The 72,089-nt window shown below is 40.3% G+C and overlaps 4 protein-coding genes across 4 annotated transcripts; 2 read left to right on the top strand and 2 right to left on the bottom strand.

Moving 5' to 3' along the window:
• Nucleotides 1-2,988: 2,988 nt before the first annotated feature.
• sh3bgrl3 (SH3 domain binding glutamate-rich protein like 3) lies at nucleotides 2,989-9,023 on the bottom strand. The gene is made up of 3 exons (XM_079652706.1): nucleotides 8,869-9,023; nucleotides 6,536-6,703; nucleotides 2,989-5,146 (listed from the first exon to the last, which is right to left on the bottom strand). Exons 1-3 carry the CDS (start codon nucleotides 8,911-8,913, stop codon nucleotides 5,081-5,083), a joined length of 279 nt encoding a protein of 92 aa, XP_079508832.1. The 5' UTR covers nucleotides 8,914-9,023; the 3' UTR covers nucleotides 2,989-5,080.
• An 11,677-nt stretch (nucleotides 9,024-20,700) lies between these two features.
• paqr7a (progestin and adipoQ receptor family member VII, a) lies at nucleotides 20,701-30,800 on the bottom strand. Its single transcript, XM_079652705.1, has 2 exons — nucleotides 30,708-30,800; nucleotides 20,701-25,497 (listed from the first exon to the last, which is right to left on the bottom strand). The coding sequence occupies exon 2, from the start codon at nucleotides 25,461-25,463 to the stop codon at nucleotides 24,405-24,407; it is 1,059 nt and encodes a 352-aa protein (XP_079508831.1). The 5' UTR covers nucleotides 25,464-25,497; nucleotides 30,708-30,800; the 3' UTR covers nucleotides 20,701-24,404.
• A 9,939-nt stretch (nucleotides 30,801-40,739) lies between these two features.
• tmem222b (transmembrane protein 222b) lies at nucleotides 40,740-49,854 on the top strand. Its single transcript, XM_079654669.1, has 6 exons — nucleotides 40,740-40,897; nucleotides 42,018-42,102; nucleotides 44,098-44,129; nucleotides 44,258-44,354; nucleotides 44,799-44,929; nucleotides 49,210-49,854. The coding sequence occupies exons 1-6, from the start codon at nucleotides 40,779-40,781 to the stop codon at nucleotides 49,295-49,297; spliced, it is 552 nt and encodes a 183-aa protein (XP_079510795.1). The 5' UTR covers nucleotides 40,740-40,778; the 3' UTR covers nucleotides 49,298-49,854.
• Nucleotides 49,855-53,637: 3,783 nt separating this feature from the next.
• On the top strand, nucleotides 53,638-58,775 carry tpbg1b (trophoblast glycoprotein 1b). Its single transcript, XM_079654668.1, has 3 exons — nucleotides 53,638-53,731; nucleotides 54,514-55,203; nucleotides 56,019-58,775. The coding sequence occupies exons 2-3, from the start codon at nucleotides 54,950-54,952 to the stop codon at nucleotides 56,866-56,868; spliced, it is 1,104 nt and encodes a 367-aa protein (XP_079510794.1). The 5' UTR covers nucleotides 53,638-53,731; nucleotides 54,514-54,949; the 3' UTR covers nucleotides 56,869-58,775.
• Nucleotides 58,776-72,089: the final 13,314 nt, after the last annotated feature.

The raw sequence follows: 72,089 nt of genomic DNA on the forward strand, positions 1-72,089 counted from the left end.
TCTCTCCATTGACTTCAATACATACTTTTTCCGAAATAAGGTCCCCATGGAGGTCCCCCGGAAAGAGAGGGACTTTGCCACTCTATTGGTCATGTGCGCGTTCGTGTGTGTTGGAGGAGGGGCTCTGTGAGGAAGTCTGAAGGAAGGGGCAGATTTTTTTCGGCTGCGTACTTTCAAATTCTAGCGCACTCGAGCTGGTTTCTCCATTCTTACCTACCCTACCTTTAACTTTGAAAACAAGCAAGAACGAAAAATAAAAACAATTCTCTTCAACAGTTCAAGGTAACACGGGGGTAAGAAATTATTTATCTAGCCTTTAAAATGCTATGGCACTTTAGTAAAGTATAAGGCGTTGAAGCAAACATAACAACTCACCTGCTATCCGTGTCCAAACCCACAAAGTCCTTCTTCTCAAAGGGCACACAGAGCAGAGGGGTCTTGTCACCGGACTTATCTGTGGCCCGGTCGAGCCTCTTGGACTCCAACACAATAAAGATGGACTCCACAAAGTCATCCACCCTCTTCTCCACGTCAGGGCAGTCTTCAAAGCTGGGGTAGAAGGCCACGTCTGTCCTCTGCTGCTCTGCGATGTCTCCCTGCAGCCCGAACACCAGCAGCCGCGAGTCGTAGAGTGTGGAGCTATACACCTCCTTCTGCCCGTGGAAACGCTCCGCAGTTTGGGCCCATTCTTTGTTAGAACCGCAGGTGGTGATGGAGATGAGACCCACTACTTTACGATGCGTCTGGAAGTCCCCCCACTCGTTGTTTTCGGGCAGGTAGTGGTGGCGGTAGCGGATGTAGAGGAGCCGCTGAGAGTCCCTGATGTTCACCTGGCTCACGCTGGAGATGCGTTTGTAGATCTTGAAGAACTGGTCCTCGGGGACGATGCCCACCGGCTGGACGACTACTAGAACCGTCTGGTGGTCCTCGGCACACTGCATGTAGTCTGGGACGCTCATCTTTACATGTGGCTACAAGGGGGAGAAAAAGAAAAGCAATTGACATGTAATGTAAAAAGAAATGTAATGTTAATTAGCTAAACATTAGCTGTGTTTGTATCCAGTGTGACGTATACTTCAAATCATCCTCTCACGTTTGAATGAAAAGGTGCTTCTTGGAGTACCTGATGCACGAAATGAGAGGAAACTTGACCAAAGCAACTAAAAAATTGTCAAAAAAGTGAATCTGTTCAACTTAATGCAGCGTTTCCTTAGCCGAAAAGCCAAACAACACCTGCTGCTGCTACCTTTGCTAACATAAACACCAAACAAAGGCAGCTAAATATGACAGCTGACAACATTATTAAAGTGTTCAAATGGGACAAACAATATAAAATTAGCAAACCATGTCTTTTGCTTGTATTCCGTTAATGAATATCAAGAGAAAGGGCTTCAATTAAGCTTTAATATCGCTTCAAAACATTGTGTCAGATAGCTTAGCTTAGCTAGCTAACCTATGAATTAGCTGCTCATGATAGTCGCACAGTAACGACAATGACAGAAATAACAACGTACATTTTGCAAACACCAGCGTAGAGATTTTATCCTTTAATTGTAACACCAATGCCTCTCATATAAAACGTTAATGTACCTTACCTCAGCAGAACCTGTCAATTTTGTACAGCTTCCTTCTTTGGACAAATGTTTTTGCCCTTTTCAAAGCTCTTCAACAACGCAACATCCGGTAGAGAATTTCACAATAAAACAACCACGGCGAGGCTTATTCGGAGTTGTGAGTCTTTTTCTGTTTTTTCAACTTAGGATAAGTAAACAATTAATAGTTATATCTGATTCACAACTTTGTTCAAATAATACATATTTCCCAGTGACTTCTTCATCAACAGATTTTGGGGAAATAATTATATCCACAGCGTTTATTCTGATCTCGTTTGATAGGACCAACTGCTCATGTGGGCCTGGGCCTATAGGCTTTCCTTTGTCCATTACTATGTACCTGTTTGTTTAAGCGGAGTTATATTTGTGAATCATATTCTAAGCAAAAGGGAATAATATGCAGCTTTGTGTCTGATGTGCCATAATGTCTGTTTTTGTTTTGAAGTCGGATCCACATTTCCTGCTGAATCTCTTTAGCATGACTAATTTCTTCTTCTTCTTCTTCATCTGCAAAGGTAGAAGACTAATCCACCTATCTCCACCTAACGAACACATGAGGTACTGCATCTGAGCAAGAGCATAGGGTTTTTCATGTACTGTAAGGCCATTTGCTATGGTTTCCTAATTACTGATAATTGTTATGCGACTTTAATAAATGTATTACTTGACTTATCTCATATTACATAATCATTTTAGAGAAACATATGGAAACAAATATATCAAAAGGTGAAGAAAAACGTTTATAATAATAACAACTTAAAAAACAAGAAAACTCTTTTATTATCATTCAAACATTGTTAAATGTGTGCTTTCTTAATTGTTTTTTCATTGAGGAGACTCAAAATAATTCAACTTAAAATATGTTGTTCACAAACACAGCAAACTAGATCTGTATGTACTTAATGTCACACTTTATCACTATAGAGAACAGATTAATGATAATGTCTGTAGGCCTATAGTCATTATGTGGCTTACACCCAACATTGCTATGAATGTACGGACACTTCAGATTATGAAATATTTATAGGCACTATCGTAATATTCCACTACCTTGCAAATTAAAAATGACCCTCTGGTGAGTCAGCGAATGTCCCCGCACGATACTGTAAAATTCCCTATTAATGGGAACACTATGAATAGGTAATGACACGTTATAATTAAGTATCATTGGATCAGAGTTCCGAGATGCCAGAGCGGATTATGGCTTCAACTCTTCAGGTATAAATGGTAAATGGGATGTACTTTAATATACAGTGCTTCACCCATTCACACCTCATTCATGCAGAGCAGTGCTATTGCTCTAGGGAAGCTAACATTCATTCATACTCACACACACACAGGGCCATCGGGAGCAACTCAAATAAATCCAGACAGGTAGATTCAAGTCCTTTTTATTAATTTTTTCCACCCATAAATCACTTTCACAATCTTCTCGGAAGACAACAACATTTGTATTCCCGATTTTCTTTTGGCCAAGGGGAGTTGGTCCAAAAAGCAAAAAGCAGGAGCTCAGAGAGAGACACATGGAACGTCTTAAACATGATTCATAGTGAATAAGCATCAATAACAGGCAAACGTCCACAACCACCGACTTACAAAACAGTGCACAAACAGTGTGTGTGAAGGCCGTCGTTACAAGGGATCCCAAACTGTAGAAACACAATTCTGAAAGCATGTGACGCGGGGGTTGACAGATAAGAAGCGAAAGAGAGGGAAACCCATCTTGTTTTCAATTTTTGTAAAACACAAGCAACCCAAAACATGAAAAGTAACACATTACTGAGTGAATGCACAGAGCAAACACGAGAAGCCTTCATTTTTCCCATGTGGTAATTGTTCCCAAAAGTTAGTAAGACTTTATTTAAACACTTTGACCTGTATGTGTTCAGAGTGAGGCAGGTTTTGGTGCATAGTCACATTTCTGCATCTTCACGCCTCATCCAAACTGTAACGTAAAAATAAACACAGGAATGTAAAGCTACGTGTTTCAAAGCTTTCTTTTCAGTCAAAATCTTGTGGTTTTTCAGTCAGCGATACGGAGCCGGTAGCAAAGCTTCCATGTTACACAGATCATGGAAAAGAGGGAAATGCCAGGTAAGTGCTAATACTACAGAGGAAATCCACCTTCAAAGCGCATTACAGATATGTATTGGCACCAAATGTGAAATTATGACGCTTCCATCTGCCTTATTTAAACAAAGCAAGCTAAATACTGAAATGCTGTACCTAGGACCTTTTACTTAAAAATTACTAACGTTTTTAATAACTTTGGCCCATCGGTGTCAATTCTGATATGTCTAAAGAGTGTTTGGTTTCCAGATCTGATTTGAAAACCAAAAGGTGGGAAGTACAACTGTTATTATTTGGATTTTTCATATTTTATGTATAACCACTAGCAAGGTACTTATGTATTTGTTTTTTCAGCTGGATTATGTTAAAACCTTAGGTCCGATTTGATGAAAGTTGGTTATTTTGTATCCACGAAAACAGATTTGACTTTTTTAATCCAGCTATAATTTTTCCAGTTCAATTACGCTTCCTGTAAATCTGACTATATCACCTCAGGTGGAATACCTAATTTGTCTATGTAGTGCAATGTAAATACATACACAACTTGAAATCAGCTTTTTAAACTCCCACCATGTGTAAGTGTCACATGTTATTGTGTCTTTTTTTTCTAAACATTAAGGAAACATGCATCTGAATGTAACTTGTATCACAAATTAACAGGATACCATTAATGTGTGTGAGATAAGTGCTTGTTGGGAGTGTCATTAAACTTGTAATAAGTATTTTTAATATTTGTGTCCAACTGAAGCCAGACGCCCGCTACTGAACAGACGTGTTGTTATATATGACATAAGGTGAGCAACGGACCAGAATTACAAAAAGCTTCAGAGCCTAACGGGCCTTTTTTTAGCCGCTATCACCCTCATCATTACTCAGATTTGAGGACATCACGGTCCTTGCTACTTCTGTGTGTGTTTTTTGCAACCATGCGAAGTACAAATAGCGTACAGACATGGGAACGTGAAGGCTACGGAAAAAAGAAGACAAAGTAGTTAAGACTGAAAGTGAGTTTGTTCTGCGGAGGATTCAGGAAGATTCTGGGTTGAACGTTGTCATCCTGCGGATTACTCTAATCTCCAGCGATCGGCTGCGGCCGAGATTAGTCGCCTTAATTACCGCATGTTTACACACCCCATTGATTCGAACACTATAGTCTGTCAGACAGGGAAGATATCTGAAATAAATCACGAGAAAAGGAGCAGATTAAGACTGAGTCTAATGGTGCAGCACGGGGAATGTGTGTCTTCTGATTGGTTAGGATATTTGGCATTCTTCTTTATGGCATTGATAGTGAGAGGATACTGCCAGTGGTGCAGAGAGACAGAGAGAGAGAGAGAGACTGGATAAAGGGTGTTTGGGGAGAGGGGGTTAAGATGGAGAATGAAATGTCGCCTTCCTCACGCCATCTTCAGAAACTGGTCCATTGTATCGTCTTCCACCGCGTCCGAAAACATCTCATAGTCCTGTGGAGAGGAAGAGGCTCCGTCAGCAAACAAACCACAAAGCGTTGTTAAATGGATGTACATTTTCAAAAAGGGAAATCAACTCAGGAATCTGGGATTATTCCATGGGAATTAAACCTCTTATAAGGTCATTATTTTTAGGCTATTTTCATTAAACCTACAGATAATAGCCTAAAGCTAAGGGCATCATTTAACATTACTTGTTAACTTTTTTGCTAGTTTTAGCCCTTCTGCTAGTGATTCCAATCCAAACTAGATATCATAACTACACTAGGCAAAAATACAAATTGCTCTTTCTATTTCATATTATGAAGATTCTGCTGTGTTTTTAACAGATACTCAATCATGTGTCTCATTGGCTCATAATCAATGCAGCATTTTATAATGACGATGAACGAGTAACACGCACCTCTTTTTATTGAATTTGAGTCTTTTTTGCATATTTTTTCATAATAAAGTCAGAGTTTTGTGTGTCATGGGTACATTTGAGGATCCCCATGGGTAACAGCGGCCCAGTGTCTGTTCTACCATAAACATACTTTGCTTTTTCTATAACTTATTTGTTGTTAGTTATCATTTCAGCAAATTAGACTCCACAGCAACATTTTAAAGTATTTTATGACTACGCTGATGGAGTGTTTAAAGGTCCCCTATCATACTGTTTTTCATCAATATATTACAGGTCTCAGATATATACAGAGCCTGTCTCTGATTGGCTGAAACACCAAACAGATCATGGCAGCATTACCCATAATCCCCTCTGTTTCAGCCCTGTTTCCAAAGTGCTGATTCTCTGTCTGTTACTTTAGATAAAAATAAAGAGCCCCTCCCCACGCCCCTCTGAGAGAGATTTGGTTAAAAAGTACACAATGGTGCTCTAGGAGGAGATTCAGGTGATAAGGGGGGGGGGGGGGGGGGGGGGGTTACCTTGGTTGCTGATTGGCTAATGGTTACACAAGACAACACATCGTTATGACATCATAAAGTGGCCAAAATCTGATCAGCTCATTTTCAGACAGGTTTTTATAGAAATGGATCAAAAAGAGAGAGAATCTTTGTTCCTGAAACTTTCAGAATCTCTTTACACAGAGGGGACACATGTTGATGAAGAAGAGACATGAAGAAGAGGGGACACATGTTGATGTAGAAGAGACATGAAGAAGAGGGGACACATGTTGATGTAGAAGAGACATGAAGAAGAGGGGACACATGTTGATGTAGAAGAGACATGAAGAAGAGGGGACACATGTTGATGTAGAAGAGACATGGAGAAGAGGGGACACATGTTGATGTAGAAGAGACATGGAGAAGAGGGGACACATGTTGATGTAGAAGAGACATGACAAAGTGGATTTTGCACAACCAGGCAGGTGTGTGTGCCGTCCTCACCCCACAGTACTGGTCTTCGTTGAAGAGCTGGGGGGGGACGGCGGAGGGGTTTCCTGATTTGCTTCTCATCTCGTCGCGGAGCTCCCCCCCCACAGAGATGTCGATGAGCTCGTACAGAATGCTTTTACTCTCCAGGATCCGCATCACCTCTGCCTGCTGAGACTTCACCTGCACCACAACAACACTCTTCAGAAATGTACTCGGTACCAGGAAGGAGTCCAAAGATGAAAATCCTGAGGCTGTTATCTGTATATTGTAGTGCTTCTTAAACTCTGTAAAATCAGATCATCCAATTATGAGACAACATTCATTATGGCTATCATTTCTTTCTATTCATGGTTGTTAATTACATTCTCAAAGATAGTGACTGTTATTTTGTATATATTGATTGTTGTGCTTTTATTTAGGTCTTAATGTGTGCATCTGTATAAATGTGTCTTTTGATTGTGTGTATATATATATAGGTATATTGTATACATATTTTTATATATATGTGTTTTTGTATTCGGGATTGTCGGAAACGGTATTTCGATCTCAGTCAAACTGAAAGATTGACAATAAAGTTGACTTTGACTTAAGTATTAAATGATGTTACTCAATATAGTATCTGATAATTGAAGTTGCATCCCATCACACCGTCACCTTTACCACCATTGATGCATTCATGATACATCTTTTTCCCCCCCGTATTAGTTATTACATTTTTAACAAGCAAATTACGCAACAATATTGCAATATTTGCAATCACAAATCAAATCATGCTTTTATTGAGATAACCTCTATAAATTGAGTCAAACACTAATGGCTATCAGAGAGCTGATTTAATAAACCTAATGAAATGATTATTCGTCAAGGGCAGAGTCATTTCATTTAATTTTCATTCAAGGCAGAGTGCTGTGACTATTATTTTTTCTGTAACCGTCCCGTGAACAGCAGAGGCTTTATCTGGCTCCCTGTTGATGATTAATAGAACATGTGAACGCTCGGCTGCTGTCTTTGAGGGCGACAGAGGAAGTTGGGAGGGGGTTTCGTAAAAAGTGACCACACCTTACCACAACATTAACGGGAAACATAAACCAGCTGGCATTTAGCTAGCCACACACAGTTTGTGTAATGTCATTTCCTTGAGTTGAAAAAGAGGAATTGGTTTTACAGATTCAGCATTAAAGCTTCTCTGGATTCTGTGAAGAACCAAAACTGAACGTCAAAAAGAGGAATTACATTTGAAATATAACTTGTAATAAAGTACGTCTGAAGTTATTCAATGTGGTATAGTAACCATCACTAAATAAAAGAAGTGCATGTCACAAAACTATTTCACTACTTGAATTCCTCACATCTAATGGGAACCAGATGTTAATCCCATTGGTGTGTTAATATACAGTGTTTTCCAAGCGCTACAAACATAATTCTTAAAAAGGGATTTGTGTTTTACAAGGCTAGTTTGAAATGTCTGCAGACAGTCCGGATGTCAACCTGTTTCAATCGAGCTTTCCTGATGTCTTGCGAAACATCCTTCAACACTTCATTGCCAAGTTGATATATTTAAGAGTATCCTGCTTATTAACTAACATATACAACAGAGAATAGAAACATCTGAATTTCCCTGGATTAAAGAGTCTACTTGTTAATTCGGCTTACATAAAAAACTTTAGAAAACTCTTTCCTCATGCTTGCTTAGTAACTGCAACAGAAGATTGAGTGGCAGTTGTGTCACTTAAAAAATATAACATTAATTTAAATCAAATTCAGTTTAATGCATTAACTGTATTGCTTAACAATACATGCATATTATTTGCAAAAGCCTTATCATTACAATGTATATGTTCTATAACCAGTGTAATCTTAAAGTGACCGTTTTTTGCATTAAGTTTGGCGTAGAGTCCTCAACACAGGAAACGGATGCATATGGTCGATGTGATAAACCTGATGTGCCAAAATGACACTGTTATTTTTAAATGTTTAAATTAAGTCATATTGACAATATATTTTCAGTACACACTTCTGCAAAAACAAGCCAAATGGTTAAACGCCAATATAACCAGCATAAAGGAGGTGGAATCATGCATCCGGGTCCAAGTCATTCATATTTTCTTTCATTACTTTTACGAATGATGACTTTAATCTTCATTGAGCTTGCAACCTGTTATAGCTCACGTTAGAATAAAGGTGTAAATGTGCGCAGAGCAGCAGAGGCCCTCTGTGTGTGTCATGAGGAAGCTGATAGGGTGCTGGGTGTGTCTGTCGGACTGAGCTCCGTTTAACTGCTGCAACCGGAGATATAAAACACCGATATGTCGGTAAATCCGGTGAATAAAGGCCACAACACTCACCGTCCGTGAGGCAGTAACAGTGGTGTAGTACAGTTTGATTCCCATCGCTGCAGGTCCTTTCTCTCCCTTTGTGTATTCGCTTCAGAGTAGCTTTCTCTGACGTGAGTCAAGCGCAACAGTTATCCATTAAAACACCGGAAGTTGGACGTTGTTTTCAAAATAAAAGCATGTTTTTGCACATCAATGGAAGAAAGTTGTACGTAACTAAAACAACATGTGTATATTGTTTATATGCATGCAGGTTTCTGGAGAACCCAGAAGACAACATAATTAAAAGCCAACCCATTTAAGAACTTGGTGCGAACAATAAGATAAAGAAAGGTTTCAAATGTGTTAACCCTCCTGGCGTCTTCGGGTCAAATCTGACCAATTTAATACTTTCATCAATCTTAACTTTTTTGTTTTACATTCGATTGCATTAAGGCTTTATGATATCCTTCACAGTAGACATTTGAACATATGCAATTGCTGATCACCACTTTCATTGAATTTTGGATGATTTAGTCAACTTTGAAACAACCATGGTATTCCCGGTCAAAAATTACCGCCATAAATAAAAGGAATTAGTAACCATCCGGATCAGATAAAACACACACACACACACACACACACACACACACACACACACACACACACACACACACACACACACACACACACACACACACTCATACTCGTGATCACGTGATGATTAATGGTTTTTGTGTTGATGTAATAGCAGTTAAAACAGGACCAGTCAAATTTGACCGTGAACACCAAAGTAAGGAGGGGGAAACAAATACAATAGGAGGGTTAAATAAGTCCTAATACAGTCCTTTCCTTTTATTTTATTGTTATTGTCTGAGCTTTTTAATGACAGTTGTATGCATTTGTAAATATAATGTATATAAATGTCATTCTGTAATGTGTTTATTATGCAATTAGTATATTTCCAACGTTTGTGTACTTTGAATTGCCTAGTTCGTTGGGGAATTAGATTGTAACAACAGCAACCCTAACCCTAACCCTTAAGTTGGGAAAATACTGAATTTTCCTTCTGTATCAGAGTAGTACATGATAACAGAGGCCCTACGTAGCTGTGTACCTAGCCGGATGTATGACTACATGAATGACGCTCATGAGACACTGTGTTGAAGCTATGATTGCTATGTTCCTAAGATTGGCATGATGACACAGCCCCTAGAGAGATACGCATATGACTGTCATGTTTATTGCTTACGCAGGCCTTAGCTAATCTTAACTAAAAACCAGTCAAAATACTGCTTTGAACCATCATTCCTCCATCTTGTTGACTGTAACACCCTCTCTTGTATATAAGCATATCAAGGACTCTACTCTGGGAACTATTCGTCCCACGCAGTGATGTGATGACTACTTCCATTGTAGCAAGGATAATAAATACATGTATCCTGATATTGAAGACCAAGTCGGTGACGAGTGAAGTGGTTCTAACATAAACAAGGCTTTGTACATAAGTTAAAGCCTATGGTTGTTACAGTGTTGATGAAATAGAGAAGCTTGCCAGGTAGAATTCCCCTCATGAATGTGATTCCAGTGTATTAAGCCCTGTTTGATAATGCATTACAAAGTTAAGCCAACAGTCTTTTTTGAAAGATGACAGATGTAAATAAAAAATTACATTCTCATTTGACATGTTGATATTGTAAAGAAGAGCAGGAAATAATTGGTTGTATGGTTGTAAACTTGACTCTCTTTCATACTGAGGACCACCACTGGGTGCTGAGTTTAAAGAGACAGGGCACAACTTTGTTCAGGGGTTTCTACAGCTTTTTTAAAAGTCATTTAAATTCACCCCTGTATTAAAGGTGGGGTAGGTAAGTTTGAGAAACCGGCTCGAGATACACTTTTTGTTATATTCCATGGAATGCTCTTAACATCCCGATAGCAATGAATATCTGAAGTGCTTTGACAAAAAAAATTCATCTGTGGAAGCCGTAGCGCTGTAAAAAGCACAACCAATCATCTGAGCCGGCCCGGCTAAAGTAACTGGATGGCCTACCTGCCTGTCAGCCTTCCATCTGTGCACAAACTTATCTCGTGCCCTCATTGGTCATGTACGCGTTCGTGTGTGTTGGAGGAGGGGCTCTATAAGGAAGTAGCAGATTTCTTCCGGCTGTGTATTTTCAAATTCGAGCGCACTCGAGCTGGTTTCTCCAAAATTACCTATCCCACCTTTAAACTAATGCTTTTGATGTTAGTAAATAAAGCTACTTCTTTCTTTCCCTGCATGTTGTATTCATTTCGTTCTCCCTCCATTTTCAAGTTTTTCCTCCTAAGCGATCAGCCCCCTTTTTTGCCTCTCTGTCTCATTTAGTTGTTCCCTCTTTCACAAAAGAAACACACACACACACACACACACACACACACACACACACACACACACACACACACACACACACACACACACACGCACACACACACACAGAGACACACACACACATAAACAGACACACACACAAACATAAACAGACACACACGCATAAACAGACACACACACACACACACACACACACACACACACACACACACACACACACACACACACACACACACACACACACACACACATAAACACACACACACAGACACATAAACACACACACAGACACATAAACACACAGACACATAAACACACACACACACACACACACACACACACACACACACACACACACACACACACACACACACACACACACACACACACACACAAACACACACACACACACACACACACACACACACACACACACATAAACAGACACACACACAGACATAAACAGACACACACACACAGACCACACGTCGGCCCCCACATGCACATGCAATAGCTAAACGGTAAATCATAAAAACACCCAATGCAAAATCTACCAGGGAAAAAAAGGGATCAGGAAGTAAGTAAGCATATCTTAATATATTTCAGGGCCATCCATCTAGTAGTTGTAAAGACCTGTTCACCAAAAAATGTCAACCTCATGGTCATGCCAATCCAGTGGTCCCAATTACTTATCATCTGAGGACAATGAGAATGTGTCAAGACAATAATGCATGCCAAAGTTAATGATATATTTCATTTGGCACAAAAACACATATTCCTTGATGACTGCATCAATTCACATGACACAACATGTCTCCCCTTAGCAGAAGCTCGTATGATATTCACAAAATGATCTACCTCTCCTTCCAATGAACCCTTCTCTGCGAGGTATACACAATTTCAAAGAAGACAAAAGATTAGTGAAGGAAACTTCAACATGGCTGCCAAATGGATTCTATAACAGTAAATAACTAGAATCCAGACCGCACAAATTATAACGACCTTTGTGTTAGAGACAACATTATGTAGAACACTGACCAATCATTTATGTATCGATGCTTGCTGCAAAGTATCAGGTTTAATGAGCAGTGATGAAATGTGATTCAGTATTTATCATGAGGGAAGCCGGTCGGCCCCTTTCTATTGTGAGTCAGACAGGAGGAATGTGAGAGAGAGTCCAACAGCGCGGTGATTCAGCTGATTCAGGGTTTTTGGTGAGTAACTGAGCCCTGAGTTACACTCCATGTACACAGGCAGGCTGGAGCTGGAAAAATACATCTCAGTGAAGGGAACAATATCTCCTCTGAGGTTTGCACCGGAGGAAGCGGAAAAACAGATCTCATCATGACATGAGAACTCTACGTGTCTCTCTGAAAATGTGTTCATCTAAAACACCTAACTTGGGGGAGGCAGAAGGGTCATCTTCACTTTCTCTCTAAGATCCATGTGAGAACAAACAGCAAGATCCCAACGCTAAGAAGAGAAACATATTTTACAATATACATCTGAGATATTAGAAGGCTTAACACAGTGGCGAACCGTCAGGGCCTTCAAGGTATTCAGAGAATACCCTGGAACACTCAGATAAAACAAACACAAAATCGATGTAATATGAATAAATGAGAATGGTATCTGTGTTGTTGATCTGTAATATTACAGTGTTACGTTGATTTGTTTGTCCTTCTCGTTCCATGCACTACGCATTTCAGTGGTTTTGTGTTAGAAAAGAAAGCAACCGATCAGATCTTGTTCTGGGTCTCTGGGTAGAATATCCTTCAACCAAGGTATTCTACATCCTTGATAGAATGCCCTGGCCCTCACACTGAATGAGAGCGTATCTTTGGATTGACAGTTTGATCAACCAATCATATATTGATTTGCGCGCGGTGGTGGCGGAGGGTGTGTGTGTCTACAGAAGGTCCAGTTGTGATAGACACAGTTCGCCACTGGCTTAACACCACTCTCATGCCTGTCTGTTAAGTGTAAAGATGGACTCCGGAGACTTTTAAATGAGCTTTTGTGCATGATAGGCTAAAGGCCCTGACACACCAGGCCGAAATCGGCCGTTTTCGTTAGTCGGACGACGACGCACGGCCGGTTCAACATGTTGAATCGGCCCTGCGTCGGCCACAGGCAGTCGGACAAAGAAATCACTCTGATTGGCTGTTCAGCTAGCGAATCAGTGCATGAGAAGCGAAACGGTTGCTTGAGAATGTCTTCCACAAGCAACACTCCAATGGCTGATAGCTCCAGTACCGCACGAAACATGTTTTCGATGGACGAGAGTGAAAATGGAACGCACACACAGGCCGTTTCTCAATCGCGAGTATGCTTGCTTGGTAGCACATGTCTTCCGAGTCACTTCCTTCAGAAGCTAGGCAAGAATCCTTCCTGGTATTCGGAAAACGAAGAGTGGAACAGGCTAGCAAGTGTGCAGGTGTGCGTCATATGAGAGCCTTACATTTTTCGCCACAGATTTGTGGAAATTGGTCCGTGCGCAAAGCATTGTGGGGATTTTAAGGATGCGAAGTATGCCCATGTGCAGCCTCGAAATTTCCCCCAAACAAAGGACGCGGTCTCGTGGAATTCCAAGTATGCTGGAGATTGGAACAGTCCTTCGGCGGCACTCGATGACGTAGCATCCTTGAAATACTGGCTTGGAAGCCAGTTTCCTCAAGATTGAGAAACGGCCACTATTTGTTGTTTGTTTATATCACGTAGTCTTAGTTCTTCTTCTCTGTCGTCCGGTTGTTGCCTCTTTTACAGTTTTTCTCAATCGCTAAACCCACTTTTTAGAATCTAAATTCATTTCTTCAAAACAAGAGCATAGCCATCTAAACAGAAACACACTTGCCATAACTCTGAATATCTTTTGCAAAATGCACTTACATGACCAAAACTGAAAATACTGGTCACAAAAAAGAATAAGTCGATCGAAACAGAACAAATTGTCCTCTAATGAGACAAATGTGTTTTCATAACTGAAACTCCGGTCACCATAATAACCCATTCTACCATAACAATATACATTTCTTGCAAAGTGCTCTAAGGCACTCAAAACTAAAAATACCCCTTCCAAAACCAGATACCTTCTCCAAAAACAAACATTTGTCAGCTCATGAGAAGACTATTTGAACAGTCATTACTAAGTGGCACACTAAATACTGACTACAATCATCAATACACAAACCTCAAGCTATCGATATTGGAAACTGAACGGAAAACTGACAAGTTGGGAGAAACAAACTTACATATAGGAAAAACAGAGTCTTACTGTAACTATGCCATTGTTTTTATTGTCTCATTTTCAGAAGAGCACCGTAACAGAAACAAAAGACGAATAGCAATACACTGGAAAAAAATAACATGGGTAAATGATGTAAATCAGCAGTAAAGCAGAGAATGAGATCTATATAACTTTACTGATCTGCTCTTTGGCGTCTGTCTGGCCACATAGCCTCATCTACGTCACAGCGTATGTCTTCCCTTGCAAGGTAGCGTGGGAAATATCTCCTTGCGTGTCGACACCACCCTTGACAGGATTCCGCAGAGATGTCCCGACAGCCAGCATTCATTGCGTCCAAAAGGGGCATTCTGTCATGAGGATGATGGTCATAAACCTTCCATCTCCAGGCAGAGAAGAACTCCTCAATGGGGTTTAGAAATGGGGAGTATGGAGGGAGGAACTCCATGGCCATGTGTGGATGAGCCTCAAACCATGCCCTCACGTCACGAGAGTGGTGGAATGCCACATTGTCCCATATGACCACGTGAACCGACCTCACTTGATCCCTCTCTTCTGGTGGCACAAGTCCGTCATACAGGACATCCAGGAAGGCAAGGACACGTTGCGTGTTATATGCTCCCATTAAAGGGATGTGAGCAAGGACGCCTTGTGTCGAGATAGCCGCACACAATGTTATGTTTCCTCCCCTTTGGCCTGGAACAAAGACTGTCACTCTTTGCCCAATAAGGTTCCTCCCACGTCTCCTCACTTTGGAGAGGTTGAAGCCTGCTTCATCCACATATACAAAAACATGTGGTAATGCATTGCCTTCCAGCTCCATCATTCGCTAAAGAAAATGAAACAAACAGAGGACCGTTTTACATTACTGTAAGCAGTCAGACATACTAAAAATATAGGCAAGCCATCAGTGTGATTGAGGTCCTTACCTGTACATACCGGTGCCTTAACTCCTTCACACGGTCAGAGTTGCGTTCAAAAGGAACCTTATAGATCTGTTTCATTCTGAGGTGTTGCCTCTTTAACACCCGGTCAATGGTTGCAACACTTATAGACTGAATGTTACTGAAGACATCCTGGTCTGCAATTATTCTGGCCTGAATCTCCCTTAAGCGGATTTCATTGTTGGCCACAACCATATCAACAATGGCAGACTCTTGTTCTGGAGTAAAGGCCTTTCGTCTGCCACCAGAGCGGGGTGCTCTTTCAGTTCTATCAATAAATATTTGAGAATGTTATGTACTGTAATATAAAAACAGTGATCGAAACCTACATCAAAATAGAAATGCATGAAGTGCTGTAAAAAAGGGTTACAGTAGCTTACCTATTTTCGTGCCTGAAGATCCTAATAATGGATGCCACTGTTGATCTCGGTATATTGGGCTGAACCCTTTGGCCAGCCTCACTGAGGGACATGCCATGGTTTATGACGTGGTCCACAATAGTTGCACGGGTGTTGTCCGAAACTACTGTTCGCATTGGTCCCCTTTCAACTCTTCCACCACGCATACGTACAGCCCTCCCTCTTCCTCTCTGAACATGAGGGTTCCCTCTTCCTCTCTGAACATCAGCTCTCCCTCTTCCTCTCTGAACATCAGCTCTCCCTCTTCCTCTCTGAACATCAGCCCTCCCTCTTCCTCGCTGAACAACAGGGTTCCTTCTCCCTCTCAGAGCTCCTCTACCTACTCGATCAGCCATTTTGTTTACACAAACATCTTACTGAAGTGAGGGAGGTCTTTTATAGGATTCTCACTAATTACAATTACTATAGGAAATTCATTGATGTCAGCTGTGAGCAATTCATTTACATGGAAGTGAAGTACTCAATTCACCCCAATACAAAAAAAAACATTTCTCAATGTGCAAAAAGGAAAAGACCACAATTACTGACTGTAAAAATGTTGTATCAGCTATAGCTAATCCTCCCCATATGAACATCTCAAAGACCTATGCAAGTCATATCAACACTATTATAGCTTTACCGGCACCATTTAAAAAAATATTTTAAGTACAGTCATGCAAATTCTATCATGTAAATGTTTTCAATGTAACATCATTACTGTAAGGTATACAGTACATTCCATGGAGTTACCTTTTTCAATGGGGTGATTGACTGATAACAAGTGTTAATATTTTGCACATCAAGTGTCAATTAGTGTAGCTATGGTCTAAGTTTATGAGGAAGTGTTATCCACTGTGAGAAGATTATTTGTTGTTTTGTAGACATGAGTTACACAACAGATTTTTGATCTTTGTGTAGAGAATTGTAACTTCAGTTAGATAATTGTGTGATCTGTTTTGCAAAACACTGCTTAGCATCTGCATTTTGTGTGATATCAATGAGAAATGGTATACTGTTGTAGAGAAATGGTTTTCTGTTTCGATGGCTGTGCTGTTGGTTTGATGAAAGGAATTTTGATTCTAAATAGTGGGTTTAGCGATTGAGAAAAACTGTAAATTACGAATACACACTACCGCCGCCTGCTGGTAAGGAGAGTTATTGCCACTCACGCATGAACACGGCGACGCAACAGTCGGCGTCGGCGTCAGCGAGTTCTCTGGTGACTGCTTGGTGTGTCAGGGCCTTACAGTTTTTCTCAATCGCTAAACCCACTATTTAGAATCAAAATTCCTTTCATCAAACCAACAGCACAGCCATCGAAACAGAAAACCATTTCTCTACAACAGTATACCATTTATCATTGATATCACACAAAATGCAGATGCTAAGCAGTGTTTTGCAAAACAGATCACACAATTCTCTAACTGAAGTTACAATTCTCTACACAAAGATCAAAAATCTTTTGTGTAACTCATGTCTACAAAACAAAAAAAAATCTTCTCACAGTGGATAACGCTTCCTCATAAACTTAGACCATAGCTACACTAATTGACACTTGATGTGCAAAATATTAACACTTGTTATCAGTCAATCACCCCATTGAAAAAGGTAACTCCATGGAATGTACTGTATACCTTACAGTAATGATGTTACATTGAAAACATTTACAAGATAGAATTTGCATGACTGTACTTAAAATATGTTTTTTACTGTAATGGTGCCGGTAAAGCTATAATAGTGTTGATATGACTTGCATAGCTCTTTGAGATGTTCATATGGGGAGGATTAGCTATAGCTGATACAACATTTTTACAGTCAGTAATTGTGGTCTTTTCCTTTTTGCACATTGAGAAATGTTTTTTTTTGTATTGGGCTGAATTGAGTACTTCACTTCCATGTAAATGAATTGCTCACAGCTGACATCAATGAATTTCCTATAGTAATTGTAATTACAGTAGTGAGAATCCTATAAAAGACCTCCCTCACTTCAGTAAGATGTTTGTCAAGGGTGGTGTCGACACGCAAGGAGATATTTCCCACGCTGCCTTGCAAGGGAAGACATACGCTGTGACGTAGATGAGGCTATGTGGCCAGACAGACGGCAAAGAGCAGATCAGTAAAGCTATATAGATCTCATTCTCTGCTTTACTGCTGATTTACATCATTTACCCATGTTATTTTTTTCCAGTGTATTGCTATTCATCTTTTGTTTCTGTTACGGTGCTCTACTGAAAATGAGACATAAAAACAATGGCATAGTTACAGTAACACACTGTTTTTCCTATATGTAAGTTTGTTTCTCCCAACTTGTCAGTTTTCCGTTCAGTTTCCAATATCGATAGCTTGAGGTTTGTGTATTGATGATTGTAGTCAGTATTTAGTGTGCCACTTAGTAATGACTGTTCAAATAGTCTTCTAATGAGCTGACAAATGTTTGTTTTTGGAGAAGGTATCTGGTTTTGGAAGGGGTATTTTTTGTTTTGAGTGCCTTAGAGCACTTTGCAAGGAATGTATATTGTTATGGTAGAATGTGTTGTTATGGTGACCGGAGTTTCAGTTATGAAAACACATTTGTCTCATTAGAGGACAATTTGTTCTGTTTCGATCGACTTATTCTTTTTTGTGACCAGTATTTTCAGTTTTGGTCATGTAAGTGCATTTTGCAAAAGATATTCAGAGTTATGACAAGTGTGTTTCTGTTTAGATGGCTATGTTCTTGTTTTGAAGAAATGAATTTTGATTCTAAATAGTGGGTTTAGCAATTGAGAAAAACTGTAAGAGGTGAGATATCTCTAAGGGGTTGACCAATCACAACAGAGCTCGTCAGCTAACCAATCAGAGCAGACTGGGCTCTGGTTTCAAACAGAGGGTGAAAAGAGGTGCTTCAGCACAGGCAGTATGAGAAAAATAAAGAGCTTTGTGAAAATTAAAGCATGGAGACATGTCCCAGTAGAGACACAAAATACTGATATGAACTTCAAAATGAGCAGAATATATCTTCTTTAACCCGTGTTAAATTTTGTTTAATCCGTACTAATGCTAAATTCTTAAAGCCTGGAACACCAACATATTAAACGGCAACATTTTGCAACAAAAATCTATTAGTTTTATAGGAGTCTTTGATTTCCTTCCATCCACCAGATGCCTTTAGACTTTTATTCCTTTCCCCATCACCTACCCCAACCATCTTCTCACCTGTTGTTCTTAATTCTCTAACTCTGCATCCCAGTAGATTCTCAGTTTGACTTAATCCAATGCAGTTTGCTATTTTCCTGACCACTTGGGGGCAGTAGGTATTTCATTAGCACTTGGTCCCTCTGAGAAAAACACTATCCTATTTCTGAAAGAGAAGACATTTGAAGAGGATTTACCTTTGTAAATAGTGTTAACAGAACACCAAATGAGGTTCATGCTCAATAGTTGCAGGACTAATGGCAGAGTCCCACAATGGAGCCCCCTGGCTTCCTGGCATTGCACAGAAACTGAACCAACAAGTGGTGCATACTAATGGGCCTTCCATGTTTGCGGCTTTGGTTTGAAAACAATTGCTGAACAGAGGGCTTTCTTTAACCCTTAGATGCATAAGTTGGTCTTTTTTGATCCTTTGAGGTGGTTTTCTTTGTAATTACATTTTTTTTATCATTTCATATTCCAGCTATTCCTCAAAAAACATGTTTTGGATATCATGCCATTCACATTTAAAGTGTTAATTGTATACATTTTAAGAAATTGTAGTTTTTGTATTACTACCCCAAGCTTCCATATGTGGGTCAAAAATGAACCGCATGCATTTTCTATGGAATTTTTCGAAATGTATTTTTTTTTTCTAAAATTATAAATAGTGAACAATTAAATATAAAATATTTCTAGTATGAAACAAAATATAATACTAAATATTACAGTTATTTTTCCTAACCAAAATGACAAAATGGCATAAAAACACATTATTATATTATTCTAATACGGGTCCCTTTTGAAGAGTGTATAGGGTCCAGTCACTCGTGCACCTAAGGGTTAAATAAGCTGCAGCTCAGGCTATGCCATTGGGTGCAAAGGACCCTTTCAAAAGAGTTTGGAAATGAAAATGATAATCAACTATCCTTACATGCCCGAATATATACATTTCAAACTGTATAAAAACAGACTTATCAGTGTAAGGAGTCGCACTCTGCTGTAGAGACATATGAGATATGATGAGATATGATTATTGCAACAGATGATTCAAGACTCAGAAGGACAACTCTTTGACTAGTTTATTGCATAAGGTATTCAGGCTTGGAAATATGAGTTGGGCCGTGGGACATTTATTGGAAGATATATCAATAGATGGATTGCTTAATGATCATATTAGGCGAAGAGTCCAGTGTCACTGGCCCCGCTGGCCTTCACCTACAAAATGTTACTCAAGAGCCACGTAACAACCAGGAAGAGACAGAAAATGACCTAAAAGAAACATAAAACAACTACAACGAGACACAACAAGACTAGAAAGAGACCAAAACAACTCCAAAGTGATGTACAGCAACTGGAGAGAGAAACAGAGACTCACATTGACCATGAAGAGGGGCAATCAGGCACAAGAAGAGACACAAAAGAACTCCAGAGTGATGTAAAACGGCTCCAAAGAGACTCAGGGACAACAACACGTCTGTGTTACTTGTTTTTTACGAGTTGAAGTGAAGACATTTTGCATGTCCGTGCCCTTGTTTATTTTCACAAGTACAGGCAAACAGCTGTTCTACAGTCAAGCGAGTACTCGTTACATCTGACATCTTTCCTACATGGACTCTCTTTTCATGAAATCTCTTTGTTTTGCTGGTTCTGTTTTGTTTACGCTTGACATTTTGTAATGATATTGGGTCACCTTATTGGTAAGATGTAGAATCAAATAATTGCATTAATACATCATCCAGTTTTATGAAACATGTTTTATTTCATTACTGAGGAAATGCTTCCTTTGCATATAATCCTAACATCTTGGACTACAAATGTCCATGTTTTTATGTTGAATCAGAACAATAAGCCACAGTGAAAGTGGAAAGACAAGATTTACAGAGTATCAACACACATGTTAGGTATCAAAGTGGATCTGTACAGTTTGCAAATGGCTGTGGAGACCAAATAACAATCATATTTCTCCACAATTCTTCCATAAAGAAATAATACAGCACCAGCATTAACACATTTATCCCCACAAAAAAGTAACTATTTTAAACAGGGAAATTACAGGGGGTGTATTATTACCACACATATTTTTGCAATGAATTATGTAATGCCATCTTTGATTCAATATTGTGTTCAATATCCAATAAATCCCTAAATACACACAAGGCCATACAAATGTATACATTCAAAAATATAGAAATACGTCACTATTGTTTTATAGATAAATAGATTTCAAAGCATGATTTAATTTCATTTTTTTGGATTCACTTTACCACATTTCTCTATTTTCCAATCTTTAAATTTGTCTATGCATACTCATTTAAATTCCTTTATTTGTATGAATTCATATCGCTTCATTTTTTTTTATTTCAAAGGCATATTAATTTACGTATTTGTTAAATATTGAATGAAATACATTACATAATTCACCCCTACAAGCAATATCATCTCCTCTCATTCTGCAGGTCATTCTGTAGATGTAGGTCCACCCAGGGGGCGCCCCTTGCAAACAGGCAAGGCAGGCAACTGCTTGGGGCCCCGGACCAGAAAGGGACAACATGAAACACCCTTTTTTGGGGGGGGGGGGGGGGGGGGTGATGAGAGCTGGTTCGAGGGGCCCCCAGTGAATTTTTGCCCAGGGCCCCCACAGACTCTAGGATCGCCACTGGGTCCACCTATCTAAGAAGCAGGAGCTGCTGTTACTTTTCTGGTAATAATACGAGTTAAACATAAAATATCTATACCTACACAACAGTATTAACAACATTAACTTCACTTCGCTATAGCAAGGAAAATACAAGTCATACAGGCTTGAGATCATTTTGAGAAAATGAAAGTGCATTAACAGAAATAACAGTTTCATATCAAAATACTTAAGGCACAATAAGGAAGAGCTCAATTCACAATCAGAGTCTAAGTTAATCAAAAAATAATCAGAGCCAGAGTGTTACATCAGATAGTACGGTATATGTGAGCTTTAACCATTATTTATGACCGCTTTGTCACTGACAAGTGTACACTAGTGTGCAAAGGTCAACACGCCCTTTTTGCACATATGAAACTCAAAGCGGTTATGAAAAGAAAAGGTGCTTTTATAAAGATGATATCTGCCTTCACACTCTGCTTCCAAAAGATAATTGTTTAACCCTTAGATGCATAAGTGGGTCTTTTTTGACACGGTGAGGTGGTTTTGTTGAAGTATCTTTGTAATTACATTTTTTCATCATTTCATATTCCAGCTATTTCTCAAAAAATCAGATCTGATACCTGTCAGTATAATAATAATAATAATAATAATAATAATAATAATAATAATAATAATAATAATAATAATAATAATAATAATAATAATAAATTATATTTGTACAGGGCTTTTCAAGGACTCAACATCGCTTTACAACAAAAGGGAAGGTTAGGGTTGGGGGGTATAGGACTATCAAACTTGACCAACCGGCATGGATTGATGGGGGGTGGGCTATGAGTAGACAAGAGGAGAAGAGATGAGTTTTGAAAAGGGACTGGAATACTGTGAGGGTCTCAGAATAGCGGAGATCTTTGCATCGATATGTTCAAAACGGTTTTTTTCAAAATGTAAAAAAAATGTCTAAAATTATAAATAGTGAAAATTAAATATTTCTAGTGTGAACCAAAATATAATACTAAATATTATACAAGCGATTTGTCTTAACCAAAATGACAAGAATGGCATAAAAACACATTATTCTAATACGGGTCCTTTTTGACCCACTTATGGGAGAGTGGGGTCCAGTCACTCTAAGTGCATCTAAGGGTTAACTCAATCTCACTTTGTTCACATCTTGGTCACTACGGGTAACCTCTCATAGATTCAAAATAATATGGTACCTTCATCTGTTATACGTACCCTTGTTTACCAACATTCACTTCTCCCTTATGGAATAAAAGGGAAGCATTCAAGATTCCCAATAAGACACAATACAGTGATCATACAAAACATTCATCAAATATATAAGACTCTAATATATTAAATCCCTCGTAAAATATCTATCTTTCTTAAATAATTCAAGGCAGTGTATTGCTATATCTAAAAAGGAGCTAGCAAAAGGACAACATGTTAACTAAATAGTTTTGATTTCTCGAAATAGGGTTGTATGAGAGAATAATTAGCTTAAGTGGACACTATCTTTTGTAATACTTTTACTGCTGTCACATCCCTTTATGACGGGGAACTGAAACAAGTTATCTATGCTCATTTCAAAGCCGCCAGAGTCCATGTTAAACAGTCATATTAACTACAAGAACACGGGGGAGTGAAAGGTGAAGCACTGCCAACATGTTGAAATTTGGCATACACAAACTGATATTGATTCACGGGTTGAATAGGTTTTAACTGCTGCCCCCGTCCAAGGCTGAATATTGATTTGACTGGGGGCATGCCAACGTTTGTCTATCATAGTAGGTAATACACTAGCAATGAAATGTCACCATAAGTCCTCAAATTTGTCCAAACTACATTTACAACACCATGAAAATGGCAACTTAAATCCTAAGGCTTTCCTCTCAGAAGAGCCTGGACACTGTGCAATTATCTCATGGCATTTGGCGGTTGAGAACGGCATCATTCACAAAATAACACTCGCTCAGCACCACCTTTATGCCAAATATTACATAACATGTGAAAATGACCAGGGCCGGCATGGAGAAACATTGTAGTTTACGGTATGAATGGTAGATTTCTGGTGATGTTACTAGTTTATATTGTCTGAACTTGCAACAAGCACACATTCGTTTCTCGGTTATATTCTTGATCTTTTGAATGTCTATAAGCTGTAAAAAGTTATATGTACCAGTCTTGGCTGATGCTTTAAAAAAAATGATATTTTCACAAACTCTATACAAATACAATTCAGTCCCAAAATACTCGCCACCCCTTTTTGTAATCTGGCCCTTACAGTTATGAAATATGCAAAATGAAACAAGTATTTACATAAAACAAGCGTATACAGTATGGTTAGTTCCCTGTCTGTCAATGTGCAACGCCATTGCTCTGATGGCCCATTATTCAGATAACATTTTTTTTCCCATTGGACCCAAAGCCAGTTTGTCTGATAGATTGTTATCCCAAGAACAAACACCCAACATTTCTAGGGCTCTAATTTCTATAATTCCAAAACTCCAATTGTCTGAAAATGTCCCTATAGACCCAAAATCCATTTATCTGAATGTCCATTTGTGCAACTGCCCGTTATCCCTATGGCAAAGGCATAGAACCACTAATCGAATGTCTAAACCTAAACAACACAACAAATAAAGGTAACAAGTACTATCCAATCAGAGGCAGAGTAGGTCTTCGACGTTATAGGAAAAATCAATTGAGGCATTTCTCTGACTATTAGGGTTTCGGAAAATGGGCAGTAAGTCTGAGGCGATAAAGGCACATGAATGCCTTTCCTACAATCCCTTATCTATTATTTGGACTTGCAACCTAGCAGTTTTTTAACTTTCCTTAGCATTAAGAAAACAATTAGTGAGCAACCAATTAAAACCAACACATACAGTCCCACAAAGAGACCCGCCTCATCGCTTCCATGCAGACGCGAGTACAGCTCCCTGCGGCCCACGTAGTCCAGGTAGGAGGCATGGATCTGACACAGGGTGCAGCAAGACAGAAAGACATGGAATATCTGATGGCTCTGTCCCACAAAATCGCACCGCCCAGGGAAGCATCGCTCAAAAACAGGACAGGTGAAGAAGAAGCCGCAGCTAAGAAAGAAAGCCACCTGGCCAAAATGATAGAAGACCGCTGGATCATCGCTGTTCTTATGCCATGACATGAATCTATATGCCACAGGGCTAGTGTCCCACATATAGCTAAGTGCTGAGGGCACCACCTGGCACACCTTACGCACCCACATGGGACGTCTGTGGTTGCAGTACTTCCCATAGGTGCATCCCAGACATGACAGACAGCTGAGGAAGGTCGCGACAGGCATGAAGATCCCATGAACGTGTCTGTGGAAGCCCTCTTCCACAGCGTAGTAAAAGTGAACCACAGCACTGCCGTACTGATACTGTGCGACCCCGACATAATCCAGGAAGAAGAAACTATAATTACACAGCTCAGACTTGCCCCCCAGCAGGTGGGCTACTGTACTGAAACCTGTGTAGATCAAGGAAGACACGATGAGGATCATCAGGGGCCACGAATGAGGGTCACTAACAAAGTCCACAGTCTCAGCGAGTTGCCTGAATTTAATCAGAAGAACTAAAAACGCCAGCAGGTGAGTCCAGACGTTCATGGTCTCGTTGTGGCGCTGGAATAACGACAGGAAGTAGTAGCGCCAGTTTTGGTTGAGCGGTCGGTAGCCGGTGCTGACGTAGCGCTCTCTGAAGTAAGTGGGAACCTCGGAGTCTTTTAGGGTGCCGGGCATGGAGGGGGCGGCCTCGTTCAGCATCTGGGGAACCTCCCTGATCTGCTGCAGGCTGATGAACACTCGCCCGATTCTATCCATCACGGTGGTCGCCATTACTGTCGGTAGCTGAGTGACGCACACTGGGTTCCTGCGGAGAAGATATTAAAGGTCACCTATTATGCAAAATCCACTTTTTCATGTCTCTTCTACATCAACATGTGTCCCCTCTTCCTCATGTCTCTTCTACATCAACATGTGTCCCCTCTTCTTCATGTCTCTTCTACATCAACATGTGTCCCCTCTTCTTCATGTCTCTTCTACATCAACATGTGTCCCCTCTTCCTCATGTGTCTTCTACATCAACATGTGTCCCCTCTTCCTCATGTCTCTTCTACATCAACATGTGTCCCCTCTTCTTCATGTCTCTTATACATCAACATGTGTCCCCTCTTCCTCATGTCTCTTCTACATCAACATGTGTCCCCTCTTCTTCATGTCTCTTATACATCAACATGTGTCCCCTCTTCTTCATGTCTCTTATACATCAACATGTGTCCCCTCTTCCTCATGTCTCTTCTACATCAACATGTGTCCCCTCTTCTTCATGTCTCTTCTACATCAACATGTGTCCCCTCTTCTTCATGTCTCATATACATCAACATGTGTCCCCTCTTCTTCATGTCTCTTCTACATCAACATGTGTCCCCTCTTCTTCATGTCTCTTCTTCATCAACATGTGTCCCCTCTTCTTCATGTCTCTTCTACATCAACATGTGTCCCCTCGTCTTCATGTCTCTTCTACATCAACATGTGTCCCCTCTTCTCCATGTCTCTTCTACATCAACATGTGTCCCCTCTTCTTCATGTCTCTTCTACATCAACATGTGTCCCCTCTTCTTCATGTCTCTTATACATCAACATGTGTCCCCTCTTCCTCATGTCTCTTCTACATCAACATGTGTCCCCTCTTCTTCATGTCTCTTATACATCAACATGTGTCCCCTCTTCTTCATGTCTCTTCTACATCAACATGTGTCCCCTCTTCTCCGTGTCTCTTCTACATCAACATGTGTCCCCTCTTCTCCATGTCTCTTCTACATCAACATGTGTCCCCTCTTCTTCATGTCTCTTCTACATCAACATGTGTCCCCTCTTCTTCATGTCTCTTCTACATCAACATGTGTCCCCTCTTCTTCATGTCTCTTCTACATCAAAATGTGTCCCCTCTTCTTCATGTCTCTTCTACATCAACATGTGTCCCCTCTTCTTCGTGTCTCTTCTACATCAACATGTGTCCCCTCTGTGGAAAGAGACTCTGAAAGTTTCAGGAACAAAGATTCTCTCTCTTTTTGATCCATTTCTATAAAAACCTGTCTGAAAATGAGCTGATCAGATTTTGGCCACTTTATGATGTCATTACGATGTGTTGTCTTGTGTAACCATTAGCCAATCAGCAACCAAGGTAACCCCCCCCCCCTCCTTATCACCTGAATCTCCTCCTAGAGCACCATTGAGTTCTTTTTAACCAAATCTCTCTCAGAGGGGCGTGGGGAGGGGCTCCTTATTTTCATCTAAAGTAACAGACAGAGAATCAGCACTTTGGAAACAGAGGGGATTATGGGTAATGCTGCAATGATCTGTTTGGTGTTTCAGCCAATCAGAGACATGTTCTGTATATATCTGAGACCTGTGACATATTGATGAAAAACAGTATAATAGGAGACCATTAACTTTCTAAAAAATGAACAGATCTGTTATTCATCAACTCTGACTCCTTCAAGATACCAAAATATTTCTCATAGGACATGAAACACTAATCTTGTACTAATGTACATTTTACAAAGATATTGCTAGTGGCTGTTATTTTGTATATATTGATTGTTGTGCTTGTATTGTGTCTTAATGTGTGCATATGTGTAAATGTGTCTGTTGATTGTGTATATATATATAGGTATGCATATTTGTATACGTATGTTTGTATTCAGGATTGTGGGAAACGGTATTTCGATATCTCTGTCTGTAAACACAAACTGAAAGATTGACAATAAGGTTCACATTGACTTTGAAAAGCTGCTATCTCGGTGAAAATGTGTATGGCCCCTCCACCCAAGCTTACCTCCACCAAACATGAATCTAATGCTAATAATGAGTTGAAATATATTATTAATCGAGGGGGAAAAAAGGAATCAGGGAAGAAATATTATCCTGGAATTCAATTCAGTTTTGTTCAACGGGAAAGTAATTTTTAAATCTGTTTTCACGTATTTCAAGAGGGATTAAAATGTGTGCTATCAAATGACAACAAACTGTAGCGTGGACCATCAGTGATCATCTTCTGCAAGTATTTATGAATATTTCCTCATTTTATTTCCTGTTCTGCAGTTTCCTAGGTTGTAAATATTGTATCTTTCTTTGTTTTAGTTAACGTTAGTCATATTGCGGCTGTGGGTTAAGCGTGTTGGTTGCATTGATAACCTCAGTTATATCACGGTGCAAAGATGTAGGCAGGAAACATATCATAAGTTATGTAACTGTCGTAATTCTGTATCTTATCACTGGATGGCTTCTCTTTTTTTTGCACCGTTCTCAGTTAAACCTAGAGATAGTTGTGTACGAAAACCACAAGTAAATCAGCATGTCTGAAATACTCAAACAGGCCCCTCTTGAGGTTTTAAAGGACCCATGTCATGCTTTTCTGGTTCTTACCCGTCCCCTTGTGTGTTATGAAGCTTTTTCTGTAACCGGTCTGCAGAGTCACAAACCCTCAAAGTACACCCTGTAGCGAGTAAAACTCTAACACAGAGAAGACCTGTCTATGCTGCCCCAGAACGCCTCGTTGGACATTTCTCTTTTCCCTCCTGGGTACAGTGACGTATTTGGGTATAGTTACGTCCGCGCATAGTTACAATTTCTCTGCCTGAGACGGCGGGACGCGGCGTGTGAGCACACAGACTCCCAGCCAGGCTGCGGGTGGGCTCGGGTTGGTTTCGGGCTGGGTTTCGCTGTCTCGCAGGCGGCCACTGGGCTCACGGGGGGGGGGGGGGCAGGAGCTCCAACAAGCCGTTTAGGACAGAGAGTGAATACACATATACAGAGATGCTGTTTGAGAAACCAATGTGAGTTTGGAAAATTGCACAATGTAAATCTATTCTAGTAGACCTCAACAATGGAATTATGATCAGTAGAAATGGCCATGACCTGGGACCTTTAAGAAGAAAGGATACAGAGTTTGAGGAAGCTGCTCATAGGACCATGAATTTAAAAGAAGTTTGTCCTCCGAGGTATACAAATGTAGCCTTTTGCTAATTTTAATGGAAATAAATGTTATTACATCATGTTGCTCCTCAAATGGATTCAATCCAGACTGACTCATTCATTCCCATTTATCTTTCCCATTGGACTGAAAAAAGATGTTTGGCTCAATTTGACACAGTTTGACTAATGTTAACATCCTGTGTTGACAGAGTTTGGTCTGGAACGAAGTACATTTTCTCCTGATTTTAACTTTTTCTGTACTATGTTGATTCATTTAAACTTCAGAGTCTTCAAGCCCTGGGCATTGAGTGGCTGCCACGTGATGGACTGATAAGATATATGCATTAGCAGCACCACTTTACTTACAATGTAAACGGTTTGTTTAAGTTGTACTGGATAACTGACAAAAAGGAAAGGTCAAAAATTGTAAGTAAACAACAAGGTTAGCTGTCCGTGACAGAGGTCGACAAAGTACTCTTTACTTCAGTAGGAATACTACAGTGAAAAAAACTCTGTTACACAATAAAAAGTAAGGAGTGAAAGTATTAAAATCAAGATGTACCTAAAAGTTAAAAAATACACAAATAATAATATACAAAATGTTCGTTTCAAAATAATATATTCTATACTATTGTATAATCATTTTCATTGCTTTAAAGATTAATTTAATTAAGGTTATTTTTAAGCAACTTGCTGGACTGGGATTTTATCAAGCGATTCATAAAGTGTAACTTCATCTTATTTAATATATGATAAATGATAATTAGGCATATGTTGATGATATGTTGTACATTCATTCATGTATTCAAAGTAATACAAGTCATTTGGCTCTGACTAGTCTAGTAGAGAGAAGCATTAAGAAGCAGAAATGGAAATACTTAAGAAGAGGTGGCAAAGTACCCAGATCTTGTACTCAGGGCCGGCTCCAGACAATGTGCTGCCCTAGGCGAGATTTTAGCCGATTTAGCAGATTCTAACAACAACAGCGCCGGTACCGGTTCTCGCGCTCGCTGCTCACTGCTCGCGCTCTCTCTCTCTCTCGCTTGCTCTCTCTCTCTCTCTCTCTCTCGATCCCACGCTCACTCGCACTTTGGCTGTGAGCGCCTGATAAGCCAACATCCTCCATTTTCATCACTTACAGCGCCCACCGTACAGGGCAAATGAAAAGTGTAATCGGGGTGAAAAGGGTGTTACATTTACTTAATTATGAATATTGTTACATCAAGGCCAAAAATTAGGATGAGCACCAACGGTAAAAAAAAAATTCCCTCCCAGAGCTACCAGCGCAGCCCCCCCAGATCTGGCGCCCTAGGCGGACATCTATAACGCCAGTGCTACGGGCCGGCCCTACTTGTACTTGTATGAGATATGTTTTTATAATGATTGATCATGAAAGTGTTCTTAAAGCTGGTAAAGGTGAAGCTAGTTTGAATGACTTCGTATACTGCAGGGCAGTAACTAAAGTCTTATTTAAGAACTGATTATATTTCACATCATTCATCTGTAAAGTAACTAAAGGTATTAAATAAATGTAGTGGAGTAAAAGTATTTACCTCTAATTTTGTGTGGAGTAGAAGTACAAAGAAGCACAAAAACAGAACTATGTAAAGAACATCCATAAACATGCACCTGTTTGCATCTCAAATATCATACTCCATTCTCTTCTGGCACTATTTCTATTTTATTTGTATTTACTTGCACATCTCAAAACATTCTCTTGCACTATTTTATCTGTTTTACTTTCCCCATGTATGTCCCATATATATTCATGTTGCTCTGCTGGAGGAGCCTGAGACTTCAGTGTTCTCATTGCCATATAGACTGTAGCTGCTGTGGACATTACAATAAAAGCCTTGAATCTTGAACATGGAAATACTCAAGTAAAGTACAAGTACCTCAAAGTAGTTTCGAGTATAAACTAAGTTACATTAAACCACTGAGTACTGTACTTGAGTAGAACTACTTAGTTACTTTCCACCTCTGTACTTAAGTAAGCCTACAAGTACCTCAAAACAGTACTTCTACTTTAGTAAGTACTTCGTTACTGTCTACCAATGACCGAGTATTGGTATAAACCTCGTTAGTTGACTGAATTTCACTCACTTTTTGGTGGTTTGAGTTCCTTCAGCTGAAGCGTCTTCCTCCTCCTCGACCTCCGCCCGACGAGGCAGAAAATATTAGACAGATTGAATAAAGTTCAGAAGTGAGAAGCTCCAAGATACTTCATTTACTTAAAAGACAACCGGAAGTGAAAGGTTTCTGTTACAAAAATAAAAGCGTAATTGAAAAAAAATCCCATTCATTCACAATATTAGATGGATCATAAATGTTTTTTAATGGAAATGTAAACGTCAAATAAAACATTGACTAGGAATCACAAGTGCTACAAAAAACACGAGATATTGCTTGTTTGTGTAGTCTCCATAATAGCAGCAATGAAAAGTAGTCAGGCATAGTTAGACCAAAATAGTATATAATCTGCTATGCATGTATTTATTTAGAGTTTTTTTTAATCTTAATTTCATTTTAGCCTTGTGTTTTTTTTAATCAATTTCAGATGTTTTTATGGTTTATCCTATCCAACATATCAGGAATATCAAAATTGTGAAATATACTAAAAATACCAATTACAAAAAGTTGTAATCCTAAATCTATGTAACCATATATCTTGCATTCGTGCATACAGATCTGATTTGGCACATGAGTTGTAGGCCTATATTTAAACCTTTATCTGATCTGTAGGCTATCTACCCTGGGTTAGTCAACCAAAAAGCAGACGAGAGGAGTTTTACTTTAGAGTATTGTTAAACTTTGGTGCAGTAACTTAAATACAAGAACTATTGAGATTGAGAACCAAGCCCTTTCCTTTATACAGCCATGAACTTGCAACTGCCATTGCGCGTCAATGCGTGTTTTATATTGAAAAGCGATACCGGAAACTCTGCATTGCTGTGTATTTCTCTAGACAGCGGCCGGGTGGGTCATTCAGGAGGAAGAAGGTATTTTTCGGAGAACAAAAATCGTGTGAAAGAAACCCTCAGACGTGAGGTGCATTAACACAGTAAACTTGTATAACGTGGTCAGACTGAGTAGAGAAAGTTGTTGTGTGGTTTGTTCACTGACGCCTTAATATTGTAGTTAATGTAGAAGGTATTTGGAAAGTGTCGTCAAATCTCAGGTAATTCAATCTAATGCCTCGGTCGATGCACAATCGTAAAAAAATATTATTTTGCATTACAATCGGAATAAAATGGGATTTAACCAGCAGGGCAAGGCATGAAAGGTGTCCTGGCTGTGTTGGTGTGAACTCCCCTGGCACATTCTTTGTGAGTGAATCTATTCAGAGTTCATTCACTTCACAGTCACACAGACCTGACAAACAGGCTATGACAAGCAGCAGCAGATCTGACCACAGATCACACAGTTTAGGTACAGACTGCCTGAGGAGGGGATTCATTAAAAGCTATTTTTTAAATACAGAGTGATTGTAGGCAAATTCTGGAGGCCGAAGAGCCTTTTTCTTTCTTAACATCTCTACAAGAAATTGCTTCAGTTAAATGTAGAGCATTTGCAGCCTAACCCAGGGATATTACAGGAGTTATTTTTCTTAATGATAGTTTAATATATTTTACAAAAGGACACAAAACAACTCAGAATAACCACAAATAGACATAGAAATTCTACAAATACTCAAATGAACTATAAGAAGACACAAACGGACTGCCATTTCTAATTAACACAGACAACAAAGACACAAAAAAATTACTAAGTGACCCTCAACAAGTACACAGAGGAATAAAACACCTACTCAAAACATCGACAAAGAGACACAAAACAACTACAAAGACTATAGCTCTGGGATGTTTTCTTTCTCCCTCCTGTGTGCCTACATTTTTCACACGACTACCTGGAATATGACAGCATGTAGTAGTCTACAGTGCACGCTCACACACATTCACAATTTGACTTTGGGGCAGGGGGATTACTAGAGAGAAGACATTTTTGTAAGGTGAGAACATTTGTTTCTGTGCTTCCTCAAAATGCGCTTGAGGCCTTAGACTTAGGGTTAATGTTAGAAAAAGGCTGAGGCATTTAGATAGTGACTGTTAAGTTAGAGGGTGCATTAGAAGTGTGTTGGGTAAGAGAGACAGAGTGGAGTAAAATGTTTGCATATTTGTGAGGGTGTGTGTATACTTAAGGATGACAAGAAGGGAAAAACATCTTTCCACTATGGCGTCACTGAAATAATATCAAGCACGTTAAGTTTCCTCTGCACACTCAGAACGGGGGAAACACACATAAATGCTATTCAGCTGCTTAAATAATGTTTTTCAAAAGCTCTCTTCTATCTTTTATCTCACAGTGTAAACACCAGAACATGTGGTACACCTCCTACTTGAAATCAGGACCGCTGACTCTGTTGATATCAAAAAAGCACTCAAAACACATCTGTTTGTCAAGGCTTTTCAGACTCAGACTGTATCTTCCTATTTGTTTTCCTTTTTATCACCCCCCTCGACCCCTCGTCCTATTGTTAAGCGTCCTTGGGTTTCTTGAAAGGCGCTATATGAATCCAAGTTATTATGACTTACAATGACCTACCTACAGTAAGTTTTACTCGGCTAGTTTTACTTTAGTGGCAGGATTTAACCAAAGAAACCTTACTAGGTTAAAGACTCAGTTCAAATGTTTTCAAGTGAGGTTGTATGAAGGTCATATACAATGTCATTGTGTTAAAGGTCCCAGGTCATGGCCATTTCTACTGATCATATTTCCATTGTTGAGGTCTACTAGAATAGATTTAAATTGTGCAATTTTCCAAACTCACATTGGTTTCTCATACAGCATCTCTGTATAGTATGTGTATTCACTCTCTGTCCTAAACGGCTTGTTGGAGCTCCTGCCCCCCCCCCCAAAACATCGTAATGACATCATAAAGTGGCCAAAATACAGGTTAAAATACAGACAGGTTTTTATTGAAATGGATCAGGACAAAAAGAGAGAGAATCTTTGTTCCTGAAACTTTCAGAGTCTCTTTCCACAGAGGGGACACATGTTGATGTAGAAGAGACATGAAGAAGAGGGGACACATGTTGATGTAGAAGAGACATGAAGAAGAGGGGACACATGTTGATGTAGAAGAGACATGGAGAAGAGGGGACACATGTGGGGCTTGATATTGAGTAAGAAAAAGGTTTATAACGCTGTGAGAATGGGTCTGCGGAGAGCATTTCTCCACCATCCCAACTCGTCTATTACCAGCGTTCAGGGAGCTCTATGCAAGTCCTTAACCTACTTGCAACAGGTCACCATTGAAAAAGAGGTCAATGATCTCAATGGGTTTTCACCTGAATAAATAAAGGTTTTGAATTGAATTGAATTGAAAGTCAATGGGGACCCCCTGTTAGTTAGCCAAGGGATCCTGGTGTGTGAGGTGCTCCGTGGATTGGTCCATTTGGGCCAATCCGGTCATTTGTTGTTGATCTGGGTGTTCACACGTCACAGAACCCAGGAAGCAAACAATGGAAAAAGAGAAATGTCCAACGAGTCGTTCTGGGGCAGCATAGACAGGTCTTCTCTGTGTTAGAGTTTTACTCGCTACAGGGTGTACTTTTAAGGGTTTGTGACTCTGCAGACCGTTCACATGCAGAAAAACCTTCATAACACACAAGGGGACGGGTAATAACCGGAAAAGCATGACATGGGATCTTTCAATGAGGGTTTGCACAGCCCCAGTTTGGAGAAACCAACAGGAAATGTATTTTAGCCACCTAAAACAACGTTCATTGAAGAATACTTTCACAGGTTTACCCAACCCTTTCAGACCTAGAGCTATTTGCCATGCTCAAACTCCACTGATAAAAACTGCTGGTTTATCGCTGCCTCAAAAAGATGATACGTTTGTGTTATTGCTGTTTTAAAAGGTTAGTTTGGATTAACGTAGTCACACACAAGCACAACCAAAGTAAAATGACTTTTTTTGTCAATGGAGTCAGGTGGCTTTGAAGAGAGCATATACAGCAAGGTGAAACAGTAGAAATAATATAAATAAAGCATATATTTAAGCTAATATGGATTTGATTAAGTTGTCTTAATGTGTTTTGCTGCTTCCTCAGTCAACGGCTGTATATTGCTTAACTTCATGTCGGTACTTTCTCCGAATCGTGGGCGTGTTCGAATGCCATCTACTGTTTGTAATGCAGTGACTTTCATATCTACCTCATACATCTCGAGTGCTTAAACTCCCCATTTAACACGTTCTATTCTTAATACTTAGTTTACCATTGGCTCATGATTAAGAGGAAACAACAAGCCAGTTTCCATTTAGACATGTGGCCTCCGGCAAACACTTCTAACCGAGCTTTAGGTTTTCACTCCGTCACTCCCTCTCTTTTTGCCTTTTTATCTCTCTAACAACTATTTACACACTTCCTGTTGCCAACCACACTCACTTGCTCAATAATTTCACTTCCTGACTCATGCCTGTATCATTATTTTAATGCCCTAATAATATCTATAATTAATCAGTGTTCTAGCATAATGCACTTTAATTTGTTGGTCTTTTGTTTTTTAAACAACTCCACCTTGAGATGTACTTCTCGAAAGGTAATGTTCTCAAGACATGGTGCTTGTATTTCTCCAAGTTGAAGATATGGTGGATTAGAAACTACATGACATGCCACTTGTTAGACGCTTTTAACCAAAGCGACTTCAATACTGTGGGCAATCCCCACAGGAGGAATTTGGGGTGAAGTGTCTCAGGGACACAACGACATGCTGACTGCAGTGGGGTTTGAACCTTTGACCCCCTGATCCAAACACCAAACCACAACCCACTGCACCACACGCCTCCCAAAACCTCGAGGGGCCCTTAACGTTCAGACTCATATGTGAATATGCACTCAACTGAAATACAATACTTGCTCACTTGCTCAATAATTTCAGTTCCTGACTCATGCCTGTATCATTATTTTAATGCCCTAATAATATCTATAATTGATCAGTGTTCTAGCATAATGCACTTTAATTTGTTGGTCTTTTGTTTTTTAAACAACTGCACCTTGAGTTGTACTTCTCGAAAGGTAATGTACTCAAGACATGGTGCTTGTATTTCTCCAAGTTGAAGATATGGTGGATTAGAAACTACATGACATGCCACTTGTTAGACGCTTTTACCCAAAGCAACTTACATACTCAATACTGTGGGCAATCCCCACAGGAGCAATTTGGGGTGAAGTGTCTCAGGGACACAACGACATGCTGACTGCAGTGGGGTTTGAACCTGTGACCTCCTGATCCCAACACCAACGCACAACCCACTGCACCACACACCTCCCAAAACCTCCAGGGGCCCTTAACGTTCAGACTCATATGTGAATATGCACTCAACTGAAATACAATACTTGCTCACTTGCTCAATAATTTCACTTCCTGACTCATGCCTGTATCATTATTTTATTGCCCTAATAATATCTATAATTGATCAGTGTTCTAGCATAATGCACTTTAATTTGTTGCTCTTTTGTTTTTTAAACAACTGCACCTTGAGTTGTACTTCTCGAAAGGTCATGTACTCAAGACATGGTGCAGTAATAATACAGTATACACCAGCATAGCAACTTTAAAGAGTATTAGTGACAAATAGGGGATAAGATTGGAAAAGTTGGCCCTCACATTATGTTTACGTGTCACTTTACCTGAAAGGTCACCTGTAAAGCCTACACACTGTTACCTTGTTCTACCTGTTTAACAGTCATGTGACTCCAAACTCGAGCAGACCACTATATAGGGAAAAACATCTTGTGTAGTTTCCTAAATAAAATATAAATACTGAAAGCTAGAAATCACAACTTCACTAAATACGCCAAACTTCAGAGTTTCATTACTATCTGTTCATAGATGCTAAATCCGGCACTGTTACGCTTGACACATTTGAATATTTAAAGTGTTCATTACTGTGCATTGTCCGTGCCAAATAAACGATTAAAGGTGATCTATCATACAAAATGCACTTGTGTACGTCTTTTCTACATGAACATGTGTCCCCCGTGTTCCAGGGAACTCACCAAGTGTCAGAAAACACAACCCTCTCTATTTTCCTCCATACCCAAATCTCTTAAAAAGGGGCTGCAACGGATCTGATACAGACTGATCCAGATTTGAACACTTCTATGACGTCACAGAAGTGGCGCTACGGCCATTGGACCAACTCCACCAATCAGGAGGAGACAGCCACGGACATTGCCGTTGGAAAGCGCTGGAGACGCTGTAGTACATATGCCAGGCCTGTAGATGGTGCTGTTCTCACAGAATCAGCCCATGATGCAAAGGCAGTGTTAAATTGAGCAAAATGAGTAATGGCTAAAATACATGATCTGTTTGGTATTTTGAAAAATAAAAAGTATAAATATGCCTTATATAGGTATGGTCCTACACTATATTATTCAAATATAGCATGATAGGTCCACTTTAAATAAATAGCCGGATTTCATCTAATTCAATTCCTAAAAACATGGACAGAGTTAGTTTTGTTAAGGCCGAAGCAACAACAACGTTTAACCTAGCTTTATCCAATACTCATATTTCTATTCTATGCAAATGAACGCATATTTAAGAAAAATAATGATCCCGTTCACATGTCCAAACATACAATCTTAGAAAACTTGTATTGCAATAAAAAAAGTAAACACCTGGGGAAGTGACATAGGTTAAAACATTGTTCTGTAGTATCTAATCAGTATCAGTAGATCCTCCATTTATCCACAGAGGGGCAGTGTTTCCTTCGTTTTACAGCAAAAGTACTTCATTTGGATCAGACCATGTGTGATCATGAGGGCTTTAAGAAAACCCTGAGCTAGAAAGACAGTTGAAATACATTTTTATTTGACAAACTTCATGAACTGTAGTGAAGTGTTTTCTACTTATAGATTATGTATCCTCTCACATGTGGTAGATCCAAATATCAGCTTTTAGAAAGAGTTAAAGTACACCAAATTGTCTTTGCATCGGGGACACCAACCTTAATTTGTGTAATGACTGTATGTAGCACAAGCTAGTTTATGGTCATTAATTGTGTACTTGTATTACACATTGTTTGCCTCTTCTTCGAAAGACTTAAAGGACACCAAAGGGGCAGATTAACCTGCTAGATCAGAGGTGTCAAACTCAAATACACAGTGTGCCAAAATAAAAAAATGGGTACTAGTCGAGGGCCGGATTGGTTCAATGTTTATTGCAAAACGTATTGAAATGAACTTATTGCACATATTAAACCTGGGACTAACAAAGCTTAAATTATTGCCTATAAAAACAACATTAAACAATAAATAATCAGTTGCATTAATTTCTTATGGCTCTATCTGCAGCTTTTCCAGAGTCATTTCTTATGATTACATTTTCCCACAGGCCAACAACAGCTTCAACAAAACTATTTCCCTCAAAGAGAAACCAAACATGCCCTGTTGTCGTGAGAGAGAAAGTGCAGAAGGAAACATCCATCAAACTCAGTGTGCTGCTCTGTGATGCTAGCTCAGATACTTGGCATCTCATCTTGGGTGCAAGGTCATCAATGTTTGGGGTCAGGCTCTGAGCTGAGGAGACCCTCAGGATGGAGTGAAGGTGTGCGTACAATATACCGGCGGGCCAGATCTAATAGTAATCAAAAATTATCCTGCGGGCCGAAATTGAATCCACCAAGGGCCAGATTTGGCCCCCGGGCCTTGAGTTTGACACATGTGTGCTAGATGTTCCCAGGGAAGAAATGAAATATGGGCCCCCCTTTTTATTTATGTATTCTACTATTTCACCTCCTTTTGTCATGCATTGGGGACACCGACCTGCATTTTTTAAATAATTGTATACAGTAAGTTAGTTTATGGTCAATGATGTGTGTACATATATAATTTTAATACACATTTCTTTTGCCTCTTCTATTTAATATGTAAGTGTACTTGTTGCTCTTTGCTGATGTTACACTGTGAATGTTCCCACTGTCGGATGGATAAAAGAAAACACACATTTATGCAACATTTAGGCACAATATGAACAAAAACAGTTGGTTTAAAACAAAGGGAAACCGCTTCTGCACAAGGCCTGATTACATTATAGTGGTATGTTCTGCTTTGGTGAGGCCAATTCCCAATATAGCAAACTTCATGTTACTAAAGGACAAAATGTAATATCTCTTGAAGGTGTCAGACCCCAGGACAGTTTCCCTCCAATTGGGAATAACGTCTTGCACAATATGAACTACTCCCACATGCCCTCAGACATTCAGGTGTTTATTGCATGCACTTAAATCTATATAATGTATTGTTGATCAGAAAATCAATAGCACAATTTCAGCGAATTACTACGCATCACTGGATGGGTTCATTATGCATTTTTTATGAAAAACTTCCCCTCTGAGGAGATTTTAAAGTGACATGATGTTATGTAGAAAAGTGTTGCTGTAAAATGTCTGCTTGGAGACTTATTAAAATCCCAACTTTGTACCCTCTGATACATCCACATTCTTAGTGTAGAATTAGACCCATAGTTTCATTTCTTATCTTGGTAATAATCCATGTCCATATAGCTGAACTGTAAACTAGCGGACACATGACATTTTACTTTGAGTTCAAAGGAAAATGATTCTGAGGGTTTCGCTCCTAAAAGCAGAACATCTCCTGGCCTAATTGGGCAGGATGGCTCAGCCAGATATTGAGTTGGCATTTTGCCGCAGAATTCCCAAAGCTCCCCGATGATGAGCCTTCGTTTATCAACGTCTCCTTGCTTTTGCTGAGTAGTTTGTTTTTGCGCCTACAATATATCACCTGTCACGTCTAATGGGACCCAGCACGGAGAACACAGAGCCCCAGCAGGTCCCATGGGTTCCTCTTTGTTTCCATTGCCACCATTGTCATAGATAACTCCTCAGATATAGCTGCAGCCCTGCTCTACACTGGAGAGCCTTCTTTGTTCTGGCATTAAATCAAATAGTGGCTTTCTGTAACAAACCGGACACGTCAGGTTCATTAAAGAGCTTCTGGTTGAAATTGGATGATAACAATGAACCTGTGCAATACAGTTTCAAGTGTGTTCCCCAATACATAAAATAATAAGTGTTTCTGGCTCAAAAGGACATTAAATTAGCTTAAGTTGCTAAGTGTGTATCATTTTAATAATGTAATTGTTGTTTTAATTACCTCTGCCAATGTTTATTTTTGGTTTTGATTTCCTGGCAGATGGAGAAAGTTACTAGCCAGATTTTCCTGATATTTGGAGGAAGGAAGTATCAAATAACCCTTTCATTATGGAGGGGATCCGAAGTGTGGATGCACGATTTATTTGCTACTTTCATTACCATGGGTCATAGCCTTGGAGGATGTCTATGCACTCTGAGTGTCTTTGTATCCAACAACTTATTAGTGTATATTTTTGTAGGATTATTACTACAATGATTGTTCCCCAATGTATAGCATTTTGTTGCCCTTTTTATGGTTTAGAAACCTGTCAAATCCTTAACTCTTCCAGATGTATTGGACTGATTTCCACACACTGTTAAAGTAACATTGAACAACTAAATGAGCAACATAGCTTCATCACTTAGGACCATTCACAACTCCTCCCTTTTAGGCAAACTACCAATTAATGTATATCTGAGAGTCTTAGTTACTTCGGAACATTTAGTTAAATGTATGTAGTTTGATCTGCTTGACATGAAATACATTTGCTCTTAGGATTGAGGGTTAAACAAAAATAACTGGCTTGTTTGACTAAAGTTTTACTAGACTGATTTATTCCTATGTGTGTACTGGAGTGCTCATATATCCCGGAAGTTGCTGCCACAGCCAAGACACACAGAATAAAGCCAGATAAAATAAGAGAAAGACGTCTCGGTTGTACCTTTCAAAGTAAAACCTTAACAGACCATTTAGAGTAAAAAACCTGTACAATAATTAATTAGAAATAGCAATTTAATCTACTTTTTTTCTGCTAGAATTTCCCTGCAAAAATAAATACTGTACATAATATTTAATTGTAATTATCCTCAACATTTGTAACAAAAAGGGCACATCTTGAATTTTATTTTGAAACTCAAATAATCCTTTTCCGGTTTTTGTCCCTTGTATTTCTTTGTGACTTTAAGCGGCTGTAAGTGGGATAAATGAAGTTCGTTTGCCACAGCTGGCGATGGCGGATGTTGTTGAAAAAGAAAGCATGAAGAATTACCAGATAGCTTCTGAGAAAATAAACCCAGAGGCCGGTCGCTTCCCTTACTGTGTAGTGTGGACACCCATCCCCGTGTTGTCGTGAGTTACCGCCGTAAACAGTGCGTGAAAGTCGGCTTCTGGACTCAGAAACCTCCGGAAGAAGTGACAGCTGAGTTAGCTTAGCTTAGCTAGCATCCTGTTGCTGTTTTGTTTTTTAAATATGATTTGAATACATGTATTTGTTAGCTGGCCTCGCTGTGAGTTAGAGTCACATATATAAACTATAAAAACAACAATTGTTATAAGCAACCTTAAAAGAAACAGATAAATGTGTTAATGTCAGCCTTTTTACTTAAAAGTACACATTAAGTTGGTGTAAAAGCTCAAATGCTGTTATAGTTGTACTAAATAAATGCCAGTGTTTCATACTTTTATCAGCACACATTTCTTAATATCTTAATTTGACCAAGACTTTTAGAAAAAATGTTTGTTTTGTGTGTGTTTTAACCAAAAACTCATTGTAATTTTACATGACGTAAAAGGCCATAGGCTACTATTACATGTTGCTTTCTAAGAAAAAACACAGTATATAAGTTGTACAATCACACTCTTATACAACCACTTTTCTAGGAATATCCCTATAAACAGGAAATACTGTATCATATTTATACCAAGCACGTTGACGGTGGTGGTAGATAATATATATTATATCACATAATGTTTTCGTATCCATTATGTCTTACGGATAAAGTATTGACAGTTTTGTTTCTCAGTGCTTATTCAACATTTCAAAAAATGCATTACTACCACATGTCCCTTGTGCATAATAGTACTTAATATGTCGGTATGTGAGCCCATACAGCATTTTTTTAGGACTGCTGTCAGGAGAAGTGGACGTAAAAACTCTTAGATTGCGAATTTTGGAACAAGACTAGAAGTTGTTGAGGGAAAAGTTGACTAAATGTTATCCTTTTTTCCCACAATACCATCATATTGAGTCCTACCTCCAACTACAAAAAGTTTAAAGAGGTTACAGTATGTCCACTGTTTTTCTATATAACATTATAGCCTAAATTTATACTACAATGTCACTACATTTGTCTATATTTTCATTCTAAAATGGAGCAGCTGTAACCCAATTTCCCCAGGGGATAAAGAAAGTATTTCTGATTGTGAGGTACTACTTTTAGATTGTTTTATTACATTCTTTTTTGTTCAGATGGCTGTTTCCACTCATTGGCCACATGGGAATCTGCACTTCCACCGGGGTCATCCGGGACTTTGCAGGACCGTACTTTGTCTCCGTGAGTAATGACTGTGCTGCTGCAGAGTGTTATGGCCTGTATGTGAAATGAGGTACAAGGGGCTTTAAATTACCACAATGTATGTCAGATAAGACAATAAGTATAAGCTTTTATAATATAGCTTTTGGTTTAAATGACTGGTCCACAAGTGTTAAGCATCATCATCGCCCCCTTTAGTTTACAGTAGCTTCTAGTATGCAACTTGGAAAACAAGGGATAGCATATACCAAAGGAACTTATCAAAGCCCTAGTTCTGTATTTTCAGTATGTTTCAAACTCAATTTGTTTGTCAAAATCTGGTGAAATACACGATGGTCAAAACCAAATGTGCTCGCATCAGCCATTAAATAAATAATGCACATGAAACACAGTCCAAAACAGCAATAATAGATAACAACAGTGGGATAATGAAATATGTTGTCGTATTATCCATGAGCTTTAACAATTCTGCCGATGAGGAAGGATTTTACCCTTCTGGAGAATTCTCATGGTGGAAAATGACATACATCTTATCACAACATTCACAATGGAAATACTCGTACTACTCATATTCATGTTATAAATAAGTAATCAGACTTTCATGTGTTCGATTGGCCAACTTAATGGCTTGATGTTAATGTTGTGCTTAAAGGTGGGGTAGGAAAGAATGGAGAAACCAGCTCGAGTGCGCTAGAATTTGAAAATACACAACCGGAAAAAATCTGCCCCTTCCTTCAGACTTCCTTACAGAGCCCCTCCTCCAACACACAGGAACGCGCACTTGACCAATGAGGGCACGAGATAAGTTTGTGCACAGATGGAAGGCTGACAGGCAGGTAGGCCATCCAGTTATTTTAGCCGGGCCGGCTCAGATGATTGGTCATGCTTTTTACAGCGCCACGGCTTCCACAGATGACATTTTTTAATGTATTTATTGCTATCGGGATGTTAAGAGCATTCCATGGAATATAACAAAAAGTGTTTCTGAAGTGAATTACCTACCCCACCGTTAAGCTCTCACTTCTGGCACCCCCTCTTTATTAAAGCAAGGATCAATTTAAATAAATGAATCAAGTTGTCTCTTGATTTTCCATGCGGTGCTGTTTTCTATATTGGTCACATTTGGCTGATGCACACAAAAAGTTGTTGGTGAATACAGACGAACAGGATGTGAGGCGCATTTCCTTATTTAATAATGCTGTGTAATACTGCTGGATATATCCTTAATTTCGTTTTTTTTTGCACAATTAAAAAAATACAAACTATGACAAATTATGAACTGCAAAGTGTTTGGTTTGAAAAAAACTCAATGGTGCTCCAGGAGGAGATTCAGGTGATAAGGTGGTGGGGGGTTACCTTAGTTGGTGATTGGCTAATGGTTACACAAGCCAAAAAACATGGTGACATCACAGAGTGGCAAAAATCTGATCAGCTCGTTTTCAGACAGGTTTTTATAGAAATGGATCAGGACAAAAAGAGAGGGGGTCTTTGTTCCTGAGTCTCTTAACACAGAGGGGACACATATTGATGTATAATAGACATGATAAAGTGGATTTTGCATAATAGGTGACCTTTAAAGCTTTCACTGTACATGTAATGTAAAGTTCCACAAGCAGAGAGTACACATCTCATATAACAGTGTCTTTATATCTCATTCATGTCACATCTTATTTTACATTTTTACGACTAGTGACATTGGACAAGTGCTTTTATCTCTGACCTGACATGTCTTCGTCCTGTTGAGCCTGTGGGAATCTACACATGACTGATACTGATGGACCTGGGACTCAATGCAAACTCCAGTTACCAAAGAGCCCAGTGCGTGTGATTTATCATCACATCGTAAAAAAGAATTCTGTTTTTGAAAGTGTTGATTTAATTAATTTACTCCACTGATTTGATCCTGAACGTATGTTTGTATTAACTATACAGAAGAAAAGGAGATCATGCTGTAAGTCCAGCTTAATCAAAGAAACATGAGGGCATCAACAACAAATATCTTTTTTGTTTTTGCAGGAAGACAACATGGCTTTTGGAAAACCAACAAAGTGAGTAAATCAGAATATTGTTGTTAACAAATTGCTCCAGAGAATTTGTAAAAACCAGAGCTGTTCCCCGACATCCGTCCCACTAAGAAAATATATAGATAGATATATATTTGTCTCTTTGTTTACAGGTACTGGATGCTTGACGTTAGCAAAGTGTACGCCAGAGGCTCGAATGCCTGGGACACGGCGGTGCACGACGCTTCAGAGGAGTACAAGCAAAGGATGGTAAATACACGTTATTATGGTCTTTTATTGACTTTCATGTATCAGAATCAGAACAAAAACTGTATTTATCCCTGGGGGGAAAATATGTCTGTGTGTATAGAGAAAGATATATAGAAGTAAGTCAAGAAGTAACATCAAAAAGTATAAAATATCTATGGTAAAGTATTTGCCTAAAAGATAATTGGTTGAAATGCACAGTATACAGTAAAAATATAAATATATAAACTTCGAGAAGTTTAGTTTGTTGAATCGTACGACAGTTTTACAATAAATATGTTAAAATACGTCTTTTCCAACTTATACAGTAGTGTTGTGATATTAGCAATAGCTCTGAAAATGGTCTCTAAAACTTTGCCAATAAGTAAGATACACATCAGTTCTTGAAGCAGTAATGTTAGTGTTTCTATGAAAGTGATGGATGTGTACTCTTTGTCTTCTCCGCAGCACAACCTCTGCTGTGATAACTGTCACTCTCACGTGGCCATGGCTCTGAATCTGATGCGATATGAAAACAGCACCTCGTGGAACATGGTCAACCTCTGCCTCCTCGTGCTCATCCACGGGAAACACGTCGGGTAAGAGGACTGATCACTACGAAGCTTGTTTGGAGGTGTTCGCATGAATATTAGGCAAGGCAGGCAAGTTTATTGATATAGCACTTTTCAACACAAGGCAATTCAAAGTGCTTTACAAAGATGAATGACATTAAGAGCATAAAACACATTAGAAACATTAAAAATAAAATAAAATCTGAATAACACAGGTACATGGCCCTGACTCACCAAACTGACCCCAAAGAACACGTCCCGACAGACCCGATTGTTGTGTCCCCTCACGTCTCCTGCGTCTTGGCCCAAAAATCGCACTTGAACACACCGCCAAGACTTCAGCCGCCGGCCAAGTAGCACGTATGCACTGCGCATGCGTGAGTGGCAATAACTCTCCTTACCACCAGGCGGCGGTAGTGTGTATTCGTCATTCAAAAGAGGCAACAACCGGAAGACTGCGTGATATATACAAACGACAAATGGCGTGCGATCCATTTTCACTCCCGTCCGTCACAGACTGTTTCACATAACGACTTGTAATCCAAAACATGTTTAGTGCGGTACTGGAAAATGAAAAATAATAGCCGTCTGTGTGTGCCTTCTTCACTTCCGTTTCGCTTCTCATGCACTGATTCGCTAAGCTGAACAGCCAATCAGAGTGATTTATTTTGCCGACAGCCTGTAAGCTGTACGCTTCATCCCAGTATCTAATGCTTTTATTTATGACTTGTCAACACATCTAGACTCGGGCGGTGTTTACACGAGAACGAAACGGTTGTATCCGCTACCTTTCTCTCGCGTATAGCCCGTTCGTCCACACGAGGCCGTAACCGAACCGCGGAAACAGACCCCGCAAACGATAACAAGTCCCAAGGTGGATAGATCTGCAACCCGAAGGCTCTGGGAGGGCAAACGGCTCCGTGTGTACGTCCAATACGCCCAGGAAGGTTCAACATGTTGGACACACCAATCTGAGTAAGGCGACAGGACGCTCATCGACGGCCGAAATCGGGTCTTAAGATCTGAACAGTTCAATTAAAAGCAGCGGCAAAAAGAAAGTCTTCAGCCTGGATTTAAAAGTAGTGAGCGGTTTCTGGGAGTTTGTTCCAGATATTTGGCAATATCCCTAAGCAAATTCTCAGTCTGAGGGAAGAGTGGGAAGAGTCTTAGGGCAACAGTGTATGAATAGTTATGCATAATGCAGCAGGAAGTATTCTTGACTGGCGCTATGATTTACCTGGTCTTAGTCCAACTGAACAGGTGTGAGGCTCCTGGACCAAACACAGAGAAAAGATGGCCGCTGTTCAGGCCTGGCTCAGATTCAGCAGCTCCTCTCTCTCCTGTAGACTTTCAGAAACAAAACCATCAGAGTGATGCTCGCAGCTCATTGTTTGGGTTAGAATCAATAGTGCTAGACACACAATGAGATGTTTCAGTGTCTTTTATCTGAACAATGTAGAACTAATAAAGCATTGAGTGTGTGAACAGCAGTCCTGGAATATGAACATTTATTCACCTGTACGTTACATAGACTGTTAGTTGTTGGATGTTCTTTATTCCAGTAGCCATTTGGCTTTATTTTTTATCAGCAAGCTTGAGGCGCTTTATTTTCAACAGTGTATGAAGACCACTGGCTGTTAAAAGGAAACGAAAAGAGTAAAACATTTACTATGTGTTTGATGTCAAGATGGTGATAAAAAGTAGAGCGATGTGGTTTCTAAAAATAAGAAAAAATGAGTAAAAAAAGAAACACATTTCTGATTACTGGTTTCTCACAAATGTAGGATGTCTAGGAATATGAAAGCTTCTTAAAATGTTTTTTTCTGTTTTTTCTAGTTTGACCCCCCTCTTCCCGGGCTAAATCGCCCCTCCCCCATCTTTAAAGTTAGCTTTAATGTTTCATCAACAAACTTGATATCGAATTATGGCCATTTTGGTAAATGTTTTTACATTTAATGCGAAAAAATCTTCGGTGTTTAGAGGTTATTAAAAACTTGCCAAGTAAAGTGATATGTTTTTTTAACTCACAATGGCCCTAAAGTCATAGCTTTTTAAACATAGCCTAGTTGCAACAACATTTTTAACTCGGAATGTATAAGACCACATTTACACGGGAACGCAAACGAACCGAATTCGATATAAAAAAAATTCCCTTCACACAAGACCGCTCGACCCGCTGGAGACGCTGTAGTACATATGCCGGGCCTTTAAGTGGCGCTGTACCTCCGCCACAAAATACACGAAAGCAGCGAAGAAGACCCCCGAACGTGGTTGCCATGGTTGCCTGGTTGCCCTTCAGTTTACTCTCCGCAGTGGATTTAGCAACATGTAGTTCATGTAGTTCTCATGTCCACTTGTTGCTGATGGTTGTGGTAGAGGAGCTGTAGATGTTGCACTAACATCTGTAGCATGGTCAGTAGCTACTGACCATGCTACAGCAGTGAGCAGGAGAGGCGGGGCTATGGCTTCATCGTTATCAGGAAATTATCGTATAGGACGTACACACGGAGCCGTTGGGGCCCCCCAGAGCGTTCTAGTTGCAGATATATCCACCTTGGGTCCTGTTATCGTTTGCGGGGTGAGTTTCCGTTACGGCCTCGTGTGAACGAACGGGCTATACGTGAGAGAAAGGTAGCGGATACAACCCGTTTCGTTCTCCTTCTCGCGCCTGAGTCTAGATGTGTTGACAAGTCATAAATGAAAGCATCAGATACTGGGATGAAGCGTACAGCTTTTCAGCATCATTTTTGTAATGCTTTAAATGTTTTGGCATTGGTACAGAAGATCGACAGTTTATTCTAAAACATCAGCATTTTATTAGACTCAAAGGCCCAAACTGGAGCGTAGCATTTGATCTGAGCTGCTCTGTGTAAAGCCACCGTAAGAAGAAGATTCTGGAGCTCTGGACGAGGTTTCTCTCTCTGATCCGGGGGCTCGGGGGGATTTGACTGGAATGCCTTGAACCTGTTTGTGTCTCAGGACTCGAGAGAGGGAGGCAGACCTGATTTTAGGGAAGTAGTAAGACCGTATATAGGACAGTCCTGCAGAAAGTCTGTGAACTGAAGTGATGTGGGGGTGGAATACACATCCCAGTGAGTGAGGTGATTGTTGTTAAAACAAGTTGATTAGACAAAGTCACTTCCCAATGTAGTCACTTTGGTTTGCGACAACTGTACTGAATGTCTTTTTTAATTAGCTCAGAGGCTCATATTTAAGTTTTCAAATGAAGCTTAAAGAGGCCCTATTGCGCTTTTTTGGGTTTTCCCTTTCCTATCGTGTGTTCTATAGGTTTTGTGCATGTAAATGGTCTGCTGCCATATTTAATGACATTCTACAGCCTACAAAAAGGGTACATGTTTGAATAAATTATTTGTCGTTTTTATGAAATAAAGTTTTCAATGGTTCAAAACTGGCGATTGCGAGTTGTCGGGTGTAATGGAATAGAGTGCCACAGTGACGCGTCCTAAAACCCGGAAGTAAATTAGCATGTTATCACTTCCAGTTCCTTTTCTCCATAGGATTTTGGAAAATATCTGGAACTAAGGTCTGTGGTTGAGACTCATTTAAGAGACGGATCACGTTTTGTTCTACGACATTAAATCCATCAGCAGTGACCCCACTGGGGATTTTTGAAGAGTGGACGTGTCTGAAAAACGATGGTTGTCACCAAGTGGCTGAATAGGACTACAGAAGTTGTTGAGGCCGTTTTACGTCATTACGCCAAACACGTGAACACTCCTCTAAGTTAGTTTGCCCTGTTCTGCTTGAGAGCAAGTACCTGCCTCCTGCAGACCGTTCAAACAAACGCTTCAACTCGTAACATTTTGAATCTGTATGTTTGAATATGGATCTGAAGTTGGCGTGACGTTGAAGCAGAGACCCTGCTCTAGTTCCTTTATAGCATAACGTTAGCATTTTGCTTCTGGCGACTAGATTTATGATTAGAAAATTATAAAAATAGGGTAGACATGTGGAGATTATCCGGCTGAACAAAACGTGATCCGTCTCTTAAATGTGTTTCAACCACAGACCTTATTTCCAGCTATTTTCCAAAACCCTATGGAGAAATTGGATTGGTTTCTCCCGAAGGAACCGGAAGGAGTTTACTTCCTGGTTTTAGGACGCCTCACTGTGGCACTCTATGATGTCATGATGGAGGTCAGTGCCTCATAAAATAATACAACGGTTTTAAAATCAGTAAAAATATGATGCTGATATTTCAAACTGAAAGTAATACAAATCATCAGTTTCCATGACCTTTGATTTCCCTCCTCTTCATTTACTCTTCCTCTCTGTGTGTTCTCCAGCTGTGCAGGTTTTCTGAAGACCTGGCTGCCCTTCCTCATGCTGGTGGGCATCATCATCGCTGTGGTCCTGGCCTTCAACCTCCGGTGACCTGGAGGCAGGTGGAGGACACGAGGACCCCCGCAGGTCCAATGTGGGGTTGACCTTTTACACATCGAGGGAGTGGGGGGGGGCATCACACGGTGTCAAGGAGATAAAAGACTACTAACCTCCGATAGAGGGTTGTGGAGCGGGAACACAGGCTGGGTTTGTGAGAAGCAGACGGCCCGTTAGCGGCGTTGAAAGGGATGGAAGTGATTTTATTTATGTCGTGACTGAACACCCGACACAAACACTTGATGGATATGATACTTAAAACCCTGAGAGCAGGTTTAAGCCATCGCCACCTGCAAAGTGTCGACTTGGTGTAGCTGAATAATAGAGGAATTGGTGAATTCTCAGAGGGAACACATTCATGCCTTGCTTCCAGATTTTTTATAATTTTCAGGGAGTGAAATCCCATAATTCACTGCTTCCAGAATGCCATTTTTATACAAACATGTGACATCGATTAGAAGCATTTCCAAATGACTGTATTTCATGCTCCGCTAAACACGTGGCAGCAGTTTGTATTTTTGTGCATCTTCTAAAACAGAAATAGTATCTCAGAGATGTGTTTCTCGTGCATTACTTGTATCGCCTCATGGTGCTTCTTTAAGAATGTTTTCAAACCTTTTTAACTTCAGATCATCTGAGCAGCGACTGTAGCAAACTCAATGAATGTGGCTGCCGTTAAAACCCAGACGATGGTTCAGATTTAGTTTTTGTTATTCTCGTGCCAAACTCAAACTGTGTCCTTGAATATCTAACTTTTTATTTAGTGGAACAGCTCATTAGCAACTCCAGGGTTATTGAACGAAAAGCCTCGTGTACCCCTTTTCCACTGAAAGGCAGTTCGGTTCTAGCTCCGTCCGGTGCTTGTTCGGTTCTCAGTGAGTTCTTAGTAGATCTCAGTGAGATCTTAGCGAGTTCTTAGCGAGTTCTTAGCGAGTTCTTAGCAAGATCTTAGCGAGATCTTAGCGAGATCTTAGCGAAGTTCTTAGTGAGATCTTAGAGTTCTTAGCGAGTTCTTAGCGAGATCTTAGCGAGTTCTTAGTGAGATCTTAGTGAGATCTTAGAGTTCTTAGCGAGATCTTAGCGAGTTTTTAGCGAAGTTCTTAGCGAGATCTTAGCGAGATCTTCGAGTTCTTAGCGAGATCTTAGCGAAGTTCTTAGCGAGATCTTAGCGAGATCTTAGCGAAGTTCTTAGCGAGTTCTTAGCGAGTTCTTAGAGTTCTTAGCGAGTTCTTAGCGGGATCTTAGCGGGATCTTAGCGAGTTCTTAGCGAGATCTTAGCGAGATCTTAGCGAGATCTTAGCGAGTTCTTAGAGTTCTTAGCGAGATCTTAGCGAGTTCTTAGTGAGACCTTTTTATTGGCATGTTAATACAGCTGTAATAATAAAAACAACAAACTGGTCCTGGAACCGCTTTGGTGGAAAAGGGGTATAGATGTGAGGGTTATGAATCCTGGCCAGCTCTTATTATTATTATGTTTTTTATTCCCAATGTTTGACCTAAAAGTAAGAAGCAGGAGTCAGTGCCTAAAAAACCCAAAACCTCTCACGGATCCTCAATATCTTCTAATTTCATTGTTCTAGTTATACTTGAAAGAAAATAGTTCCACGTGGTGTTTGGCACCTCCAATCCGTTGCCATGGGTGTCGTGAGTAGATTGAAATCCCCCCATTGTTTGCAGTCTAACAGAATAAGTGTTGAGCCCTCTCTTTGTCCGGTGCTGACAGGAGCAGCAGGCAGCCAGGATCCTCAGGTTTTTCACACTCTCCAACCCCTGCTGCATTTCCCCACTTTCACTCATAGCCTCCTTCCTGCTGCTTTCCACCGCTGCAGATCACATTCGAAGGTCATTGTGAAATGTCAGCGCTGCTTTCACAAAGCTTTGATAGAAACCAGCCGACATCCTGCCATAATCCAAAGGCATTTAAGTGATTTTTATTAATTAAAATCTGTTTTTTCTGTATCGTGTTAAAGGGGTAACCTGTTTTCTGTCTCTTATGTTAATACTCTGTGGCCTCTTGTGTGTATTTCAGCCGTGTTGCCTGTAAATATTTGATCACACATTATACTGTACACCAGGTGCTCTTTATATACTAGGCAAATTTGATCTCTCACTCTACAGATTTATCCTTTTCAATAATTTACGCCGTCATTTTTAAATCTATGCACAGCAGGGAAGCAGATTTGTGCCTGATTGAGTGTGTGTTATTCATGCACACATTGATTGGAGATTGCATGTGTGTGTTGTATGCATGCAAGAGTGTGTGAGTGTGTGTGTGTGACACATCACTGTGGCTTCTTGATTAATAATCAGCTGCTCTCCACTGCGGCCCCACTGCCTGCTGATTGATTTTTATATGTATTACTCTTTGTCTTTCTCTTAATCTGGTTTAAATTGTATGTCATTGCTGGCAAACTGTAGCAAGAATAAATAATTCATTAGACTTTAAGAGGCCTGCTTAAGTTAATGTTGATTTGATGCAATAGCCTGTGCTGTTCGTGTGGAGCTTCAGTTTCTGTAGCATTCGTCTCCAACCGTTTGAGCGAGTAATGAAATGTAGAATCTGCCCGCATTTTGAGCGGGGATTCTTTTTATAAAATATATAATTTAACTCTCATTACTGTGTCACTTCAAGACTGTTTTTTTAAAGGGGTACTACGTCCATTTTTCAAAATTAAATCATGTTGTTTATAGGGGCAAAGACGGTCCAAAAATAGAAGCAAACGTGAAAAACCGTCTCTCCCAAATCCAAAACTAAAGAGATTTTTTTCACCAACAATACATTTGGAAACTACAATGAATTGGGAAAAGATGTTAGATGATGATGTGTTTAAGGGAACTTGTTTTTCTTCATGCATTCACATACTCCTCTGATGGTGTAGGTTCTCATGCCGTCATTCAGTTGTTTAAAAAAAAAAACACATTAATAGCCATTTCTAAAATTTCCCTTGTCAATAACTTATTTATTTTATTATTCTGACACCACATGAATACCAAAAGCAGCTCCCTATCAAAGTAAACAAATGGTTTCTTTCTTGCATTATGCTACACCCTTCCACCAAGTATCATGACATTTGGGCCAGTTGTGTTTCCTGCTGACGTACAGCGACACAATGGAGCTGAAAACACAATGTTTTCAGAAGTATTTTACACAATTCACCCTGAAATGACTCCTAAACAACGAAGATGACACCGGAAAGTAAAGCTTATTACGTAATGAAGCTCATTCGGGAATAGAAAGAGAAACAAACCACCTCTTGTCTGTCCACACAAATCTCCCATTCATTTCACTTTGACAGAGTAACTCGTGTTCAACAATATTATTTGAACTTCCGTAAACCATGGAAATAACACATTGGAATATCTTTAATACGGCGCTGTTCCCCTTTAAAACCATGCAACAAGCGTGAATCACATTTTATTGTAAAAAATAACTGAATTATTTATATTTAAAATGATCAGGCTACTTGAGCAGAGAGATATTGTGGCAGTGAAAGACCCTCTGTCTATAATTGCGCTAAATGTTGGAAAACGGGAGACAAGCTGCCCTTAAAGGACCCGTTTACTTTAATAATAACACCTCATTTATTACATTTTGAGCTATGAAAGGCATTGGTTGAATGAATGGCCCTTTGAGTTCATCAAACTCAGCATTGTGATTTCTACTGCTTCTTACCTATAAAACATCATTTAGGACGAGAAATAGAAGTTGTTACGACTAATAGTGCTTCTTTATTTGAGTGCATGTGCAGGAGTGCAATATCAGAGATGAATTGAAGGGTTTTAAATGTCACCTGCTGTGGTGCCTGTTCGTATCCAAGAGCCAGGTCCAGGAATGTGGAGACCTCGGTCCTTTCAGACTCTCTCCGCTGACAAAAGACAGTCAGGGATGCTTTTATAAGTGCCGCTTTCCATATAGACCCGTCTGAAATATAAGATAACAACCTCTTGTTTCGCTAATGCCATGCTGCTGATCATGTTGGCTCATGATGAGGGATTTCCTGTGTGTGTTTATGACTTCCAGACAAATCGCTATTATTGTAGAAAATGTGTGCTATTTCTTTTCCTTTATTTATTTATGACAACTGTTGGATGATGTGAGGATTTCAGGACACTCTGAGCCCATGAAAGGCTAATCCATCCCCTCACCCCCACCCCCACCGTCTTCCTGGAGTTTCTATAAATAACTCCCGAGTGATTCCTGTAATAATCACTATAAGCTGTCAGAATAAACATTAAGGAAAGGAAGCAGCCACAGATCTGATGCTGATATCAAAGCTCCTCTGAGAGGCCATCATCCTGCAGAGTATCACGGTATTCCAGGGAGGGGATCAAAGGGGGTTTATAGTCTGGACCCCCAAACACCCCTCCCCCACGTTTGCCGTCCCACCTGGGGAGCTGCCTGACCCGGGACTGCACATTCCTCAACTGGTAAACTGTGAAGTTAGTGTAGGAATTCTCATAAAAAGCTCTGTAAAACTAAATTAGAGCTATAAAATAAGACTAGGATTCCTGAAAATATACAATCATACACAAATAACCATCAGTTGTTGTCCTGTACTCCCATTTTCTGTTGTATTTCTTTAACTGCAATACAGTTATTAATGAAAATGAATGCATTACTTTTACAGTATTTCTACACGGCAGCATTACCACTGAAGTAAAATATCTTAATACTCATTTGTTTATCATAGAAAACATATTTTCTTGCAACATCCAGCTTTTTTTTTGTTCATAAGAAATTGGGCAGTTTTGATGAACTGATGAAATTCTCATAAAGAAATCCAATAAAGTAAAACAATTATACCTGATAATAAACCTTTTACCAAATAGGGAACATGGGCCTTGTCACAAATACTTAAGTGCAGTACTTATATCAGTTTTAAGGTATATTACTTAAGTATTCCCAATGTGTGCTACTTGTACTCCACTGAAATATTGTTTTCGCTGGGGCAAAAGGTTAAGAAAATAATTGTATAATCAGCCATTTATTTGTATTGAGCTTCTCTGCAAAATGAATACTTTCACTTTTGGTACTTTAAGAATATTCCTATGCTAAAGTGATGTACTTTTATTTAAGTAACATTTTGAGTATTTCCACACTGTGGTATTGTTACTTTTTAACACCAGCGTACTTCTTCTAATTCTGCACATTACTATAGCATGTTTTTGTCCTGCAACAACTCAATCAGATTTCCTTTCCCTGTCTTCAGGTAGGAGCTGCAGTATTGTCCAGCGCCACATGGTTGTATTTGAGTGTAAACATGGAGAGAAAGAGAGAGGGGGGCTCGGCCACTTTCTCCTCCTCTCTCCAACCAGAGGAAACATCTCGCGGCTCCGGCAGGAGAGAAGCCCCTCCCCACATATCATCGCACCAGGCGAGGGTCCTTTTAACTTCATTGTTGGAGAAGAAGCGACGCCCCGCTTCGCCCCGGCAGAGGATCAAACACCCTCAGATCAGCACGACCCCCAGCTCTGTTCTCATGGAAATCAGACCCTGCCTCCCGGCCACACTTTCTGCCGAGATGCAAAGTTGAGGCGCATTCCCAGCCGGGACAACATTTGATTATGACGTCTTGGAGGAGCTGATCGTTTCATTGAACCATTTGTGTTTCTCTTTTGCACCGCTCACTTTCCCTCCTCTCCAACATGCGGGATCTGGCGCAGCGCCTTGTTTTCTGCGCGCTGCTCTGCTCTCTTTACGCTTCGTGTCCCCCGCGCTGCGAGTGCTCCGAGGCGGCTCACACCGTGAAGTGCGTCTCCAGAGAGCTGCGGGCTGTACCGGCCGGGATCCCCGGTTACACCCGGAATCTGTTCATCACCGGGAACCATATCGGCCGTATCGGCCCGGAGTGTTTCAAAGGGCTGGACAATGTGACGACCCTTTCTCTGAGCAACAACAGGTGAGACTCTCCCGGTGACTCCAGGTCACTTTGTGATAAGGCAAAGCAGAACATGCATGGGCAGAATTTATACGCATGATCGATTAATCAAATAAAACCAAAAAATTGTGTAAAATGTCATACATTTCTCAAAGTCCACAGAAGAAATGTCTTGTTATGTCTGTTTCAATCTTGAAGATACTCACTTTATTATGAAGTAAAACCAAGAAAAGCAGGACGTTTCCTTACAGCATGTTCTACCAACTTTGCATGGAAAACGACTTTATGATTTATTGATTATCAAAAATAATTAGTTCTTATTTTCAGCCATCCAAACCAATTGATTAGCCTTTGCCGCTGTAGGTATGGTTGCAACTATTGATAATGTGTTATTGATTAATCTGCCTATTGTTAACTCCATTGATGTTACTGTATGTCAGGAAATAGTGAGATTTGTCATTTGTTTTGGAAGGTTGAAGGTGAGGTCTTACATGTCTGGTATAACAGAGAAAAGCCAGAAAGCTCCATATCCAGAGGCAGCAGACATCGTCTCCTACAATCTGTGCATGATAAACTACTCAATGATTGATTATCAAAATACTTGATGATCGGTAAACCAATCGATTAGTTGTTGCAGCACTAATTGAGTATTAGTTCCTTGTTGTTGCTTCAATCAAACTGTATTAAAATGAATACCCCATTCAATTTATTGAAGCATTTGTATCCAAACAAATCAGCCCAGTTCTGTCTAAAGGCATTGCATTATTTCCACCTTCTTGCTCTTGTATTTGATTTAAAAGTATAATCAACGTCTCATTAATCTCCCTCAAACCCAGAATATCCGAGTTGGATTCCAACACGTTTTCGGGGCTGCGCAGCCTCCGCTCTCTGGACCTGAGCAACAACCAGCTGGCGATCATCCACCCCGAAGCCTTCATGGTGCAGAACCACTCCCTGCTGGATCTGAACCTGAGCCGGGCCCTTTACAACCACTCCTCGGTGATGGACCTGGCCACCTCTCTGCGCTGGAGCTCCCTGGGCGCCCTGAGGAGTCTGGACCTCTCTCACAACGGCCTCATCTTCCTCCCCTCGCACATTTTCTCCCACCTCACCAGCCTCCAGCGCCTCCTGCTCTCCAACAACTCCCTCGTAGCGATCCACAACTCCTCATTCACCGGTTTGGAGCGCCTGGAGGTGCTCGACTTGACGCTAAACTCCCTGAAGGCGGTGCCGGAGGAGGGCCTTCGAGAGCTGGACTCCCTGCCCAGAGCGGACCTCCTGCTGGGGGAAAACCCCTTCACATGCACGTGTGGAATCGAGTCTTTTGCTCTGTGGCTGAACAGATCTCAGGGACGCATTAGCGATGCTGAGAGCCTCGTGTGTGCATACCCAACGGGCATGAGGAACACATCCATGCTCTCCGTGGTTACGTTAACTCTTGGGTGCCATCAGAGCGGGGCAGGGGCTGACCTCGCTCTGCAGACCTCTTACGTCTTCTTGGGTATAGTCCTGGGCTTCGTCGGTCTCATTTTTCTTTTTGTACTTTACCTGAACCGCAAGGGCATCAAGAAGCGCATCAACGACCTGCGGGACGCCTGCAGGGAGGTGTGGGAGGGTTACCACTACCGCTTCGAGATAGACTCCGACCCCCGGCTGTCGCAGGTCTGCACCAGCGCCGACATATAAAAAGGACGGTCACCTCTGTGGTGCAGTTTTTGTACGAAACTGACTATTTTCTAATGCGTTTATCCGTAGCGGAATGTAAAAAGTGTACAGATTTGTCTGTAAATATATACATAGTGTTGTTGATACAGTATGTCAGCCTTGTTGAAAGCATGCACTGCCCATATTATAAAACTAATGTGATCTTTTAATACAGAATGGGCCTCATGCAGCAAGAGTTCTTTCATATTTTTCCCTAATTTGTGAACTCCAGATGCCCCAGGCGTTCTTATAAAAGATAAATCCCACTTGGTCCAAAATTGGTGGCTAATTGTTCATTTCAGCAAAGGTAACATGCCCTAAGCATTAATGAGGTCAGGTGCTGTACCGTGTGCAAATACTCTGGCATATGCCTCATAAGTCTTTCAGTTAAATTCAGCAAAAGTGAAATTGAGATCAACACATTGTTCTGTGATTCTCCAGAGTGTTGTACTGGGGTTTTAGGAAAATCCAAAAGCATCTAAGAGCTGAACGCATGCCATGGTTCTCTGTTTAAATCGTATTATGCCTGATTCATCAAAGTCTACTTGTATTGAAAAAACTTTTATAGACTGTCAAAAACAAAATGCTTTTTATCCTATCTTGGCAAATATGTTCTTGGCCACTTGTAAAATTGTCTCTTATCCAAGAAAAGAGCAAACATTGTGGACACAAACAACCATAAGAGGAATATTCTTCTCATCTGGCTCTCTGCATGAGGCCTTGATTGTGCTTCAAAGGGACATGAGTGTCGTACAGGGACTTCAGTGTTTGACATTTCTTTGTATTCATACCCGCACAAAAGCAAGAGCAAGTGCCTAAAGTCAGCTGAGTATTGTTCCCTAACCCTCAAGGTGATCGGAACTCTCTTTCATTCATTACTCTGTCACATCTTAGCTTGTTATAGCTGCAATAAAACCCTTACACTACAAAAACAAACCTCTGGGACTTGAAGGCACAGTCACTCATTCATCTTTGAACCATTTCAAGCCCTTTGGTCCGTGCGTCCTTCAGCCCCCAGGGTGCCACGGAGGAATTAAGCCTCCAAAGCTTTCCTAAAATCACCTCTCTACTCCTCTGTGGGAATCGGAAGGGAAGGGGAGGGGAGGGGAGGGGGAGCCAATTCATTGCAGGCCAGCGGAAATCTCCTAGCCCCCTCGTTTTTTTCCCTCTCTCTCTCTCTCTCTCTCTCTCTGAACCATTGCTTTGTTTCAACTCCTTGAGTTTTATTGTCAAATTGATGAGAACCAGTCCTGGGCTGAGGCCGCTGAAAGCAATCTCCCCTCCCTCCTTAAAGACAACAGCCGCTCTGGAGGCTCTTTGAAAGAAAAGTCTCCACGTTTTTCTGTTTAGGGACTTTTTTTTCCTTCCAATGATAAGACACAGATGATTCTGAAACACCAGCTACATTGTTTCATTCAGCAGTTTGCTCAGAACATACTTTGGGTTTCCACCATCACCGTTTATACCAATGGAAAATGTACTTTTAGTGGAAGAGCAATTCCTTAGAATAACAAGAATGTCAATAAATGTATTCTCAGTCGAATCCTTAGCCTTACACTTTGCATGCATGTCTACATTTTAATTATAATCTCGCATGAATCCCAGGATTTTCTCACATTCTCTGTGGCCTTATGATGCTACAAAGTGAGACAAACACAGACGGAGAGAGGGGTTGGCAGGCGGCCATTCTTCAAAGTGTTTATTGCCCAAATTGAGAGCTATCTATAGGTATCTGCAACAGAGTAAACAGCCTCCCATTATTCAAAGCCAAAGTAGCATCTTCATCCTTTCAAGATGTTCTGCAAACTCCTCTGATAACCATCCAGAAATGTTTATCACATGGAGATTTTCCTGCGTGTGTAATGACAAAATAAAGCTGAAGAAAGTCATGATGTCTGTTCTCATTCGGTCCAGATATAATGAGCATACATGGTCATCATTTAGGACTCTCATTTCTCTGAGCTCCAGAACCACATTAAAGAGGCCCCAGTGTGCTTTTTGAGTTTTTTTATTTCATGTGGGGTATAATCCCCAAATTCTCTGAAAGGGGAGTTTACCCCTCGAAATGCCTCCATTGGACTCTGTCTAACTATGTAACACTTGCGTTTCTAGGAAACACTTGAGCTCCTATTGGCTAGCGCTCCAACACATTGTACGTGATAGGCTAAGAGGCGGGACATCTCTTAGCGGTGGACCAATCACAAAAGAGCCAGTCAGCCAACCAATCAGAGCAGACTGGGCTCTGGTTTCAGACAGAGGGTGAAAAGAGGTGCTGCTGCACAGACATTATGAGAACACAATAAGTGCTTTCACACCGGGGTACTTTCACCCGTACTTTTCCCATTTAGTTCCGTTAGTGCCTGGAGTTTTGCGTTTACACCAAAAAGAGAACTTAGTTCAGAGAACTTTTACCCACATTTTTTGTGTCTGCTAGAGAGGTGGGACTATCCTGGGGAGAAAAAAGTACACATTTCTGATTGGCTGGGCGAATTGCAAACCACGCCCTGTAAAACTATTTTTATTTGCTCGCATTAGCATTATTAGCATTAGCCCCGCGGACCAACGGAGAGAGAATAACTTACGGCAACACAACAAAAAACATGGGAGCGGTGGAGATGAGGAGGTGTCAGAGTTCTGGCGATTTACTCGGAAGCTGCTGGGAGTCCCAGCAGCTTCTACTGAAGCCAGTCCCCAACTCCGGGGACTTCCGGCCGGGGACTCCGGGTGGCAGTATACGCCGTGAAGTTGTTTGCGGCCTGCCAGTAAACCCAAAGCAGAAGAAGAAGAAGAAGAAGTGACGTCAGCGGCTTCATTTACCTAATCCTCCCTCAGGGACTTATTCCGGTGTGAACGCGATCGGCTCTTAGTTCCATGGGGGTACCTATACCTCATTCACACCAACGCAACTCCGGTTCAAGCTCCGTGCTAGATCTTTTCAGGTTCAGAACCGGCTCTTCGGTTTAGCTCCGGCTCTTTTCACACCGCCCAGAGTCCGACTGGTGATGCTTCATTGCGTCATCGTTTGCGTCATGACGTGACCGTTTGCCAAACCGCGTGGAAACCCCTCACAGCTCACACCGACAACAACAACAATGGCCGACTGTGCTCGAGCTTCCTCTGTACCTCTTCAGAAGACCAGGTCCCCAGTAGGTAGCTGGTCTCTTCAGTGGACCACTGCTGCTTGTTAAGTTTCTCCATCGTTGTGTACAAACTGGATAAAACGCCGGCTTTTTGTTGTTGTTCAGGAGTTGATCCCGCCCCTGCCCCCGCCTCGACGTAAGCGTGACGTATGTGATGCTTTTGCTCTGGCCGGACCATTTTTTGGTGCTTGAAACGAACCGGATTCCGGAGCTAAGAGGCTGCTCCGCTGCGGTGTGAACAGGAAAACCCGGTGCTTTTGAAGCTCCAGCTTCGAACCGGCCCTGAAACACCGTTGGTGTGAATGAGGTATATGTGCTGGGAACTAAGTACGGCAAAGTACTTGGTGTGAAAGCGGCTAATAAAGAGCTTTTTGAGCATTAAAGCATGGAGACACTAAATACAAATCCAGTACGAACCTGAAGATGAGAAGAATAGGGCCCTTTTAAAATGGGATTTACTCGAAGACTAGAAAACAATTGAGGATCGTTTTCGGCCATAAAGGGCAGCTCAGATGGCGAGACGCCTCAAATGAGCTTTGTTTTCCATTCTTTCTGTCTTCACAGACGGCCATTATTCCACCGCATAATGGGATCCACTCATGATGACAAAGTTGAGCGCTCTGATACGGCTATTGTTAAAGTGTCATCCTTCTTAATAATCACCCGAGGGAGAAAATCCCGGGAGAAGTTTCCCTTTCCTATTACACACCGTGTCACCCCGGGGCATTAGGGCCGGCCACGGGTTATTAGTGTCAATTGGCATGCCATTACTTCCGTTTTCGCTCATTAAAGCGTGGATTAGGACCCGTGCCTTTGCTGTCCTTTTATGAGACTGGCTGTTTGAAAAATATATGGCGTGTGTGCTATGAGGCAGGATTGTCTCAGCAGGAATGCAATGAAAAGAGAGGAAGCCTGCAAATACATCCAGACGTTCTCCATTAAGTCCCAGAGCAGAAGAGAGGCTTGTTAAAAGCAGAGGGATTGCTCCACAGTGTTTGTTCACACTGTATGTTCACAACTCAACTTTTCAATTTGTGACTAAAAAGGCAGGATACACATTTAAAGTGTATCTTTTCTCAGTGTTTCTCCGCCTGTTCTTATTTCATACGCCTCCTGTCTCCGGGAACATCTTGGCGCCATTACATGGGTTTAATGGCCGTGATAGGGAATATGCCTTTAAAGTGTACAGCACATCTGTGAGGAATTGAACATGTTAGAGAGAGACCACAACAGTCAGCAGCATGACGACGAAGTGGCATCCCCCCCCCCCCCCATCCACTGGCACGGTATGACACATACAGCTGTCTGTCTCTCGACTGAACACACATGTCAGATTTACATTGCCATCACTAAATACAGACACCTGATACTCTCTGCTTCACATGGGGTTGCCATACTTCAAGCAGTGGAATGTAACCAAGTATTAACTCAGAGTAGGTCTCTTGTACTTCCGTTTTACTTCTACTCCACTTCATTTCAGCGATGAATACAGTACTTTTTACTAAATAAGTGTTTTTGCTCTCAAAACATATAAATGCGTTGCTATACTCAATGAACAATCATTTGAAAAGAAACTGAATTATCAAGGTTTAGTTATTTTTCATGCAATAATATTTTATGATGTAAGCAAAAATGTTTAAAAAACATTTGTACTAGTTTTTACAAACCAAGCAATCAATCAATATATTAATGGGGAAAATGACATTAATTCATTTTGCGTTTATTATTCAAAACTGAGCTCGTCCTCAACTACTGAACAATCGTTTATTTACACTAATGCACGAGTAATAATAATGAAAAACTACCATTTAAAATATTTTTTCACCAAGGCCATATATTAGCATAACGTCTTTTCCCTTTTATTACTTTTAGAACATTAATCTGATTAAACCTGCACTAAAGTAACAGAAATTTAAATGTGTTTTATTAGCTGGTAATGATCCAATTCCACTTCTAAAAACCAACACCATGCGCATGTTGTGAATCTAGTCTCCTTTATCTTCCCTTTCCTTCTCCTAACAGTGCAAATATTTGAGATCAATTAATATCTTGTGCCCAGCTTCCTGTTTGTAGCCTCTCCATCATGTCTCCTAGAGGAGGAGACTCGCCCTCAGAGGTGACTCCAGCGGGGTCTCGGCCATTGTTCGGCTGCTCACTTCATCAATGTGACTAATTGTGTTTGCCAGAGGATGCAGGCGGGGTAGAGCTGGTCCAACGACTCATTAAAGCCAACCGGCCCCCCATTTATCACTTTTTATAACGACACCCAGTATACGTGCACATACACAACACTGTATCACATTCGTCGGGCTCTCTTCTCCCCAGAATTCAGAGTCATTTTTATGTTTTTTAAAGTTAAAGCCCACGTTAGGCTTTAGACAAACTACATCTTGGTCACATGGCTTCACGTCAACACCACTAAGCTAAAGGTGGCTAATGTGTAGCATTTAGTAGTCTCATTTAGCCACTGGTTAGCAAACGCCGTTTCTAAGACACATTGAAGCTTCAGATTTTCACCATTGAGGTTTTTACTGACCTAGTTCATGTCGTGGAACAAAACTTGAAAATCTTAAGCGTTTGTTAACCACAGACCTTAAAGGTGGGGTAGGTAAGTTTGAGAAACCGGCTCGAGATACACTTGTTGTTATATTCCATGGAAGGCTCTTAACATCCCGATAGCAATGAATATCTGAAGTGCTTTGACAACAAATCCATAAAAAAAAGTCATCTGTGGAAGCCGTGGCGCTGTAAAAAGCACGACCAATCATCTGAGCCGGCCCGGCTAAAGTAACTGGATGGCCTACCTGCCTGTCAGCCTTCCATCTGTGCACAAACTTATCTCGTGCCCTCATTGGTCATGTGCGCGTTCGTGTGTGTTGGAGGAGGGGCTCTGTGAGGAAGTGGCAGATTTTTTCCGGTTGTGTATTTTCAAATTCTAGCGCACTCCAGCTGGTTTCTCCAAAATTACCTACCCCACCTTTAATTCGGGCCTCTAACCGAAAAAAACGAACTCAAAAGACCATTGGCTTTGAGATAAGGGAACAGCTGACTAATTTCTGGGTTTCAGGACTCATTTCTGCACCACGTTGTACAAACGTGTGAATTGTCCAACAACAGGGGTGTTTCCACATTGCAAAAACAAACTTATCGCATTTAAAAAAACGAAAAATCTGAAGAAGGAGTAAGGAGTAAGGAGAAATCACATTTCATTCCAATTTCATCAAAAATCAGAATAGAAATGCATTTGATTTGCGCCTAATTGTTGAATCCATCAGTCCCTGGGGTTTATGTTCACCACAGACTTTGTACAGCATGTATGTGTTCACATGTCAGAATGGGATTCTTTATGATCTTGAAATTCAAACAAAAGACCCCAATGGATCCCCAGACCAGCGGAAAATGAGAAACAAATGCTCGAATGAAAGTGGCGCTCGTGTAAAACTCTCCACCGCAACAATGCAGCTCCCCTCTGAAGTCTCTGGGACTGTTTCTCCATTCATCTCCCAATTGACTACAACTGTAAACTGAGAGACGGCATGACTCTGCAAGGCTTTATAGCCCCCAAGACCCCCCCACGTCCTCCCCTCCTCTGGGCCTCTTTGTTGTGGGCTCGGCACAAATCAGAGTCCCGCTCCATGTGGCATTTCAGAAGTTTTGTTTTGTTGTTGCCGTGGTTGTTAGATGACGATGAGGTTTAGGGAGCTTTCAATTAGGGAGACATATTTCCCATACATCCCAACGTGCCTGATTCTCTCAAACTCTAAATTAGTGCTAAAGCTGAGGCTTAATTCATCTGCTGAAACTTAGAGACAAGGTGGCACTTTGCAAAGGTTCTCAAACATGATTGTAAAGTGGAATTGCTCCAAAGGAACATAATGAAACCCTTTGATTGATACTTAGAAATAACAATGTTTATATGGCTTCTACTTCACTTACATTGTTCAAAGTTCTCTGTGGATTATCTCAATGAGCATCATATTTCACATTTCTCTTCAGATATGATCCATTGTTATAAATATTGAGTCCTGCAGCTTTGATTTGCTCATAAAATGTCTTCTAGCGTAACTGCACTACGGGCAATCATACAGTTATCATATAAACAAAAAATGAATTGACCAAAGATATATCGACACTAATTAGATGTAAAATAAGCCAAAGACAGAAAAATAACGAAAGAAAATAGGAATAAACAAACTAAACTATTAATGAAAAAGAACAAAGTAAACGAAATAGTTTAAATTGGTGAAGGAAAGGGGGAAGCCACCACCTCGGACACCAACACCACCACCTTCAGCTCTCAGTAACTAAAACAGGAAAACAAGGGAAAACACAATAATTGGGGGACAAAAGCACAGAATAACTAAAAATGAAATAAACCAAAATTAGCCGCAGCCATACGGACAATCATGCGGCATAAACAAAACTATGCAAAAAGCAAAGAAAGAAAACCTAAACCAAAACAGTTATCATATAAACAAAAAATGAATTGACCAAAGATATATCGACACTAATTAGGTATAAAATAAGCCAAAAGTAAAGAAAGAAAATAGGAATAAACAAAATAAACTATTAATGAAAAAGAACAAAGTAAACAAAATAGTTTAAATTGGTGAAGGTAAGAATAACTAAACAGAAGGAGTTAGCCCAGCAGTCCAGTCACTAAAATCCCACTAGGGGAGCGGACCTATAGTTCAGAGTAGGCCACGCTAAACCGGCCCAACCACAGCAGCCAAAAGCGAATAATTTAAGTAGCGTCCAGCAGCACAGGATCGGTCGGGCAGGTGATGATACATCAACATGTGTCCCCTCTTCTTCATGTCTCTTCTACATCAACACGTGTCCCCTCTTCTTCATGTCTCTTCTACATCAACATGTGTCTCCTCTCCTTCATGTCTCTTCTACATCACCATGTGTCCCCTCTTCTTCATGTCTCTTCTACATCAACACGTGTCCCCTCTTCTTCATGTCTCCTCTACATCAACACGTGTCCCCTCTTCTTCATGTCTCTTCTACATCAACATGTGTCCCCTCTTCTTCATGTCTCTTCTACATCAACATGTGTCCCCTCTTCTTCATGTCTCTTCTACATCAACATGTGTCCCCTCTTCTTCATGTCTGTTCTACATCAACACGTGTCCCCTCTTCTTCATGTCTCCTCTACATCAACACGTGTCCCCTCTTCTTCATGTCTCTTCTACATCAACATGTGTCCCCTCTTCTTCATGTCTCTTCAACATCAACATGTGTCCCCTCTTCTTCATGTCTCTTCTACATCAACATGTGTCCCCTCTTCTTCATGTCTCTCCTACATCAATATGTGTCCCCTCTTCTTCATGTCTCTTCTACATCAACATGTGTCCCCTCTGCTTCATGTCTCTTCTACATCACCATGTGTCCCCTCTTCTTCATGTCTCTTCTACATCAACATGTGTCCCCTCTTCTTCATGTCTCTTCAACATCAACATGTGTCCCCTCTTCTTCATGTCTCTTCTACATCAACATGTGTCCCCTCTTCTTCATGTCTCTCCTACATCAATATGTGTCCCCTCTTCTTCATGTCTCTTCTACATCAACATGTGTACCCTCTTCTTCATGTCTCTCCTACATCAACATGTGTCCCCTCTTCTTCATGTCTCTTCTACATCAACATGTGTCCCCTCTGTGGAAAGAGACTCTGAAAGTTTCAGGAACAAAGATTCTATCTCTTTTTGTCCTGATCCATTTCTATAAAAACCTGTCTGAAAATGAGCTGATCAGATTTTGGCCACTTTATGATGTCATAACGATGTGTTGTCTTGTGTAACCATTAGCCAATCAGCAACCAAGGTAACCCCCCCCCCCCTTATCACCTGAATCTCCTCCTAGAGCACCATTGTGTTCTTTTTAACCATATCTCTCTCAGAGGGGCGTGGGGAGGGGCTCCTTATTTTCATCTAAAGTAACAGACTATGGCTGCTTCTCACTTCTCTTATTTTTCATTTCCTCGCTCCTCTGTCTCGGTTTCACCGGAAGTTGATTTGTCCGTGCCATCTTGAGTAGCGTCCCAATGGCCTTATTTCTGCCGGAGGATCGAGGAGCGAGGAGCGATTAACGGAGGAGCTATAATTGAGGAACTACCAGACCATCCTCCAGTGAAATCCTCAGCCACTCGCCCCGCCCCCTTACTGTGTATCGCTCACTGATTGGATGATGCAGTGCATGCACTGATCTGATGCTTCTTGACATGAGAGCAGTTTCCCAGCGGAGTGAAGAAAACACATGAAACTCACGGGAGTCACTCCTCAGTTTATACCGTGTTTTGTTTCAATTAATGTTTCATTTAGTTACAAATATGTGATATATCTGAACAACAAAGTGGTCAAAAATCATTTTATTCATTTTTTGGAAACATTTTCATGATCGCATTTTTCGTTTTACATTTTCATTTATTGTCATTTCCATTCAGTCAGTCATTAAGTGCTATTTAAAATGTTAATTTGCTACATATCCAAGAAAGCAAACGAAGTGTGCAATCCAATGAATGTTAATCTAAATGGGTTTTGATAGATAACATAGGCTATCTCTTTTTCTTCTCTGAATTATTTTATTTATTTTGTGCACTCTAATCCATATTAATCAAACTATTGTTCGTTTATACATTTTAAGAATGGCGTTTATCTTTTTTGAGAATTAGTTCTTATTTTAATTTATTTATTTGGGTCTACAGCAGATGATACCAATGTTTGTGTCAGTAAATGTGTACTAACAGAGGGTGTGTGTGGAAATAACGGGGACAGAGCTGCTGTCAGACATCAGCTGTGCGGCGTCATCACAAACGGACGTCGCTTCACTTGACGCTCCGGAGTAAAGGACGTCCCATTGCTCTTAAAACTCATGTCCCTGCTTCTTCTCCCTTCTCGTGGTTTCCTTGCGGTATCTCCATGCTTCCCTGGTGAGAGGGACTAAGACGCAAGGAAAAGACGCAAGTGAGGGACGCAAGAATTGAATTTAACAGAAGTGAGATGCGGCCAGAGAATCAGCACTTTGGAAACAGGGCTGCAACAGAGGGGATTATGGGATGCTGCAATGATCGTTTGGTATTTGGAGCCAAACACTTCAGAGACATGTTCTGTATATATCTGAGAACTATAATAGATGAAAAACAGCATAATAGGGGACCTTTAAGTAAAACCCCCTCCTGATTAGCCTTATATCATCCTGATGACGGCAGGAATGTGAGGGTGTGAACTCTCCGTAGGTAGTTTGACCTCTCGCCTTCATGAAGGGCGCAGAATTAAGCTCATTATTATTACCTTTCATTATTTCCATCTCTGGACCAGATGCCGGGGCGGAGGGGGGCCCAGCGCACCCCACAGGGATCTGAGACTCCTGATTGGATGTGAACTGTTCGGAGGCCAAAGGGTAGATTCTTCCGGAGCCGAGACACCATCTGCTGACTGTCTGTTTCACAGCATCTTTATGCATTAAACACTCTGAGAAGATGCTGATCAGTGTGGAAGAAGACAGTCCTTTACAGAGCCATGCAACTCATCATATTCTCTGATTGAAGATGATAATATATGGGGAGTTATATTGAGTCATTCTTTATAAAAACTACTGCGCCCACGTACATATCATTTCCTAATCTGGCATCAATAAAATTGCTCCATCCATCTATCCATCCATCTATCTATCTATCCATCCATCCATCCATCTCTATCTAGCTATTTATCTATCTATCTATCCATCCATCTATCTATCTATCTATCTATCCATCCATCTATCTATCTATCTATCTATCTATCTATCTATCTATCTATCTATCTATCTATCTATCTATCTATCTACTGTATCTATCTACCCATCCATCCATCCATCTGTCTGTCTGTCTGTCTGTCTGTCTGTCTGTCTGTCTGTCTGTCTGTCTGTCTGTCTGTCTGTCTGTCTGTCTGTCTGTCTGTCTGTCTGTCTGTCTGTCTGTCTGTCTGTCTGTCCGTCCATCTATCTATCTATCTATCTATCTATCTATCTATCTATCTATCTATCTATCTATCTATCTATCTATCCATCTATCTACTGTATCTATCTACCCATCCATCCATCCATCTATCTATCTATCTATCTATCTATCTATCTATCTATCTATCTATCTATCTATCTATCTATCTATCTATCTATCTATCTATCTATTTATCTATCTATCTATCTATCCTTACACTCACTCACTCCTCAGCTGCATCTAATCAGACGATAACGAGCGTCCACTCTCAACCAATGAAACGTTACCACGATCTCCAGCAGCCAATCATTGCGCTGCAGTCAAACTTCAAATCTGTTCTCCTCTATCCTGCAGACAGCTGTCATTACAGGTGATAAGCCTCCAGCCCACCCACCGCCTGTCATTATATCCAAGGTCAAACTCATCCTGATTGGGGTCTAATCATCTCATCATTTCCATCATCTCATGCACATGTCAATAAGTGTTCCTTTAAGCACAATTAGCCTCTCCTGATTCAAATGTGCTTATCAGAGTCTAATGTTGAACACTATTGAAATCACATCACTCAGCATCACTCGGAAAACATATACTGTCCTGCTGCCACCATAACTCACTTCAACACCAGATGTGTATTTATCTGAAGCTTATAATAGTTTGAGTAGCTCTTGTGATGTTTCAGTTTTTAACGTCCAGTTTTAAAGAAAACAACTGGCTATAGCATCATTGGTTGTGTCTTTTTCTTCTCTTAAAACATATATTTTCTGCAGCACACTACAATACAGAACAACTGTATTACATACTGTATGTATCCATGTTGGACAAAGCAGACAAGAAGAGGTAGTCAAATGACATTTCAAGCAGTGATAAGCGTAAGCTCGTTCCTCATTATAACGAACACACGATGCATTTTGTGAGATTGCATGGTTCCTAACCTTAGTAGGAATGTCAGTGTTTCCCTCTTTTGAGTGTTTTTTTGCTGATACTTTAAATATTTAAAGAGGTTTCTGTCATTCAATTGTATTCATTCGGGCAGGTCACTCAAATAAAGTGACACAGATGTCATTGTGACCCGCAGCCCAATAATCTGATGCATTGTTCCCCACTAAATATTTTCCAGAGACATTCTTTACCTTGGGGAATATCCCAAATAATGCGGTGCTGATTGACCCCAAAGTTTCTGCAACATGTATGGAATGCAGATACAAGATGTGTTTCTAATGTTGAAGAGAAAAGGAAAGATGCTTTCACACGTTTTATTGTTTACTGGTTATTTTACCATTTTTAAATCCCTTGATATAGTTTGTGGTTGTTTCTCTACATAATCATACTCTAAAGCAGGGGTGTCAAACTCAAGGCCCGGGGGCCAAATCCGGCCCGCGACTTCATTTAATGCGGCCCCACAAGAGCGCTGAAAGAATATAATACGTTTATTATACGGTTACATGCCGATTTACAGAAGCACGTTGCCCATAAACTACATTTCCCACAATGCATCTCAAATATGATTATTTTTTCAGAATGTGGCTTGTTCTTCAGAATTTGACTTTCTTTCAGAATTTGACTTTTCTTTCTTCAACATTTCAATTTTTTTACATTTCCAATCCTCCAGAATTTGTTTAAATTTTTTTTTTTTTTAAATCATTTTGTGACACTGAAGAGACTTCCAATGATTTGCCCTAGACTTCTGGTTTCAGACGTAGCTAATTATGAAGTTATTACCCTATCCGATAATGATGCAATGCAGAGGCAATAATCTAATATAATACATACGTCTATATTAAATATTTACATATGTATTTTCATATTGCCAACCTCTTAAGCCCCAAGCCTGTTTTTCAGGTTTCAGGCTCGAAAATGACATTCCCAGAACAAATGACCATATCTTCCCATCTAAAAGTGTTTAATTAATAATCTTTTTTCTCAAAGTAATGATAAACCTGTGAGTTGGATTTAGAAAAGTCAGAATCAATATAGATGTTTTTTATTTTAAAGAAAATTCAGATTGAACATGGTAAAAAACTGTAAATTATAGTGTCCGTCTAAAATATATTTTGTACTTATAGTGAAAACTAACCTTGGATGATGGGTTAGTAGACTAAAAGCTTTAGGAATCCAAAGTAAAACATATAATAAGTACCCTGTATCAAGATTGATGCAAAACAAGTGATATGTGACCTTTTTAGACAGATTTAGCAAAAAAAACAGACAAAGACGAAGGTAAGCCATGTTAGCGTTGTGGGCTACCTAGCGCCACTTGTTTTAATGTATGTTTTTGTTGATAACTTCGCAAGTTTGTATCTTTCAGTGTTGAGGTGGGCACCGTTAGATTCTGTGTCTTTACGATCATAAACGATGTGTTGGATGTGCAGCTAGGATAAGTAATAAGGGAGCTAGGAGTGATTTTCGGTGCAGTAATAGGTTAGCATTTTTCGCTCAGGGCTAATTCAGAGGCTCACTGTTAGCATTGTGTGTTTTTTTAGATAAAAAAAAAAAAAAGATCAGTTAAATTAGTTTTTTCCCGTTATATGGGTATACAATATTCATAGTTTATTAAATATTAAGGTTCCTTAGACGTTGTTTCCTGCAAATGACGCGATTTCGGCCCCGGGACCGGGTCCGTGGGGCTTAAGAGGTTTTAAAGTTACAACCGGCCCTTTGAGTGCAACCAAAATGCTGATGTGGCCCGTAATGAAATTGAGTTTGACACCCCTGCTCTAAAGCATGAACATGACACATTTGCAGTGAGAGATGCAGCGTATAGACTTTACAATGAACTGAAACACATCTAAACAAGTGCGAACAGACAATACAAAATGTATATATTAAATTAAAAACCAAGAACAATAATGTATGTTTTGCTGTTGTGCCACATGTATTGTTGATAATTTATGTTTAGTGTATTTTTTTTTTTATTCTGTTATAATGCCGTGTGCGGAATGTTTTGGCAATGTTTACAATGTGGTCATGCCAATAAAGCCCCTTTGTATTGTATTTTATTGTATTGTAATAAAAAGAAAAACTGTAGAATAAGTCAAGAAACTTACGAGATGAAATGCCTACATTTCCCAATAGCAAAACTTATATCTCACAGATATGTAGCTGTATACCTTTTCCAAAATATATCCAATTAGAGAGAAAAGGATGTGTTTTCATGTGGCTTAGTGAAGACATTTATCTATCTGACCCTTTTCACAAATGTCCTCCCGTCCTGCAAAGCTCTGCACATAAATTGGATGACTCTGCTCCGTGCGCAGATACACCGAACCCCACAGGAAACAAAGAGGAAACACACAGTAACCTTTACAGGAGAATCCTCAAATAAGCCTGTCAGCCACTTCCCCACGGGTCAGGGGGCCTTGCAGATCGAACAGTGAATACAGCGCTCTCTGGAGATCATTTTTAATGGGATAGTTAGGGTGTTTCGAAGAGGGGTTGTTCTATGAGGTTTGAATCCATAGTTGGTGTTACAGTAAATGCAGTCAGCATACCCACACTTTGGAGAAACAGCAGGAATTGAAGCACTGTTGAAGGGGGCAGCAGCTACACTCATATAGTTTGTCACCATAATTGGAGTATGTTTACTGATTTACTTTGATGTCAGACATCCCTCCACCGGAGATCTGGAACGACACTCAGGCTCCATTGACAGGAAGAGTGATTATACCTTGCAGAACGCAGGAGGTGCACTTCTACGCCTCGATTGGTTCGTTTTTTGGGGTCATTGTGTGACTTTTGGGGTTTTAACGGGTAAGCAGAAAGTCACATAATAACACAAAAACACAAACCAATAGAGGCAGCGGTAGAGTAGAAAGTCTTCTCTTCTGCAAAGTTAAATACATATATAATAAATCAAATATAACATTTTTGCATGCACCTAAACTCAGTGGGGAAATGTAACTAAGTACATTTTTTAAAGTACTGCAAAATTGAGGTACTTGCACTTTACTTGAGTATTTTACTTTTGCTCCACCACATGCAGGCAAATGTGCTTTTTAACTCCATTACAACCATTTTACATATCTAATTACTATTAGTTTATTGATGCAATGTCTATATCGACACACATTTTAATACATTATTAGAGT

This window comes from Notothenia rossii, assembly GCF_949606895.1.
Source record: "Notothenia rossii genome assembly, chromosome: 10".
NCBI lineage: Eukaryota > Metazoa > Chordata > Actinopteri > Perciformes > Nototheniidae > Notothenia > Notothenia rossii.

Bases quoted from the DNA above. Each gene is read 5' to 3' on its own strand.
- sh3bgrl3 (XM_079652706.1), bottom strand. From the start codon at position 8,913: ATGGGAATCAAACTGTACTACACCACTGTTACTGCCTCACGGACG. The intron at 6,704-8,868 runs GTGAGTGTTGTG...GTTGTGGTGCAG, and splicing joins CTGTTACTGCCTCACGGACG to GTGAAGTCTCAGCAGGCAGA. The intron at 5,147-6,535 runs GTGAGGACGGCA...TCCTCTCCACAG, and splicing joins ACGAAGACCAGTACTGTGGG to GACTATGAGATGTTTTCGGA.
- paqr7a (XM_079652705.1), bottom strand. From the start codon at position 25,463: ATGGCGACCACCGTGATGGATAGAATCGGGCGAGTGTTCATCAGCCTG.
- tmem222b (XM_079654669.1), top strand. From the start codon at position 40,779: ATGGCGGATGTTGTTGAAAAAGAAAGCATGAAGAATTACCAGATAGCT. The intron at 40,898-42,017 runs GTGAGTTACCGC...TTTTTTGTTCAG, and splicing joins ACACCCATCCCCGTGTTGTC to ATGGCTGTTTCCACTCATTG. The intron at 42,103-44,097 runs GTGAGTAATGAC...TTGTTTTTGCAG, and splicing joins CAGGACCGTACTTTGTCTCC to GAAGACAACATGGCTTTTGG.
- tpbg1b (XM_079654668.1), top strand. From the start codon at position 54,950: ATGCGGGATCTGGCGCAGCGCCTTGTTTTCTGCGCGCTGCTCTGCTCT. The intron at 55,204-56,018 runs GTGAGACTCTCC...CCTCAAACCCAG, and splicing joins CTTTCTCTGAGCAACAACAG to AATATCCGAGTTGGATTCCA.